The 72,089-nt window shown below is 44.5% G+C and overlaps 1 protein-coding gene across 1 annotated transcript; it reads left to right on the forward strand.

Annotated features, from left to right (window-relative positions):
- The first annotated feature begins 35,033 nt into the window (after window positions 1-35,033).
- Window positions 35,034-36,900, forward strand: SOX3 (SRY-box transcription factor 3). Its single transcript, XM_084640327.1, has one exon. The coding sequence runs from the start codon at window positions 35,172-35,174 to the stop codon at window positions 36,111-36,113; it is 942 nt and encodes a 313-aa protein (XP_084496453.1). The 5' UTR covers window positions 35,034-35,171; the 3' UTR covers window positions 36,114-36,900.
- The last annotated feature ends 35,189 nt before the right edge of the window (window positions 36,901-72,089 follow it).

Here is a 72,089-nt window from a genome sequence, read left to right on the forward strand (position 1 = left end):
AATTTGTTAGATCATTTTCCAAAATGATCTGTTTGAATGAGATGAAGTTCATGGCATAGTGCTAGAGGCCTGATCATGCAGGGCTCACGTAGGCAAATCTTCCATTGAAGCCACTGGGAGTTTTCTCTAAGTGAGGGGTGCAGGATCAGGCCCATCATTGTGGGTCAAGAAATAGGGGAGAATTCATGAATGATCTTTAGCACGTTACACATGTTGCGATTTTTATTGTGAGTGCAAGTTCGACCACATTAGAAGAAAGAGGCTTCGGATAGTTTCATAAAGACGAGAAGTATCCAAAACAAAGAATGAGAACATAATTGCTTCTGGATGTTGATCTGAGAAGTAATAATAATTAAAATCAGAAGAGATCCCATCTTTCAGAGTCCAGAAAAAATATACTGAATTAAAGCTGGCATTATAGCAAAGCAACATCATTAAGCCTAACTGTGGAATATCTCTGTGGAGAGAATAACTAGGTATTGCACAATATCCTGTTTGACACTGAGTTGTCAGTTTCCCACTAATTCCTCTGCCTGTCTCTTTGTCCCAAATCCTGGACTCTTTTCAGTGTTTGTGTCTGCTTTGTCTGTACAGCGTCTGCAGACCAACAATCACCATTAAATACTTTGCAATTAAATTATATATACATGCATAAGCAAAAAAAAAAAGACACCATACAATATTTTGTTTGTGCAGCCAGCAGTATGCAACCTCTGCAGTATAAATGGAGTGTAAACCTTATACAGAAGCATTTATGAAATTCTAACTCTGCCAGGACAAATGAAACATTGTAATGTCACTGTCCGCTGCAAAAGGTCTCACGATGCAATACTACTTTTGTTAAAAAAAAAAATTAAAAAAATGATGTTCTCTTTGGAAATTAAAACTCTAGTTAAGAATAAAAGTGTTATATTGACCGTATAGCCTATACTCTGATAATGAACAGCCACATCATCAGTTTCTAAAGCAAATTTTTAATAATGAAATTCTGCTTTATATAATAATTAATCATTAGCACTTTAGAGTTTCAAAGCAGATATTAACTAGTTCATATACTCTATCAAGTATTGACAGGTACTGCAGAGAATGTGGTTGAGTTAGAAATAGAACCAAACTAAATCAGAGAGTAATAATCCGTGTTGTGGAGAATTTGTGAAAAAGAATTAAATCTTAACTTCAGCTGTTTGCCATTTGATTGGCTTTATATAAAGCATCTTTCATTTTTAAAAAACCTGTTTTTTATAACTTTATCTTCCAGTCTTCCTGCTACAGGAAGGCAGACTCAAGATTGAGAAAGACTAAGGGGAATATTGGATAAAAATGTGAGAGGGACATGAAAGGGAAGGTACAGTATCCACTACAATTGTCACATTTTTCAAACTCTATATACTACCCTCTATGCAAGCAGACCTGAAAATGCTGTCAGACTGACAGGTTCATTTTTAAACCTACTCTAAAACTGACTTTTTGCATTTAATTAGCTAACTATTGACTCAAATGTTTTGGCACTTTAAAAGCACTCGTGCACCTGTTTTAAGGTCTGGGCATTCATTATGTGCCACAATGGTGATCAGTGGGTCAGGATTTCCCTCCTTGTTGTTCCCATGAAATCAATGGGAGTTTTGCCAGTGACTTTATGGAGGCCATGAGTTCATTCTAGATATATGACTTTATCTTGCGTACCATAATTGTATTTAGAGGCAGGCTTTTCAGGGATCCACTGATTTCAGTAGATGACAGGATACACCTTACCATATGCATAGGATCAGAATTTACTTCTTTTTAGGTGTCCTGTATTTTGTGTCACCTAAAGTACTGAAAGTTCTCCTTGCTGAATGTGAATCCTAGGTATTCTCTCTCCATCTTCTGGATCTTCATTTTGGACCCTGTACTGCCATCGCTTCCCATCTGGTGATGCCAAGTGACTGCTTCGCATTGCTACAGTAACTTCCATTCACAAACGTTAACAAGTCTAACCTCTCCAGCTCCATTTGTGGGAGATCAATATTCTTATCTCCATTGTACAGGTGGAGAAACTCAGGCACACAGGGTGACTTGCTTAAGGTCCTAGGTCATACAGCCTGCTTGGCCGAGTTAGGAAAGTTGGCTCTAAGCACTAAGGATTGCTCCCATTCTGTGGGAGATGTATGTGTGGATCAAAGCCAGTAGCAAGTTTTCATCCATCTTTGAAATGTCAGGAGGCATGCTTTGGCCAAAAATGATTGTGTATGGCCTTGGACCATACACAGAGCCCCAATGATATTTATGTCCCCTATTCAGCACTCCTTAGTCGGACAAAACGACTCCCCTATTGGCTTCAATGGGAGTTTAGACTGAATAAAGAGTGCTGAGTAGCACCCTGTTTTATCTGACATACTCATAGCAGTTGCTTTGTGCTGAGGGATCAGGAAAACACTTTACAAGCTGCTTAGGGCTCAGTCATTCAGTACTTACGCATAGGTGCTGAAACCAGGGGTGCTGGGGATGCTCCTGCACCCCCTGGCTTGAAGTGGTTTCCATTATATACAGGGTTTACAGTTTGGTTCAACGGCTCTCAGCACCCCCACTATAAAAATTGTTCCAGCACCCTTGTACTTACGTGTGTGTAATCATGTAACTGCCAGGATCTTAGGAGGGAGGAATTACTTTTCCCACTAAATGCAACCAGCTCTTCCTGTTGTATGAGAGGAGCCTACAGAGTGGGAATGTGAGGGGCACTCTTGCATTCTGTGGTATGTGGCATGCCACAGAATGTGACTAGTTACTTAATGGCTCTGTGCCTCAGTTTCCCGCACTGTAAAATGGGGATTGATATGTTTTTCCTTATTTCACAGAGGCTTAATCGTGTGCAAAGTGCTTTGAGACTCTCAGATAGAGAGTACAAAGCGTTATTACTATCATTGATTTGTCTGTTTACTATGGTCTAGTTACTTTTTTTCCTGCAAAGAATTAACTGGAAATCTGTCGTCAATTTGTCAGCTACTTTGAAGCACTTGAAAGTCACTTATTGCTATTTATGACACTATATATATTGGCCGTGTTTGGTCGAGTGAGGGTCTGGAGAGCCCGCTCCGGGAAATCTCCATGTAAATCACAGGAACAAATGTGGTGGAAGTCCCGCTACTGGGTAGCGTAAGGAGTTTCCACTGAAATTTGCAAGGCCAGGCTAGAAATTTCAGGAGGGTAGAACTCAGTACTACAGGCCAACTCCTCCACTGATGTAAATAGTCATTGCTCTGTTGACTTCAGATGAATTATGGCAATTTACATCAGCTGAGGATCTAGCTCTGCCTGTTTCCATTTCTTTTCATTCTTAATTTTGCAACCTCTCAAAGGAATTCTACATCCTGTGATATTTTGTCCCCTACCCTCAACAAAGTGTGGTGGGTAGAAGCAACCAGCTCACCATATTGTCCTTCCCATGTGGCTGGTCAAGGTTAGTATTTTGCTATTCTGACATACCATCAATTATCCTGCCAGCAGACAGATACCGGACCTCAAGTTTTCTTATAAAATAAGAAACTGAGTTTAATTAAACCATCAGTAACGTGGACCTAATTATTTCAGACAGTATTTAATTAATGTTTCATGGATACCTAATGTAATTAAGGTTCCTTTAATAAGACCTTCTGTGACATTAAAATATATGACCTTTATCTTCCTTATCAACTTCAGTCTGACACCTCCGATTTGTCATTTTCACCAAAAGGTGTAGTTTGATTAAATAGAACAGACCCTAAAATTAATCTAGCAAATTATACTTGTTTGTTTCTTTTTTCCCCCTCAAAGACTAATAAGTGAAGCCTTTTAATTAGTGGTGTAGCTACAAATGTTCGTGCTAGAGTTTTACTTTTTTTTTTAAGTGTTTCTTTTGTATGTCAGTTTTTTATGACCAAAGCCGATAGTAATGATACTTTATTAATCATGGCGAAGGACCAGTGTTTAAGATATGGACAAATAACGAACTGTTCTTTATAGTAGCAAAGACTAGTGATTGGTTAAGAGTGTTTAAGACATTTAATTTCTTCTGATTATAAACAATTCTAAATATAAGAAAGAAATCACAACATGCACGTGGGTCAGTACAAGCTACGTGTCAAATTGTTGCATTGGCCTAAACTTGTCTCTCCTTAAGCTATGGGTTATTTTCTCCCCACTCTCATCCTCTTTTTGTTTCTTTTAAATGGCTGGTGACTGGCAGTGCTTGAGGCCTGGTAGGAGGGTATTGGTCACATGGATATATGGACAATAGCTAGAGGCAAAAAGAAGTTTGGTTACAAGGGTAATTTAAGTCCACTGGGAACACCAGCCATCTGCTCTCCATCCCCACTCCCCAGAGAGTGATTACACCTCTGTGTCAGAAGCAAGGGAATGCAAACAGAGGCTCCATTAACTGTAAAAGCATGTCTATGTCCCATTTAATTCACTGGAACTTAAGCACATGCTTAAGGTTGGGCACATACTTAAGTGTTTTGCTGAACTGGGGCCAGGATGCTTCCTCTGAGATTCATTATCCTCCTGCTACCTTAGGTCGACAGCTCAAAGGTTGACCTCAGTGGAAGGGATGGACAGGTGGCAGAAGGTCTGAAAAATGAGGATTAGAAGTTAGTCAAGCAGCATGCAGCACCTAAAATGAGTGTGTGTACCATGGCCAATATGGACCCCAATACTTCTGCTTTACCCGGCTACAATGGGATCAAGACTGCTGCCTGTGGCTGTAGGTGGCCTACACTGAAGGAAGTATGTCTTGTTCCCCTCCACCAAAGTTATTCTTGGGGTGCTTCTGCCCACACACCACAAATCTAGGACCTTCTGCCTTGTATAACAAGGACACTGCCTTGGTTACTGGGTAGATGAGCGAAAGCAAATTGTCTCTGCACCTGCAAAAATGTTAAGAGCTGGTCAAAAATTCCATCCAAATTTCCTTATTGGTTTTGGGGTTGTTTGTTTGGTTTTGGTTTTTTGGTTTTGTTTTGGGTTTTTTTGGAGGGACATGGAGAATCAAAAAGTCACATTTTGGGTGAAAAAAATTGTCAAAACTTTGGAATTTGGAAAATTTCCACCAGTCCAATAACTGTTGGGGGGAAAAAATCTGAAATGTTCATCCAAAATGTTCAGGGGGTTTTCCAACGAAAGCTGAATTTTCAGTGAAAATTTTAATTCAAAATGAAAAATTAGAAAAATCTGGTGTGTCTTTCATGACAACAAGAAGAAAATGAGAAAAGCCACTGCAGGGAAGGGAAATGAATTTGTGATGTTCTTCACTCCCCTGCTACTATGAAAGAAAGAGGAACAAAGGCCTAGTAGCAGTGCAAATGCTGAGTTGGAATTGCTTTGCTTTGTTTTCAGTGGAGAATTTACTGAAGAGAGGGGTTTGCTAGTTGATGCTTTTATTCAGTTCGCAGGAGCTTAGTGCCAGGCAAATTAGCTGGAAGAACAGATGTTAGATGGGTTAATGAGTACTGCACAGCAGATATCAGACATGGTCTTCCATGAAAAGGAACAGAGTTTTCCTAGGCCCCAGTCCAACAAAGGACTTAAGATCATGCTTAACTTTAAGCATGTGAGTAATCCCCTTGAAGTCTTTGCACCCACTCACATGCTTAAGGTTTAACATGTGCTGAAGTGCTTTTGCTGAATCAGGGCCCTCATCAAGGAGCAGGGTTAGGAAGTTTCCCGAGCTGTTCAGTGTCAGTTGTGGTGATAATGCTGAATCAGTGAACCACTGCAGTGACAGTAGGAGTTTCATAGCAGCCTAAGGGAATTAAGCGTCCAACGGGAGCACCTAATTCTCTTAGGCTCATTTGAAAACCCCAATTTAAATCTCTAAAGCAATTAGCAGTTTAACGTGACAAGTGGATTCTTGCAATCCCACCTAGGCGATATTATTGATTGATTTATGTCCATTTGCTTCATTTCCTTCAACACCTCTTCGACGGGCAAAGCTAAGCGCTCTTCCAAACACTTTTAAAAAATTGCCTCCAGAAATTGTTGGTGGTGTGGTGCCCCTTGGCATGCAGCTGCCCTTTATGGGCTGTGGTTTCTAAAGCCACAGTGAAGCCTTTACATTGTGGAAGCATAAAAGATCCAAGAAAAATAAAGGTGGGAGTAGTGTCTGCAAAATGGGAATCGCTTCTTTTTCATACATTCTCCTGCAAAATATGGGCCCGATCCTGTTCCCGTTGGCAGTGAAGACCATTACATGCCGCAAGTAATAAACATTTAAGTTCCTCGTTAATAGAAATGAACATGGTAGTTAATTTAACCAGTCTTAGGGCTTGTCTGCATGGCATGGAAAGTGAACTAAGTACTTTTTAGCGCCCGCCAGCAGAGTCGACACAGGGCACTTAGAGCACACCACATTAGAGCACTGTTCAAATCACCCCCACATGGTGTGCTTTGCACGCGTGTAGACGAACCCTCAGACAAGGCTGGCAAGCTAGCTGCTGACTGCCGGCAGTTAGTATTAATGTCAATAAGGTATCTGCAACAGACTGACAATATCCTGGGCAAACCTTATTGAATTAGTTTTAATACCTTTGCGGTCCATTGTATTAAAAATGCCATTATGGATGTGTTGTTGTGGAATTGTATGTAACTTCTCTAGGAGGAGGGGATGCTAATGTAATTAGAGTCCTGCACTTAGGATGGAAGAATCCAATGCACCGCTACAGACTAGGGATCGAATGGCTAGGCAGCAGTTCTGCAGAAAAGGACCTAGGGGTGACAGTGGACGAGAAGCTGGATATGAGTCAACAGTGTGCCCTTGTTGCCAAGAAGGCTAACGGCATTTTGGGATGTATAAGTAGGGGCACTGCCAGCAGATCAAGGGACATGATCGTCCCCCTCTATTCTACATTGGTGAGGCCTCATCTGGAGTACTGTGTCCAGTTTTGGGCCCCACACTACAAGAAGGATGTGGAAAAATTGGAAAGTGTCCGACGGAGGGAAACAAAAATGATTAGGCAACTGGAACACATGACTTATGAGGAGAGGCTAAGGGAACTGGGATTGTTTAGTTTGCAGAAGAGAAGAATGAGGGGGAATTTGATAGCTGCTTTCAACTACCTGAAAGGGGGTTCCAAAGAGGATGGATCTAGACTGTTCTCAGTGGTAGCAGATGACAGAACAAGGAGTAATGGTCTCAAGTTGCAGTGAGGGAGATTTAGGTTGGATATTAGGAAAAACTTTTTCACTAGGAGGGTGGTGAAGCACTGGAATGCGTTACCTAGGGAGCTGGTAGAATCCCCTTCCTTTGAGGTTTTTAAGGTCAGGCTTGACAAAGCCCTGGCTGGGATGATTTAGTTGGGGATTTGAGCAGGGGGTTGGACTAGATGACCTCATGAGGTCCCTTCCAATCTTGATATTCTATGATTCTAATTCTTCCAGTTATCAGCCAAACTGAAGTCATCCGTGAAGATATACATATACTAGTTCAAACTGGATTCTCCAGGGACCAACAGAGAGTGAAAGAATTTTAGGATCAATAGCTTGGTTTTACACAGGCTCAGAGCCTTCTTCCTGATCCAACAAATGGACAGGACCCCTTGTCTACCAAGAGCTCCAGTCCTTGTTCTGAGCTGAAGTTGTGGTGAACTTGAAACCACAAGGAAACCCCTTGGTTGGGTTGTTGGAGTGCTCCTGTTACAGCCCCTGTTATGGCTGGGGTGAGCTCTGGTAGGCTTATTAGCATGCGTGTAGGGTCTTTAATTGTTTTTAATATTTTCTCTGTCATGTTTTTACCTTATGACTAAAATAGGCTTGCATAAAAAGAGCTGTCCGGGATCTATAACGGTGGGCAACTTACTCTGTTATGAGTTGCTGAGGAGAAAGCAAGCAGGTGTGCTTGGGCAGCCTGTCTCTGCTGGGAATAACACAGGGAAAGCAGAGAACTGTGCAGCCTGGAGTTTCCCCGGTCAGAAGAGAGAGAGAGAGAGACGAGTGCCATGGGAGTTCGAAGCCTGAGAGTGGGTGCCCTTGCTGGAGCCCAGAGGGGGAATACAAGTGCAGTTGCCCTGAAGATTGACCGTATCCACTGGCTTATACTAGCAGCACTGGGTTAAGATACAAAAATGTAAGAGTGTCAGTGGATGGAATTAACTCCACCTGCATGGAGTTCTGTGTGGAGGGAATACAGAAAGGCTAGGTCAGGCTAATCTACCTCCTGGCAATGCAGGGCCAATGCGGGGGACAACTCCAGAGCCCCATGCCCACTGCTGCTATTCTGCCTCTTCTAAACACAGTCCCTCTATGCCATCTGCGCACCGTGTTGGGGTACTGGATCCGTGTAAATTCAAATCATGTGATCTTTCCTCTGCTCACCCCCACCCCCATTGCAGCCATCTGCACCAGCCTATCCAGAGTAGGGTGCAGCCCCTTTACAAAATGAGTGAATTTCACCCAATACAATTGATTGAGAAACTGATTCTTGCCTTGCAACTAGCACCTGAAATTTTACATGACACGGTTAGATTCCACAGATACTACCCATCATTAATGTGCCTTTAATGTATCTTTTAGCATACAGCTGGGTCACCTTTCTCCTCTTTCTGTGAAGAAAACATCCAGTTTGTACATTTTAAGCAAATAGACTCCAGGGAAAACACAGTTAATATGGAAAAATATGCTGGATAAACAACCTAGACTCAGAGATATAGAAATAAATGGATCTGATTACACAGATTACTAGGAACCTGCCACTCCTGCTGCTTTGGAACATTTAAAAACAAACACAAATCAGTGAATCATTTTAATCAAATTGAATGTAGATGATATACTTTCACGTAAAATCTAATTTAGTTGGAGTTACTCGGTCATGACTTGTCTGTTCCCCACATGACAAGGTTAAAGAGATTACATTTGGGTTCATGTCAGCAGCATCTGCTAGTTAGCCCTCTGAATGCTGATTTAATGAGCGAGGTTATGCTTAGTCTCTTGGAAAGACTTCTGGTTTAGGCAGGTGCCTGAGAGATGTTATTCATTTAGGATGATACAAGGAGTGATGTTATCTTGCTTCAAAAACTCATGTATCATTGTCTCAGGGTGTATAAAATACCCTGGTGTATTTGTTTACATCCCTTTAGCGGTCTTCCAGGGTTTTGCTCTAAGCCAGTTTTAATACACTGCTTTGGAGAGATGGAAGATTTCTGTTATGAAAAGTAGTTTATAAGAACAGACATTTTATTGTCTAGCAATCAGAGAGCAGCCCGGGTCACAGTTCAGCTCACCCACATAAACTCGAGGATTAGCTGAAACTCATCCCAGCACCTCATCTCGGGCCCCCACGCTGCCTGCTGTTACCATTTGTTTAGTGACAAAGGGCCCAATTCTGGTACACTGAGCAGCATTCGACGCCAAGAGCTCTGCCACTGAAATGAAGGGGGCTGCTTGTAGAGGAAGTCCTGCTCCACGTGAGTAAGGGTATTCCCGGAGAGCGATCCGGGACAGTGTATGGGAAGCGTGGAAGCAAACTCGGGGCTGCAGTGAAGCTCCTCTGTGGAGGGGCTGCTGTTCCTCTGCCACCCCCTTCCCCACACTCCTCATCCCCTCCACAGGGGATAGCACGGCCTAAATAATGGCAGAAGCCCCTCCTCAACACCACCCTCCAACCAGACTATTCAGAGTGAGCAAAGGGTGAACAATTCCCCTGTGTAGCCACACCCCCTGTGGCACAGCAGGCAAGCAGAGGGCTTCAGTGTCTCGAGAGATGTTGTGTGCATCCTCTACACTAGTGCATAGTGAAGACAAAGCAACTGGGCTTTGAACTCAGGTTAGCAGCTTGAGTTAAAAGCCTGTAGGAGAGCCTGGAGCTGAACTCAAGCTGCTAAACTGAGGTAAAAGCCAAACGGCCGGGTCCCAAATTAAGACCACACCTTTTTTTTTGGCGGCAAAGACAGACCCTGTAGGAAATTCTGTGCCACAAGTAGAAAAGAGAAGCCAGATTCTCAGCAGCTGTAGCTTCAAATCAATGGAGCGATGATCATTTACACCAGCTAGGCGAGTGGGGACTCTTTGTTTCTTTGGAGGGAAAAGGCCTAAAACTATTAATCCCTGAAATTCTGGTAGAGAATTTTGAAATTCGTTACAAAATTTGACTATTTCGATGCCTAATTTCCCTTGCGGAGGGGTTTCAAACTCCTCTGTAATTACCGTGACAGCACAGGGATCGAGCCATTAAAATAATTTCTGGCAATTCTCTGTGATTCGTGTTATTTATGAAGGATGCAGTGGGCACAATGTTCTTTGCTACGCTTTCTGTTTTGTGCGTGTCCTTCAATCCTCCCCTCCCCCGCCCGCCCCAGGCATAAATGGTCGCTTCTCATCTATGTATGGGAAAGATGTGCGACTCCAGAATTAATTGAGCCAGCCTGAAGAAACAGCGTTTACATGCAACTCTTCCATAATCATATCAAAGAAAACTGAACAAAATTGAGAAAAATGGGGACATACCTTATTGCGATTATCTTTTGTTCCAGCATATTTTTCTTATTAGCAGTGCAGACAAAAGGCAGCCCTGCTATTTTATTAAGATGAGCCTAATGTAAGTATTTCATGCACTGCATTATTGTATCAAAATGGCACTATGAAGCCTTATCCTGCAGCCTTTACTCAGGTAAAATTTCTATTGCCCTCACTGGGAACAGTGACTAGGTGAACATTACAAGGCTGCCCTCTTGTTTGTTGGTGTTTTTCTTGTTCTTTGGTTTGGAGTGGGTTTTTTTTTTCCTATTGTTTTGTTTTTTCTCTGCTAACTGCTATGATGTACTTCTTAAGTTGGAAGTGGTTTTTATGGATCACCTTGTGAAGAGGGAAATATGCAAATCATGTACAGAACTTGGTCAGTTTTTGAAACAGGCTAAATGTCATTATACTTAGCTCTTATATAATAATTGTCATCAGTAGATCTCTAAGTGTTTCACAAGCTATCACATATTTATCTTCTCAACAGCTAAGTAAGGGAGGGAAGTGCTATTGTCCCCGTTGTACAAATGGAGACCTGGGACACAAAAAGGCTAAGCGACTTGCCCAAGATCATACAGGAAGTGTGTGGCAGAGGAGGGAATTGACCCTCCATCACCTAAACCAAAGGCTAGTGCCCTAACCCCTGGACCATCCTTCCTTTCCGTAACTTCATTTTTTAAAAGTTGTATGATATGGTAGGAGGTATGAGCAGGTGTTTTAGCTCATGAGAACATGTACCATTTTTATGGATAGTATACTATGTTGACATATCCAATAACGATCTGATCCTGCATTCCCTGTGCATCCAAAATTCCTATTTAAGTCAACGGAAATTTAGAAAGACAGAATTGAGCCCTACTGTTATAAGTCCATGTCATACAGCAATAGAGCTGCTGGTTAAATTGGCATGGCTCTGTTGATGACAATTGAGTTACACTGCTTTGCACCAGCTGAGGCCCTGGCCAATCGATTAAAGCTGGGAATTTCAGATGAATTCTGCTTCAGGTGAAATTTGGCAGTTTGGGATTTGAATGAGCTTTCACCAAGTCAAAGAAAAAGCTTCGCTCCGCTCATGCAGCTGTACACGTTGCATTAACATGTCCATTAACTGCATATACCTGGATTCTGATCTCAGTTACATGGGTGGTAAACCTGGGACATCTCCATTAAAGTCACCAGAATTCTTCCAGGTCTAACTGAAATAACTGAGATCAGGCTCTAGCCCACACAATTCTGATGTATTTTACTCCTCAGGAAATTCTGTGCCACTGCACAGGTGCAGAATTCCTGTCCCCTACAGATTTATTTTCCCCGCAGAAAATACATTCTGCCGAAGAGGGGCAGCAGTTATGCCTTTCGCCCATCAGGGGCTGCTGTGACACCAGACCAGAGAGCAGCTGGTGCATTCCTCACAGCACCCTGCCCATGGGGCCAGGTTAGGAGGCACCGGATAATTTTTTTTAAAAATTTTGGCCCAGAATTTTAATGTTTTAGTGTGGAATTCTCCTTGAGTAGTATTTGAAATTATCCATATACCCCGAAAATTCAGTCAAGTGAAATTCAGATTGGAGACAAGCAGGTGATGTTAAAAATTGTTCAGTTTTGCAACATTTTATTCTAAACTAAATTCAGTTCCCTTGTTGACCTCTAACATAGATGTACACATATTCCATAGTTGAGATGCACAGATATCTATTTTGGAGCAGAACAATGGACAGTATGTAGTAAAGAGTGAAGCCAGAACCTGGAACCTAAACACCTCTCAAACTGGGCCAAGATTTTAACTTCAGGGTTTGAGCCTATCTCTACTGGGTGAACAGAAGGCCTGATCCAAAGCCCATGAAAGTCAATGGAAAGGCTCCCATTGGTTTCAGTGGGTCTGGGGATCAGGCCTATAGAGAATAAAAGTCAGCAGCACCATTTAGCAAAATCAAGGAGACTTTTAGAGAACAGGAAAAAATGTACAAACATTTTAATTAGCCAATTTAATTAGATTACTAAATATTTATTTCAGCATCAGATGAGTACATGCATGAACACAGCCACTCAATCCTCCTTTGCATGCAGTTAACGTTAGCCTTCTTGGGAGAGGTACTGAAAGAATTTCTCCTGGTAGCATGTTGATTTTTATTTATGGGCTATTTCTGATGCAAATACAGGAACTAAAATGAAGTGTTAAGGAAGCCGACTAACTTGGCAATGAAGATATAGTAGGAATGTAAAGGATTAGCGCGCTTAATGTACTGGAAAGGAGTTTATCAATACTGACAATTCTCACAGTGCTTAATCAAACATTTAAGACAAGTGGAGAGGGAGACAGTAAGTGGTTTGGGGGGTTGAACAATAAAAGCAAACAAACTGTCTTGTCAGGACATGTCAATTTGTGGTGGAATAAAGAAATTTTGTTACTCTTCTCATATGGATAGCTAGTGAGATAAATATACTGACTGTAATGTGATTGTTGTCATTCTTGATGCAAATAAAGTATAATGTCTTACAAATTTCACTATTGAACATAATTTACAGCTTGATGGCTCTGAGAAGGGTTTTTTTTAATTTGTTTGGTGTGGGAGGGTTGTATTTTTTTTTCTTGGAAGAAGTTTATTAACTGACTCCTTCTATAAATTAAAAACCTGCACTCTGTGCACATAGGGCCTGATCCTGCATTCATTGTACACCAATGTTTTGGTGACCTCCACAGGAGTTTTGGAAGTGTGAGGGACACAGGAGAAAGCCCTAGACCTAGGGTATGTCTACACAGCAACTAAACACCCGTGGCTGTTGGCCCATGCAAGCCGACTCAGGCTCACGGGCTGGGGCTGAGGGGCTCTTCCATTGCAGTGTAGGCTTCAAGACTCAGGCTGGAGCCTGAGCTCTGGGACCCTCCGATCTCACAGGGACCTAGAGCTCAGGCTCTGTCCTGAACCGAGAAGTCTACAGAGTAATGAAACAGTCCTGCAGCCCAAGCCCTGCGAGCCAAAGTCAGCAGGCACATGCTGGGTAGACATACTAAGGTTATGTGTTCACCTCAGAGTCAACTCTATCGATATCTGAATTCTTTGTGGTAGCTCATGGTAAGTGGCGAAAATCAGAAAATCCCTTACCTGGGAGTTTTGCATTGATGTCACTGGGTCTAGGACTTCATCCATATCATCTGATTCAAAGCCCATTCACAAAGTAACAAGCCTTGTGAGTGGATGGGGAGCAGCAGATATAGTATATCTCAATTTTAGTAAGGCCTTTGATACTTTCTCATGTGACCTTCTCATAGACAAACTAGAGCAATGTAGCCTAGATGAACCTACTATAGTGTGGGTGCATGACTGCCTGGAAAAATCATACTGAAAGAGTCATTATTATGGTTCACAGTCACACTGGAAGGGCATATCAAATGGGGTCCCTCAGGGATCTGTCCTGGGTCCAGTTCTCTTCAATATCTTCCTAAATTCTTTGGATAATGGCACACGAGAGTACACTTATGAAGGTTGTGGGTGATACCAAGGTGGGAGGGGTTGCAAGAGCTTTGGAGGACAGGATTAGAATTCAAAGCGATCTTGATAACCTGGAGAAATGGTCTGAATTAAATAGGAAGAAATTCAATAAATACTATGCAAAGTACTACCTTTAGGAAGGAATAACCAATTGCACAAATACAAAATGGGAAATGGCTTTCTAGGAAGGCTTATTGCAGAAAAGGATCTGTGTCACAAACTAAATATGAGTCAACAACGTAATATTGTTGCATCATTCTGGGATGTTTTAGCAGCGTGTTAAGCACCACGCTTAGGGAAAGATATGGACAAACTGGAGAAAGTCCAGAGAAGAGCAACAAAAATGATGACAGGTCTAGAAAACATGACCTAAATGAAAGATTGAAAAAATTGGGTTTGCTTAGTCCAGAGGAGAGAAGACTGAGGGGGGATATAACAATCTTCAAGTACATAAGAGATTGTTATAAAGAGGAGAGTGATAAATTGTTCTCCTTAACCACTGAGGACAGGACAAGAAGTAAGGGACTTAAATTGGAGCAGGGAAAATGTAGGTTAGATATTAGGAAAAACTTTCTAATGCAAGGGTAGTTAAGCATTGGAACAAATTGCCGAGGGAGGTTGTGGAATCTCTGTCACTGGGGATTTTTAAGAGCAGGTTAGACAAACACCTGTCAGGATGGTCTAGATAATACTTAGTCCTGCCTCTGTGCAGAAGACTGGACTAGATGACCCCCTAAAGGCCCCTTCCAGTCCTGTATTTCATGATTTTATGACATCAGTAGGAATCTTTCCACTGATTTTAATGGCCATTGGATAAGATCCACAGATACCCAAATTCTGATTTCTGATCTGGGTTCAGTGTTATCATGATAAAGCTAGAATAACTCAACTGAAGTGAGAGGGGGTCTCCAGTGATTTACACTGGTGTAACTGAGATCAGAATCTGACCCTCAGTATTTTGATATAACAATTAGAGAATGATACATATTGAGAAAATAGATGTGCTAAAACAAGGAATGCTACAAACAGGAGAGAGAGTGCAGTGGGGATATATTCATGTGAGCCATTTTCTTAAAAAAAAAAAAATCCACATTCAAATAAATGATGAGAAGACGGGTTGAGTGGGGCGTAAGCTAATCATCAAGAGTCTGTTAGAAAATACCCATGGCTGGGATACATTTCTCATTCAATAACTTCTCTAAACTTCAATCCCACTGATTTCAGACTTTTCATGCAGAGGCGTGGCAGGGTGTGGCCTTAGCATCTTCATCCAAAAGGCAGAGGAAGCAGTAAAGGGCTGTGAGGTTACTCAATCATTAGGAAACTGTAAGTGAGTTGGAGGTGGCAGGACACCTGGCGGTAATTGCATCTGTGGCAGTTGGAGACAGGTTACCAGGAGGAGCTCCCTGCCGGGCTGGCTGAGGAAGCTCGCAGGCTGTTTCTTAAGGCCAGCAACAGCAGTGTTACGCCGCTGGCTGCTCATTGCACACGCCTGTGTTTTCTCTGCCTCCTCCTGCTCACCTGGCTCCAAGCCCTGCTCCTGCTTTGCTCTTCCACGGCTACAGCCTAGACCCTTCCCTGCCTCGTCCCCCCACCAAGCCTTGTTTCTGGCTGTCCCAACCTTGCTCCAGCCTAGATCCCGCCCTGCCCCCAGCCTTGCTGCCGCTTTGGAACCAGCCCTGCTCCAGCCTTCCCTGACTCCAGGTGATCTGGTTCTCACCCTCAGCTCTGATTCCTGGCTCCAACTCTGTCTCGACCCTTGGCTCTGGCGTTCACACTCTGTCTTCAGTTCTGACCTTCCTCTCTGATTCCCAGTTATGACCCTGCTTTGACCTAGACCTCTGGCATTTGTTCTCCAACCACTAGGCCTGAACTCCTACCCCCCATTCCCCTGACACAGGTAGACAAACCTGTCAAGGTGTTGTGTGATGATTTGGCTATGCAACTTCCGCTGCCTTTCATGGGAGTTGCCGGAGTGTAATACTATTATTAGGCACCAGTATGTTTTTTTTATTACCACTCCATGGATGCAACATAGTTAAAATAAATAAAACTTGTTTGTATCTAATATAACACTCAACTACTCCCTAAAGTGTCATACGTGTCTACCTGTCTCTGATGCTGCACCACATAAACAATTGTCATCACGTTTCCTGCCACCTTCAGAAAAGTTCCTGTTTCCTAATTTTTAACCTGACTCTCAGGAAACTACTTGTTCATCAAGAGGCCACAAACCAGCCCAGTTCAGTCCTTGATAATGTTATTCCAGATGTAACAGATCTGCTGCAATTGACTATATGTGATGAAGTTACAAAAGTGCTGAAATAAAATGTCTTACTTTAAAGAACAAATTGAAAAGATAATTAAATTTTCCATGTGACAAGATATATCTAGGCAGACTAAAGAATCTTTTAACTTTTCAACTATTTCTGCTGATCTTTGGATAACTATACTGCTTTCCACTTCTTTGTGGTATTACATACAGTGTTAATGAACTGTAGGTTGATTCTGGTAGTTAAAACATGTCATTCTGCATTTTTGTGTACTTTTTATACAGTGCCTTTCAGGTGAAGATCTAATATGACTTCAGGCATGTTACCTCTGGACACTGTAGATCTGGTTTACAAAACTTGACAATTGCAGGGCTGCATAATGAGCGTGCAGATGTGAGCTTAATTTGTGTGTCTGTTTACCATGATTGCATGCACAAACAGCCAGCTAAATGTCTCATTGGCCATTTACACCTGCTAATGCCTGATATGCGCACATAATCATGGTAATTTCACAAATGCAAATTACCTGTACTGTTGCATATGCACACAGGGCTTGAATACCCACAAATCCCATGCGGTGATACTGTTAGTCTAGCATTTGCAATATCAAAACACTAATCTATTACATTTAATCCTTGCATTGTTCCGCCATTTCAATTTGTTCCCATTTTCCTATTATTTATTGAGCACGTGCATCTATGGAAGTCTTTGGGCCAAATTTTGCTCAGTTGTACCAGTATAATTTTGGAGTAACAGTACTGAACTCAGTTTGGAGTTACACCTGTGGAACTGAAAACAAAATTTGTTTTACAATGTATTAACAAGTCTACCTCAAACTTATTTTCTCTTAGGAACTATTATTCTTTTCTTGGGCATATGCATCCAAAAATGTCCAGAATAGCTAACCAGCCTTTCTTTTAATCCCATGATCCTACATGTTCAGCAGTGAATCGGGTCCATTGTATAAAGTTTGATTGTGGTAAATACCTTTCTGGCTTCAAAAAACACAACAAGGAATACAGGGGGGTAGGGAGGGGAAGGACCAGGCCATATTCTATGGTGGTGGGAATTGGCACATCCCCAGTGAAGTCAATGGCATAGGAGGTCCACTAATTTACACCAGCAGAGAATTTGGCCCATGGACTACATCAGTTCTCTTATGATATTTCTATTATAATTAACGTCACATTAAACCCTTGGAAGCCTATCAGAACATAATTAAAAATAGGGTTAGTTCTGGAATTTCTACTCCACTCCTTCCAGAAAATAGTTATGGAAATCTTTTTAATTCAAACTGAACTGTTCCACAGTTGAGGAATTGCAAGTCTGCAAATCTAATAATGAAGGGAAATGACAAATAGGGAGGAACTGGTTGAGAATTTGAAAGTGGAAGGCAGCTTAGTTGAAAGTGATCATAAAATGATAAAAACAAGGAGGAGTCCTTGTGGCACCTTAGAAACTAACAAATTTAGTTGGGCATAAGCTTTCATGGGCTAAAGCATCCTAGAATACTCATGGAGCTGACTGAGGAGATATCTGAGCCATTAGCAATTATCTTTGAGAAGTCATGGAAGACAGGAGAGATTCCAAGTTAAGCTTATGCCCAAATAAAATTGTTAGTCTCTAAGGTGCCACAAGGACTCCTCATTGTTTTTGCTGATACAGACTAACACGGCTACCAGTCTGAAACATGAAATGTTAGAGTTCATGAGTCTAAGGGAATGGTGGGAGGGCGAACAGCAAAATAAAGACAATGGATTTCAAGAAGGCAGACTTTAGCACACTCAGGGAGTTGGTAGGTAAGATCCCATGGGAAGCAAGTCTAAGGGGAAAAACAATAGAAGACTGTTGGCAGTTTTTCAAAGAGACATTATTAAGGGCACAAGAGCAAACTATCCCACTGCATAGGAAAGATAGGAAGTCTGGCAAGAGACCACACTAGCTTAACCAGGAGATCTTCAGTGATCTAAAAATCAAAAAAGAGTCCTACAGAAAAGTGGAAACTAGGTCAAATTACACAGGATAAATATAAACAAATAACACGAGTATGTAGGGACAAAATTAGAAAAGCCAAGGCACAAAAAGGGATCAAGCTAGCTAGAGACATAAACGGTAACAAGAAAACTTTCTACAAATACATTAGAAGCAAGAGCAAGACCAAGGACAGAGTAGGCCCGTTACTCAATGAAGGGGGGTGGTGGGGGGGAATAACAGAAAATGTGGAAATGGCAGAGGTACATAATGACTTCTTTGTTTCGGTTTTCACCAAGAAAGTTTGTCGTAATTGGATGTCTAACGTAGTGAATGCCAGTGAAAATGAGGTAGGGTCAGAAGAGGCTAAAATAGGGAAAGAACAAGTTAAAAATTACTTGGACAAATTAAAAGTCTTCAAGTCACCAGGGCCTGATGAAATGCATCCTAGAATACTCAAGGAGCTGACTGAGGAGATATCTGAGCCGTTAGTGATTATCTTTGAGAAGTCATGGAAGATGGGAGAGAAGGGCAAATATAGTGCCCATGTATAAAAAGGGAAGTAAGGACAACCCAGAGAATTATAGACCCGTCAGCTTAACTTCTGTACCTGGAAAGATAATGGAGCAAATTATTAAGCAATCAATTTGCAAACATCTAGAAGATAATCAGGTGATAAGTAACAGTCAGCATGGACTTGTCAAAAACAAATCATGTCAAACCAACCTGATAGCTTTCTTTGACAGGGTAATAAGCCTTGTGGATGGGGGGAAGTATATCTTGATTTTAGTAAAGCTTTTGATACTATCCTGCATGACCTTCTCATAAACAAACTTGAGAAATGCAACCTAGATGGAACTACTTTAAGGTAGGTGCAAAACTGGTTGGAAAACCATTCTGAGAGATTTCAGAGTAACAGCCGTGTTAGTCTGTATTCGCAAAAAGAAAAGGAGGACTTGTGGCACCTTAGCGACTAACCAAATTATTTGAGCATAAGCTTTCGTGAGCTACAGCTCTCTTTGAAATAAGCTGTAGCTCACGAAAGCTTTGCTCAAATAAATTGGTTAGTCTCTAAGGTGCCACAAGTCCTCCTTTCCTTTTTGCAAATGCGAAGTACTCCATGTAGGAAGGAACAATCATTTGCACACATACAAAATGGGAAATGACTGCCTCGGAAGGAGTATTGTGGAAAGGGATCTGGGGGTCATAGTGGACCACAAGCTAAATATGAGTAAACAGTGTAACACTGTTGCAAAAAAAGTGATCATAAGGGGATGTATTAGTAGGTGTGTTGTAAGCAAGACACGAGAAGTAAATTTTCCACTCTACTCTGCCCTGAGTAGGCCTCAGCTGGAGTATTATGTCCACTTCTGTGCACTACATTTCAGGAAGGATGTGGACAAACTGGAGAGAGTCCACAGAAGAGCGACAAAAATGATTAAAAGTCTAGAAAACATGACCTATGAGGGAAGATTGAAAAAATTGGGTTTGTTTAGTCTGGAAAAGAGAAGACTGAGAGAGGACATAATAGTTTTCAAGTATGTAAAAGGTTGTTACAAGGAGAAGAAAGAAAAATTGTTTTTCTTAACCTCTGAGGATAGGACAAGAAGCAATGGGCTTAAATTGCAGCAAGGGAGGTTTAGGTTGGACATTAGGAAAAACTTCCTAACTATCAGGGTAGTTAAGCACTGGAATAAATTGCCCAGGGAGGTTGTGGAATCTCCATCATTGGAGATTTTTAAGAGCAGGTTAGACAAATACCTGTCAGGAATGGTCTAGATAATACTTAGTCCTGCCACACGTGCAGGGGACTGGACTAGATGACTTCTGGAGGTCCCTTCCAGTTCTATGATTCTATGACCATTTGAATTTATATCTTATAATTAGTACATGCTCATTCTGTTATTTACAAGTAAGTCCAAGCTCTGCATGCTGTCCACACTCAACCTTCCCTTTAACTTACAGAGGAGTGCTGAAAGCACAGAGTGCAGATTCAGTCTCAGGTGCAAGGAATAGGACTTTTCATTTTATTTTCACACAACCAAACCAGGACAGCGTTTCTCCCTTTGCTCTCTTTGTTGCTCTAAGCTTTACAGTGCATATGTAAAACACCTCCAACTTGTGCAGTTTTATGAATCTGTAGATCATACGTTCTGGGATGATGGGCATGATGCACAAAGAGTTAAACACCATTGGTCAAGCTAGCAGTCTGTGTCATCAGAGTCTGTATCTGACTGGTGTGTTACAAGGCTCTATAATTGTCTAATAACAATTCAGTCCCCCTGAAATGTGTAAGCTAGAATTATGATGTTAGTAAAAGATTTTACTGTGCAAATATGTGCCATTGGCCTGACACACAGAAGGCAATACTTGGTTGGGGGTAGGGAGAGATCCTCCTGTTTTCACAGGCACATGGCTGGCATAAAGAGATACTTGCATTTCTTTAGTGTTAACCCTTTCAGTGCCATCCTAAACAGAAATTCCTAGGTCAGGTGTTGCTGTAGTTTGCCTCTGAAGCAGTAGTGTATGTTGTTGTTCATTTTTAGTGGTCAAATTGGGGACAGTGACAGCATTTATTCATCCAGAGAGACAGGATGTCTAGATAGAGACCGTATAATGGGCAGCAGTGTCAGTAGTTGATAAAGGACAATGAAAAGGGATCACTGCTTTTCAAACGGAAGAACAATTTTTCAGATCTATGTCTGGATAGTGGAACCATGGCTTTTAGCATCCTTTATGCATGCGCCGTGTGGAGATTGTGTGGTGCTTGACTGACAGCGTTTCAAATTGAAGGCCTCTATTTATTCAGAAAATGGAACAGTATAAACTGTAGCAATCCGAATTTACCCTCCCTGTCCTGCCAACATGCCTATATTTTGATTTGACCGGGCTGCCTTCATGTAGAAGAATGCAGTTCAGTCCCTGGGATCTGTTCAGTCTTTGACGTCTCAGCGTTGACTGCCAGTTGGTGGAGAGTTACGATGCAAAAGCCTGTTCATGCAAACTGGAGGGAGAACATCCAATTCACTTCGCATTGGCCACCACACAGCTGTCAGATGGTAGCATTATTCATCCATAATCCACCTGGCCTGGATTTGAACCAGTGACCTAGAAATGAAACGCTTTTTAGCCCATTTCATGTCCCCTGTGGAAAGATGTTTTAATGCATATCAGTTAACAGTGGGGATTCCATTTGCTGTAAACAACAAAGAATAAATCTGTAAAAATAAACTGTTAAAGATCGCAGATCAGTAACAGGATATGGCCCCCTCCTGCAACTGTAGTTTTAGAAACTCCCATTAATCCCATGTCAGCCTGTAGAAACTACTGCCGAGTAGGGTTTTCCCAGCACATTGAAGCAAACCCTAAGATTTTGTATCAGAGGCAAGGTTGATCCACAGTTGTGATGCCACAGTTTCCAAAGGGAAGATGATTAGCCAGAGTTGTTGCATAATGTTTTAATTCGGATGGTGCATTTTCATTATGTACAACAGACAATACAACTTGCTCTGCAAGTGTCACTTCCTCCGACAGCTTAGGGTTAAGAAAACCAAAAGGAATAATGAAAAGGAGGACTTGTGGCACCTTAGAGACTAACCAATTTATTTGAGCATCAGCTTTCGTGAGCTACAGCTCACTTCATCATCAGATGCATCCGATGAAGTGAGCTGTAGCTCACGAAAGCTCATGCTCAAATAAATTGGTTAGTCTCTAAGGTGCCACGAGTCCTCCTTTTCTTTTTGCGAATACAGACTAACACGGCTGTTACTCTGAAACCTGTCAAAAGGAATAATGACACTGTGTGACTTTAAATATTTTCTTCCTATTCCTAGTGATGAATTGTGAAATGGAAAAAAAAAAAAAAAGTAACATTCCACTTAAATGACAATGATCGTACCCTGTAATTATACATATTGTGGCCATGCTTCAGATGCATCTTAACCCTGTCAATAACTCAGAGTGCCCTCTTCTGGAATTGCACAGGAATTTGTTACAGACGTGGGATGGGTGAGGTAATACTTTTTATTGGACCAACGTCTGTGGATGGGAGAGACAAACTTTAGAACTACACAGAGCTCTTCTTGTCTCTCTAATAGCCTGGGACCAACACGGTCACTTACAACAACATTACGTACAGCAATAATTTGTTGTTAACCAAGCAGCATCGGGACAGTATGATCCTGAGCACATTTCTGGAAGGAGGACATGTTGTGAACATTGCTCCCTGTTGCATCGGTTGACAACGGTGTGGGATCTGCATGTTTTAATAGACATTCTAGCTGTGTGAGCTGTAACAATCTCTTCTGTTTGGGTCTCAGGCTGTGGCTACACCACAGCGCTTACAGTGGCTGTACGTTGTTAGTGCAGACGCTCTGAGCCGACAGGAGAGAGCTCTCCAGTCCACTTAATTACTCCAGCCCCCGGAAGTGGCTGTAGCTATGTTGATGGGAGAAGCTCCCCCGCCGACATAGCACTGTCCACACCGGTGCTTATGTTGGTGTAACCTATGTTACTCGGGGGGTGGCTTATTCACACCGCTGATCGACATAACTTAAACCCCCCCTCCCCGACCTAAGCTGCAGTGTGTACGTAGCCTTAAATTAGATTTTTTGTAGAGTAAGGATTCTGCTTTCTACATTTGCAGCTCCTTGTTTTCTTCTTTTCCTGCACGAAATACTGCAATAGGACATTCCCCAGGCACTTAATACTGTCCAAGCAGGTCCCCAATCCAATGCTGATTCTGCTCCTATTGAAGGAAATGACAAAACTTCCACTGAGAGAGACAAGGTGGGGGAGGTAATATCTTTTCATTGGGCCAACTGCTGCTGGTGGAAGATGAAAACTTTCAATCTACACGGAGTTCTTCTTCAGGTCTAGGGAAGCTGTGAATAGTGTATCCGGATCTTAACTTCCCCTCAGTTTGGGCTTGGTTTGAGTTCTTCTCTTCTTATAACAATTATAGGTACAAAGGATGGTCTAGCGGTGGATAGCGCTCTGGCCTGGGACTCAGGAGATCTGGCTGCAGCAGAGAGCATATTTTGTTCTCTGTTTGTTCAGCACCAAACACAATGGGGTCTTGATCCATGACTGGGTCTCCTAGGTGCTATGCTAACACAATTAATAAATAATAACATTGTCCCATCCACAGACTTGCTGTGTAAATTTGGGCAAATCACTTAATCTGTCCACACCTCAGCTGCGCATCTGTAAAATGGGGCTAATACTTCCCTACTTCTCAGGCGTACCCACTAATGTATGTTTGTTTGTTTCTAAGAGTAACTCAGTGATACCTTGGTGTAGATTAGCAGCTTGGAAGGTGCACACGGTGCCAGTCCTAAGAATGAAAAAAAACTGAAGTAAACTTCATCTTCGACCTTGCCCCAGCTTCTCGTGCCAACCCACTCCCCCTTTGCTAAGCATCACACCACATTGGTCCCACTCTCTCAGGCCACAAATACAGTGGGAGTGGATCTAGGCAGTGACTAATACGTCACCTCCCTCAGCACATGACACACATATGATTCTGTGATTTGGGGGGCACTAAACATGTCCAGCATGCAACCAGCAGGACACTGTTGCAGTACTAACAGTCTTCCGTCACCAGTTTCCCTTTCTATAACAAACCCACTCAAAAATATAGCCCCTAATTTGCAAATCCAGATCCTGATTTGCAAATCCACTTGACATCCAAGGGGACCAAATCTGGGGACAGATGAGGATAGGTATGGCTACCAGCATAGATAATAGCAGCCTTTGGGCTGCTCTAGCTTCTATCCAGCTGTTCACAATCCTAAGAGGCTCTTCCGGCAGCTGGGAATCACCAGGGCATAGAGATGCCCAGCCATGCCCCTTTTTCACCAGCCATGCTTTCCATGCTGGTTGCTGAGCGGGGATTAGCTTTGCGCCAGAGGGTCGGCATAAGGATATGCATGGTTCGTGTTCTGCTTTTAAGTCTTTTCAACAACTTACTGTTGGAAAATGCTGCAAGGAATGATTAGAATCATTGAGCTTTAGGGGTCTATCCTGCAAGGTGCCTCCATCTGGGAACTGAGGATGTTCAGCAGGTCTCAGGAGGCATCTTGCAATATCAGGTGCTTAGCTTAGCCCACTGTAGAAACAGAGGCCAAGCACTGAATTCAGATCTGGATTCCAATTCTGAACCTCCCACACAGTTCAAGGATGTTTGGGTCCAGGAATATGGTTTTGGCCTATCTTTAATCTCCTCTGGTTTTTGCAGAGGCTTCCTGTTCATAGTAAATATCTCACAACTCTTCTAAAGTTGGACAAAAAGTGGGCATGACATCAATACAGATGCCTCCTTCCAGGAAGAGCAGGGAATTAAGATCGAAGAAGCATTTCTATTCTAAAGGGATATTTACAACTGCTTCGAATTTTTTCACTTTTTACCTTCTGGTATGAAATTTGACCAAGATTTGTTCTCCAGCAAGAACAATCAGTACAAGAAAAGTGCTGTAACCCATCACACCCATGTAGTTCACAAATGCACTTTTGCTGTTGTTTTAGAAAACAGTATGTATTAGAACTTGTCCTATAATGAATTCCCTGGCATATTATTTCATACCCCTGGATATTCACTGTCTGTGTATGACATTATCTAGGCTTTACTATTAGTTGTGGCCAATAGGCTGCCCTCATCTGTCAATGTAATTAGCTCTAGAACAGTATTTTAGGACAAAACTTTGCTGTCAGAATGGTACAGTGGATCATGAATCCAATATTCCATTTTCCAATTCCTGTTGATCTTAGTACAGCAAATCTTGGCCCAAGTATTCAGCTGTTCCAATCTGCACAGAAATCCTACTGACATCCCATGGGTCCCATATGTGCGAGGAGAATATTACACCTGAAAATTCACTGTGCTGATGGGAAATCAGAATATTGCTCTTATCAACCATCTGTCTGCCTGCTGGGATGTCATTCCTACGGGGTCCTACTGCTAACTTTTTCTCTGATATACTCATTTTGAAATTGTCACAGAGCTGTGAGTTTTAAGTAACATCTAACAAAACAGGATCGTGCCCAAGTGAAAAACAGGGTAGGCTTGAATTATCTAAAACCTACAAACCATTTGCTAAAGCGGAATACCCAAAGGAGAGGAGCATGTTCTTAGAAATATTTTCACTCACTAAAGTTGACTTTGCATGCTCATATCAGTGGCTTGAATCTGTGCCACCATTTGTGAGTTTTGAGGTCATCATCCCTAACTGTGGAATTATTTGTGATCCTGCACTTCTGCAGGTGATGTTGCCCTACATGGGGAACATTATTTTCATTCTATCTTAAAGAACTTTCTACATTAAAGACAAATGTGTATTTTTTATTCTGTGAATAGGAAGATAATGTTAGTAGAATATTTGATCTGAGGAGGAAAAAATATAATAAAACACCTTATCAGAGCAAAAACAATTCATACAATCTCAATACAAATATATTTGCTTGTCTAGGTGATTAGCTCTTTGGCATTATTTCTAAATATATAAAAGGGCAAACAATGCTCTGCAGACTGATAAAGAAAGAAAGATGATATTCTCTGCCATATGGTTATACTTCTTGATGTGTAAGATCCAAATCCAAAGCCCAGTGAAGCCAATGGGAGAACACAATTCATACTTATGTATATATAAAGTTTGGTGGTTATCATGTGTTCAAATCACCACAGCAAGATCCTCTTAACCATGTAAGTTACATGGAAAACAACAAATAACCCTCCATATCCATTATACTTATCCTTGTAACTTTTAATATTTTTTGCAATTTTGTTTTAGAGGCATAGCAAAACATTTATTTGCTTTGTCTAAAGGAGAAATAATTTGCGGAAAGAAAACTGATTCTAAAGACATCCATCTGAAACAGAATTCTGCCTAAAAATGGAAAAGCAATTGATTAATTCTAACATTTCAGCAGGAAATTAAAAGCATGGTTGTTAAAATAACCAAAAGTTGTAAATATTTAAAAGTAACTTAAAAGAAACAGGGAAACTATTTTAAAAGTAATCTCTCAGCCTTGTGCACAATGAGAGGACATTCATTTAAATTCTTAATAATGTCTGGTTTAACAAAAATATTACTACATGTTACTTAGTAATGCCCTTTCCTGTTTTTCTTCACCCTTGTTTTGATTTGTCTGAGAAATACACACAAGAATGTGATACACTTTCAATATGATATTCTTTGATGTGTAATGGAAACATCCAGCCACACAAGTTTAAGATTCTCACTCATTGTTAGCTCTTTTACTGTATGTGATCCATCCTGATAGCTGGATTGGCCCTGAAAAACTATGCTTGGAAACCACAGTCATTTAAAAATATAGAATATTAGTTAATTGATTGTAATAAAAAACAAAAGGAAGTGGGAAGGCTGTCTGCCTGCTCTATGCTTTATGGTCCCACAGAGTTTACATTAGCCCTGTGTTTTTCCACTTTCCTTATATGAAATGAACAGCTGTAATTGAAAAGCAAGAAGCTCCATGGTTTATAGAAATAGGTGTTGTTAAGAGCCTTAGCCATCTAATTTTCTTCCTATTGCAGGGCAGGCTTCTATTGTCTGTTCTTTAGAGCTAATTTCTTTTCTGATCAAAAGGCCTACATCATTGAAAAGGTAGTAATGACTATTCATTTGGTTGAAACCTCCATTCTGCAGCCTGCAAAGCTTTATTTAGAAACTGCTATTTCTTTCTAAAAGGAAAAGCTCATTTATGTCCTCTATAATGTCAATTAAAGTTGAATATATTTTAATTATTTATCCTGTAGAGAAACCTTTCAGGATCTCAATTTGCCATGCCTATGATATAGGCTCTAGTATACAACAATATGTGACTGCAGAATGATATCTCAGAGTCTAGGACTAACATGTGTTTTGATTTTAATTTACCACTAATGAATAGTTTACTTGCAACTAATTAGCAAGTTAGATCACTACAATTAGTGTCTGATTTCTTTAATAATATAATTTATAAAAAAGGAGAGAACCGTTATTACTAACAAATAAAGCTGGTTGTTCTGTAAAGAAAACATTCTGCAATAGGGTCTTTTAAATTTAAATGGGTAATACAGAATCATTTGAATTGTTTTAAAAAAATGAAAGCAGCCTTGTCTCAGTTATCATAATCAGTAGGCAAAACCATCATTAATCTATATTGCAACAATCATAGTAAGTAAACATTACTCAATGGAAAGTCTTTTAAAAAGCAGTTTTCTAGGATGACAAGTTACCTTACATTATATTAATAACTTGTCACAAATTAAAACAAACTGAGCCAAAAGTTGTGCTAAGCATTTCAGGGCTATATTAGAATGAAACAGACCAATACAGAATGATCTGGTTACAAGGACCTACATTTTCATTGACTTAGACAGGTAGCAGTAAATATTATTTGTGTCCTAAGGCAGGTGTTTAATGGGGACTTTCCCTTAGTAATTATTGAAGTTATTATTTGTCTCCCTTCAGAAAGAAATGTGTGTGTGTTTTCTAGTTACCAGAGGGCCTCTACTTTATCTTGTAGAGCTTGATTTGGAGGTATCAGTGTTCCCATTTACAGACTCAGTACTTCAAATAGGTTTCAGAGTAGCTTCAAATGTCAGTGAAAAGTTCTCTTGCTGCGAGATCCATACACATCTATACATTGAGAACATATGTGGATCAGACAGATAAATAAATATAGAGATCTGTCAAGCAAGAAGATTTTGTTTTCACGTGTCCCTTTTTCACACTCACGTATCTACCTGCCTTTGCTACTCTTTAGCTTAGTCATGGGTAGGCTGAGTGAGTCAACTCAAATCAGAGCTGTACGTACCAAAAATAATTATTCGGTATGACTCCTGCTTTCCGTTTTAGCTGCTATGTGTTTCCAGTGCCTTTCCAATATAGATTCCAAGCTTTGACTCCTGAAAACCCTGACCGGTTTCGGAAGCAATGTTTCTGGGGCCAGCTAAACATCTTGCACCCTACCTTGCAGAAGCACGTGCGAGGCAGAGCACAGGCTGCAGGCAGGGGGCCTGCGGGATAGATCCTTTTCAGAAACTGACATGTAACCGATGATCAGCTCGGTGAGGCACGGTGTCCCCGAAGCGGGAACGTTTGCCTGCGTTATTCTTTCCTCTCCTACTCCGGTGAGAGAGGCCGTTTGCCTGAGTCAGACCAGCGGGGTTCAGCCCACCCTGTGAAACAGGCGATCGCTTTGTCTGGGGGAAAGATCACAGGAGGTGCAAATAATAAATGCATTCGCCAGCATCTGATATTCGATTTTTTTTTTTGAAAGCCATGGTGGGCGAAGAGGCTCGCTGCTGTAACTTGCCCGACACAGGGGAACGAAAAATAGCCTGTAAACTGTTATGTAAGATGCCCAGCCTTAAAATGGTTTCAGAGTCGCAGCCCTGTTAGCCTGTAGCCCCAGAAAGAACGGGAGAACTTGTTACAATCGTTGGGAGGGCTGCAATGTGTTCACCTCATTGTATCCCTCCCAGCAAATTTCATCCAAGACTCAGGATAGATTTTCTCATATCTCTTTAACCAGAGCAGGGGCTGACTTAATAAGCACTTTTGCTTTTCTGGCTTACTGGAGTGTCCGTTTTCCAGAGCTACTTTCCTTGTTCAGAGCCCTACGAGTCTCGTCCTTTCCCTAGGGCTCGCAGAGCTAAGCCAGTCCAATGCTGGTGGTCCCATTACAGCTCTGTTAATTAGTAACTGGGGAGAACCCTTATTAGCAACCCCCAGCCCTACCCCATCCCTCCCTCCTTCTGAAGCCAGCCCCGTGAAGCGATTACCGCGAGGAGCAGTTTGTCAAAGGCTAATAAACAAATTCCTAGCGAACACCTGAATGAGCAAGGTTCAGGAACACCCAATTAAGAAATGTGGCTCCTGGTTGGTTTTTTTTTTTTTTTTTTTTTTTTGTGACAGTGGAAACACGCTGGTATAGAAAAGGGGCTATTCAGCAAAGGCTCTGAGAGGTCTGTTTGCAGCCAGGCATTGTTGTCAGAGGCCAAATAAAAGTTCAGCTGGGGGAGGGGGGGAAGAGAGAGTGATTTAAAAACATTTCACAGTGTCTCTCTCAATATGCTATAAAGGGGTCATTGAAAAGCAATATATTTGTATCCGAAGGGTGCCGGACGCATTTGTTTCCATGCAGCAATTTAAAAGAAAAAGTTAGTTTCCAAATTATGTTAATAACCTGCTTATTCAGTTTCCTGCATATAAGAGCAAGCCCATGGCAATAATAATTGCTAATAGATTAGCTACATCCCGATGCTAACAGAGCTCTTGGCAAGATCACAGAATAAGGAAGTTTATAGTGCTTTGTCGGAGCTAGTCAGTTCCATACACCTTGATGTGCCAAAAAAGACCGCGTCCCTATTAAAGATCACCAAGAGTGGGTCTAACACAGCACGTGGACACCTGTAAATCTTTTTATTTCATATATTAGAGGATGAACCAAAATATCCATCATCTATATTTTATATCTATAGACAGATACACCGTGTGTGTGTGAGAGAGAGATTCATGAAATGTATAACCCACATAAAACCACGCTGAGATTTTAATTGACAAAAGCATGAAAATTTTGCCTTTGAAAGTCACAAATATATTTGATCTCAAAATATCACAAAACAATCATTAGATTCATTTGTACTCGGCTTTTTGGACACTTTTCATGTTGCCCAGCGGAACATGTGACCGCAGATCACCTCTAACTTCACTACTTTCCGGTAGGGATGGAAATAAAATCTCAACCGAAATTGATCACTCTGGGGGCCAAGAGGCTTTGGGGCAGACGCCCCCATTTCAGTGCGGGAATCTTGCTTAAAAACCGGATGCGATTGTGATGTTATTTCTTTAATAAAAAAGATAAGTTTCTTCAAACCTGTCAAGGAGTTGTAATTTACAGGTCGCATTAATGACTGGTGGGTCAGGGCATAGCTTTGACTGGACCCGATTCTGGTGGTGAGAGAGACACGTTTGGGGGCTTCCAGAGAGCTCTTTTTCAGGGGCGTGTAATCTCGAAAGCTTGTCTCTTTCACCAGCAGAAGTTGCTCCAGTAAAAAAATATGACCTCACCCACCTTCTCTCTCTAATATCCGGGACTAACACGCTACAACCACACTGCGGGTGATGCCTGTGATTGGTGTGAAACGGACAAAGTCATGTTGACACGTGCATCCCCACATGTGGGTGCTTGGATCTCGTTAAAAGTTTGGCGTTGATGTAGGAGTGATTTCGCCCCCACCAGGGCCGCGCGCTGCTCCGCTTTTGACGAGTGTGATTACACCGGCCAAAGCGCTTTGCTTGTTCTGAGCCCACCCTGCACCTTGCTAGGGGGATTCTCAGCGTTACCCAGTGGTCAGTCTATATGCTGACGAATTAAAGGGCTCTCTGCTATAAACCTTGGCTGGTCTTCTTGATCTGCAGCATTCCCGGCTCAAAGATCAGGGATAGCCAGGTTAGTCTGTATCCACAAAAACAACAAGGAGTCAGGTGGCACCTTAAAAACTAACAGGTTTATTTGAGCATAAAGCTTCGGCTCAAAGAGACTTTATTAACAATGTTTTCAGCTCCCTCCCTCCTTCGCCACTGACTAGACCCACTGGGTGCTGCGTACTTGTAACTAGTGACTAGACCCGCTGTAGTTGCTGCGTGGTCAACTTTACAGAAACTTCGTGGGGGACGAATTCCTACGGGGTCTTCGCTTCGTTCCCAAACCCCGCGGCTGGGGCAGGCAAGGGGTTCGATCCCCGAGCAGAGCCCGGGGAGGAGAGAAATCAAGAAGGCAGATCGGTTGCAGGAAGCTCGGGAGATGGGGACTGAATCCGGTCCAGAGTGGCTAACGGCTTGTTCTGCGCATATCGCTGCAGGCAGACTAACGTTTGGGTCTTGCCGTAGCTTTTGGCTGAACGCCTCCTTTTCCTTTCCTTGCGGGGGGACAGAGGGGAGGGCAGGGTTTGGGCCTTTTAAAGCGCTCTGAAGAGCGATTTAAAAAGCAGCGTGGATCCGGTCCTGTGGTTCTCGTGACAGTCCAAGTTTAACACCTTTCCTCTCTGTAGCCCTGGATTATCCCCAGCAGCACCCCCACCCCCCGCATATTCACTCTCGCCATTGACCAAGCGCTGGTCCCGATCCTGCTAGGATGTAAGCACGTGCTTGAGCGCGTGGAGTCCCGCTGGAGCCAGTGGGGACCGCTTTCAGGATCGGGGCCGTTATTCGGACCCGCTTCTACCTGCAAACATGAGGGGTGACTATGCGGGGGTCCTGTCCCCTTCACTGAACGGACGCGGGTGGGGTTGGGGGAAGGGCCGAGACCGTGTTGCCGGTTGAGGCCCAGAAGGGGCGACACCGGGGAGGCAGCCTGGCTGGAGAGTGGGCAGGGCCCAGTTCGGGGTGGTACTGGGGCCGGCCGGACCTGGCGCTTTGTCCCGCCGCTGTGCCGGGCGCCGCTCTCCGGTCACCAGTAAAGTGCATTGGTGTCAAAAGGACTGGCAGAGCCCGTCTGATTCCTAACCGCTGCTTTCTGTCTCTCTTCTTCCCTCGTTTTATAATCTGCAGCTCAGAGACGGGAAGGGAATGGGATTACTCCGCTAATTTTACAGCGCATTCATCGCTAATTCCGAGATTGGCCACCCCAGCTATTCCTTGCCATGGGGCATTGCGAAGTTTCTTTTCAAATAGTCACCCGATCTTCTGGCATTAAGAATCAGACAGGAGTCACCTGTGATAACAGCTTGGCAGGGGGAAATATTTTCAGTCACATGAAAAGAAGAACGGGATAGATCAGAATGATATTTACTTTCTAAATCAGCCTTTTTATTGTTAGGACAGAAGAGATAGGTGATGTCTCCTGGAAAACAAATTTGCCTTGCTTTGAAATAATCTGCAGAGTAAGGGTGGCACCGGTTGTTGTCTATCTTTGGATACAATTGTTTAAATACCATTGATTTCACTTTGGTCTCACCCTGGCACAGGGCAAAGTAAAATACAGGATGAAGTTAAATCTGAAATTTAAAATTGTTGCCAGTTTTCATCGGGTTCACTTTTCGCCATTCAAACAAAAGAGCTTTCATACAATGTTCCTATAATTTCAACTACTTACTGATTATTCGTTGCATACATATAGTCAAGATCATTAAAACACACAGTTGTTGGCAGGACTAAATAGCTAACTAACCAGAGTTCATTTTAATTTGTTTAAACGATTATTCAAAGCACAGAAGTGTAAACACCCGAGAATCGTTCTCACATCAGAGCCGGTCATATTTTCGATCTGTAGTTGACTAATCAAAATATTTGGCACTATTGATTAAAATCAAGGGGATTACAGCTGTCAAATCTGTTGCCAAACGTGGGGAAAATGTGCTTGAAATAATATCTTTATAGAGCTAAAATATGTAGATATGATCATGTCCTTTAAGGAGGTTATATTTCGGGAGTCATATTTTTCAAAACAACCAACCAAAGGTTAATTCCCCCATAGCATAAGTAAAAAGAACAGGAGGACTTGTGGCACCTTAGAGACTAACCAATTTATTTGAGCATGAGCTTTCCTGAGCTACAGCTCACTTCACGGGATGCACGCAGTGGAAAAGCATAAGCAGTGTTTGTTTCCACGTCGATTTTCCACCCTCCAACAGATGATCATTTGCCAGAACAGAATAACACTTACTGGATTACCAAATACACAAACAGTTTAGATCCCACTGAGTCTGCAAATCAAACCTCGGCACCATTCACCAATATCAAAGTGGAAGTTTTCTTTATTGGGTTTTAAAGTTACATCGTTTTGTTCCCCCACCGGTAGAAGCGGCGAGCGGTGGCGGGGCTGGCAGACTGCGTTTGTCGGCTGTGCTCAGGGAGTCAGGTGGCGGGTTTTCTGGCGCTCCGGGGCTGGCTGCTCACTGCGCGGGTTCCTGCGAAAGTGAACTGGCTCTGGTTTCTTTCGCGGCGCGAAGCGAGCTTGAGGACTACGGTGCTTTGGTAATTTATGTATTTAATATGCGTATATCCCAGGGCTTCAGTGCGAACCAGGACACTGACCCAGGGAGGTCCCCTCTTCCTTGTGAATTAGCATCATTATCTTTATTGTCTCTCTTTTACAACAAGAAATTGGGTGCGCGGTGCATCTCCTCGGGGTAACGGCGCTCGGGTCAGACGATCTTTAAGTGCCAGTCGTTTTTTAGCCACTCCTCCCCCGGTAGAGTGGTTCCCGGCGCCCACGCCGCAGTTTGTTCACACACCGATGTCAATCCGCAGTGATCCCCCCGCTCCCCCCCTGGGCGCAGCTGAGAACAAACTCTTTAGGGTCTCAACCCGTTGAAAGCTCTTGTTCACACTGCGTGCACAGCTCAGCCCTCCGCCTTCCCCGTGTAGCCCTTGGGTTTTGTTTCTTGTTCTGGGTTTGAGCAAAGCAAACTGGGGGATGCAGGGGACGGAGGGGGGGGCGGGGAGGATGCGGTCACACAGCAGAGGAGCACGGCTCTGATTCCCCCCCCCCGCCCCCTTGTGAGGTAGGGGGCCGGAGGGAGCGCTGAGGCGGCTGCAGGAGCGCTATGCCTTTAAGAAGCTCCTGACCCGAACTGTCCTCGCAGGTGTGGGTGCTGGGGGGAGGGGGGCAGAGAAAGAGAGAAAGGGGGCGGTGGAGGAAAGCCCTTTGATTGACAGCCCCCGCGAGCCTCCCCCACAAAGTTTCCTTTCACTCCAAGGGGACTTTGCTGTTGCCATGAAAACGGATTTTGGCAAGCGCCCCTCCCCCCCCCGGGGGGGCAGCCAACTGGAAAAAGTAAAGTGGCAAAGAAAGGAAAGGAGGTGGGGGGCTGGGAAGTGCATGCCAGGTTAGCCCCCCACCCCGTCATGCACCCCACTTCCAAGCTACCGGGAGTCCGGTCAGAATCCAGACAACCAGCCCCCCCCCCCGCCTCCCAGCTTGGCAAGCCATGCTGGGGGCCATCACTGGGCTTCAGAGTGGGGCTGATGTGTCCTTGTGTAACCCGAACAACAAAGAGCCTTGCGACGAGGGGGGGGGTGCATTTGTAGCGTAAGGGGAATTGCAGCACCCCCTCCCTTTGATCGGAGAGCCAGGATCCGCCGCCACCCTTCAAGATGCCCGGGGGAGAGCAGGGGAGTGGGATCCCCTTCCCTAGGGAGAGCTGGGGTCGCCCCTGCCCTGGATCCCCCATCAACGGCGCGGCGGGGGCGGGGGAGCTTAGCTCCGCTGCGGCACCCCCCACCCCCAGCCCGGGTCATTCCGGGGCTGCTCGCTCCCCAGGCACTGGGCTGGGCAGGCGAAGTGGGGTGGAAAAGCAGCTCCGCTTCCCCGCCATCGCGACCCCCTTTGTGCCCCGCACACGCACGGAGCCCAGGGACCCCGCCGCCCCGGACAGCCCCCGCCGCGGGCAGCTGAGGTTCAAGCCCCGCCCGCCTCCCCCAGCAGGACACCCCCTTGTGCGGCCCGCGCCCCGCAACCAGCAGCGAGCAGGGGGCGGTTTGCAGCGGGATGCCCCTGCCTTGGGGGGGGGGATGAATCTAAAACAAACCCGACCAAAAGTTGCCCCCTCCCCAAGATCCGCAGGGGGTAACGTGGAGGGAGGGGCCGTACCCCTTGGTTTCGGGGGGGGTGGAGCGCCAGGCCCGGGGGGGGCGGTGCGAACGGGAGCCCCCTAAATTGCCAACTTTTTTTTTTTTTTTTTTAAACCAGCTGGTCAATTAGCATCCGTCAGGGCCTGTCGGGAGCCGCGCGCTGATTGGCTGCCGGCTGCTCATTTATAGGCCGTCAATCATCTCCCCCCAGCACTGGGAGCGCACCGAGGAGACGGCCAGAGGGGGGGAAGCGCCCGGCGAGCCCCGAGTTTGGCCGCTTGCAGCAGCCCGCGAGCCCAGGGAGGAGGAGGAGGGGGGGAGCCGCACCTCGCAGCCGCCCGGTTCCCCGGCCTCACTTGCCCGCCACGCTGGCGCACCTGCTGCCGGCCCCGGCCATGTACAGCATGCTGGAGGGCGAGCTCAAGAGCCCCCAGCCCGCCCCGGGGGGCCCGGCGGGGGCTGCGGGCAAGGGCGGCGGCGGCGGCGGCGGGGGAGCGAGCGGCGGAGCCGGGGCGGACCAGGACCGGGTGAAGCGGCCCATGAACGCCTTCATGGTGTGGTCGCGGGGCCAGCGGCGGAAGATGGCCCAGGAGAACCCCAAGATGCACAACTCGGAGATCAGCAAGCGCCTCGGGGCCGACTGGAAGCTGCTGAGCGACGCCGAGAAGCGGCCCTTCATCGACGAGGCCAAGCGGCTGCGGGCCGTGCACATGAAGGAGTATCCGGATTACAAATACCGGCCCCGCCGGAAGACCAAGACCCTGCTGAAGAAGGACAAGTACTCGCTGCCCGGCAACCTGCTGGCCCCCGGCGGGGCCGGCGCCGTCAGCAGCCCCGTCGGGGTGGGCCAGCGCCTGGACACCTACGCCCACATGAACGGCTGGAGCAACGGGGCGTACTCGCTGATGCCGGAGCAGCTCAGCTACGGGCAGCATCCGGCCATGAACAGCCCCCAGCTGCCGCAGATGCACCGCTACGACATGAGCGGCCTGCAGTACAGCCCCATGATGTCCACGGCGCAGTCCTACATGAGCGCGGCTTCCACCTACAGCATGTCGCCCGCCGCCTACGGCCAGCAGCCCGGCACGGCCATGAGCCTGGGCTCCATGGGCTCGGTGGTGAAATCCGAGCCCAGCTCGCCGCCGCCGGCCCTCGCCTCCCACTCCCAGCGGGCCTGCCTGGGGGACCTGCGGGATATGATCAGCATGTATCTCCCGCCCGGGGGGGATGCCACAGACCCTTCCAGCCTGCAGGGCAGTCGGTTGCACAGTGTCCACCAGCACTACCAGAGTGCCGGGACTGGGGTCAATGGCACTGTACCGCTGACTCACATCTGAGACTGCTCTGCCGTCAACCCAACCTCACCCCGCTCCTGGGACAGCTGGCTGCTCGCTTGAGCAGACTGGGACTCAATGCACCTCCCCGGGAAGACTTTTTAAAAGGAAGGTTCGATGTCGCGTGTGTTTTTTGTACAAAAAGAAATGGGGTGTGGGGGGGGGGGAGGGGGAGGGTGTGTGGACTGGTTTTCTCTAACAGAGCACAAATGTCTCCTGGGAAGTTTTAAAACCGCAGCCACTTCTTTCCTGGTTTCTGATAGGTTGGCGCTCTCTCTCTTCTATTCTTTTTTTTAAAAAATTTTTTTTTTTGCAAAAGCCGTTTTAAAGGTCTGGTCTATTTCAGTTTGAGTGTAGCGGTGGAATGGAAACGTGGCGGGCTTTTCTTCCAGATCAGATGTTTACATTTTTGTCGCCTTTTTTTTAAACAAAATAAGTGTCCCTCTCCCCCGTGTCCTGCTCCAGGTTTAATCCGAATCGTGTAGCTTCCACGACCTCGAAGAAGAAGGGAGGGAGAGGGGGGAAAGCTGGGCGGCTCACTAATGCAAAGTCTTTTTTTAACTTATAGTAAGTTTGTGTGTTTGGGTTGTGTGTGGTGTCCCTCCCCCCCCCCTCAAGCTTATAAACTTCTGTAACTCGGTTTGTGAATTTCACTGTGACGCCGTTTTGACCCTACCACGCCAGAAACGCTTTAGTTTGTCTCTCCGGTTTCTTAAAAGACTTCAGCCTGTGAAACGCTCCTTCTCCCCCCACCCCGAATAAGAGAGATCAATAAATTTTATAACGGGCACCTCCCTTGTCTCCTGGCGATTTGTACGGGGCGGGGGGGTGCAGCCCCACGGTGCCCTGCTCAAACTCTCAGTAAGTGCCGCCCTCCAGCATGTTACTTGGGACACATGTAAACGGCGGGGCTAGAAAACAGCGCGGTGAGGTCTAGACCGGGGTTTGACGCGCGGAACTCAACAGGGCCGTGTGAAGGCTGAAGTCCGCTTCCCGGCCCGGTGAACGCTTAAAGCGAATGCTTTAAACCCTGCCCCTCACCTCTGGCAGTCCCGATCTCTCCTCAACCAGGCGCTGTGTGGTTTTTTTTTTTTTTTTTTCGGGGGGGGGGGGAGAGTGGGCCCCTTGGGTTTAGTTTCTCGTGCCGGGGAGGGGAATAGGGTTTAGGAAGCAGAGCGGGTGGCGATTTATATACTCACCGCCCCTCGCTTCCTTTTAAAAGTAGGAGCCACTTGTTGACTCTCCAAAGAGGCGTTTCGCGTTCCTAGCTGGCCGGCTGCGTGCTGCGGCTGAAAGGTGCCGCTTTAAATTCTGTCTGGGGGGGGGGCTGTGCACCCAGGAAAGGTGGGCTGAGCTCTCTTCAGCTGGGAGAAATCTTTATTCGATTGTATTCAAAATCCTGTCATCTTTTCGAGCGGGCGGTTCTCGTGTTTTTAGTCTGCACCAAAATCCAGCACGCTCTTGGCGGTAGGGTTCGCGGAACAGTTAACCGGTTCCCACTTCGTTTATCCTAAAAATACAGCAGTTAGCTCCTCCCTAAAGTCGTTTTGAAATGATAGGAGCACGGTTTGTGTGTAAATCGAGCTGTCCTGCCGACTCCGTGTGTTTTTGAAAACCGAATTAACGCCATTTCGTTCGCACAGTAATTCACTCCTGGGGCTTTATCAAATTAATACCCAATCTTTGTGTGGGTGTTTCTGTTTTTTAATTTAAGTGATGTTGCGTAAACTCATTTTCTGCTCCTTTCGCGTTTGGCACCTGTTACTCTGTATGTCTCAGGGCAGTGGGAAAACAAAATCTCTCACGTGCCTTGAGTGTTTTACGCCAACCTTGCTGTGCCTACTTCGCTCTTCTGCGTGAGAGAGTTTTATTAGCCAAAGCTGTTGGAAAAACACGAATCCTGGCGTTTACACGAGGCTGGTTCGAGCCTGGTCTTTATCAGCCTCTTAATTTTGACTCATCGCCAGTCTCTAGGTGGCTTTCCTAAGGGAAAGAAGGAGTTTGGAAAAAGGGGGTCTCCTTTTGTGACGATCACAGAGCGCTAAACTCCACTTTCTCTGGGCTTCGCTGCATGGCACAGGAGTAAGGTTAAAATATTTCCCCTCGCCTCTCAAACAAAAAGCTGTGAAGAGCGTTTCCCCTTCCAAGCTGCATTTTACCCACTAGCGGTAATTTCCCACCCAACTCAAGAAGTACGAGTCTCACGAGGAGGCTCGGTAATTCATTTCAGACTTTTCCCTGCCGCCAGAGTTTGCCTGGTCACCGACCGAAGTCTTTTAAACCCTCCTTTCGCAAGAGGAGCGCGGGGCCCTGGCTCTGCTCGGGGCCAGAAGGGGCTGCAGCGCTCTGGTCAAGGTCGCGGGGTTCCCCCCGCGTTTGGGGGGCTCCCTGGTAAGGAGCGCACGAGTTTATTTTTAAATAGGAGACACCTGCTTTATACTGAGATGTCCCCTAAACTCAGCGGCCCCTTGCGCCTTCCTTCCCGGGGCTGGTGCTGAAGGAGGTTGGTTTTTATTTTCCCCACTCCTGGGGCAACACCCTCTCCGCGCTCGATTAAAGAAACCAGGCCGCCTGATGCTAATAACTCTTTTAAGAAAAGGGGATTTATTTATTATTTTATTACCCCTCTCCTTGGGGCCCAGCTCCCCCTCGCACCACCTGAGCCTCCTCTGTTTTGTGCTTGTTTCTGGAGCAGCGCAGGCAAGGGAAAGTACACCAGACAAAACAAGAGTGGGCGCCAATCTGCCCCCAGGCCCCACCGCCCTCAGCTGTCTGCCGAGGGACGATCTCTCTGCCAGCCCCCGGCCTGCGGCCCCTAAAACACTTTGCACCCACACGTGCTATTAAAATGTTTTGCACAAAATGCATGAGTCAGAAAGGGGGCGGGGGGGAGCTTTTCAGCTTGGAAAACCTGACGCATCTGCTTCTAAACGCAGACACCCCCCTTTCCCTCCTGTACCCTCTCCTTTTCCGAGCGCTCTCCCTACCCATCGCTGCTGGCTTTGAAAGGGGGGCCCTGGGGAAGGGAACCCGCAGTGTGTCACCCCACCATTGGGGTGGAAGCATTCTTGCAAGGAGAGAGCAGCCCTGTCCTCGCCTTTGTAACCCAGGCCCTGGAGCTCCTGGATCGGTGATCAGGGGACAGACAAGGCCAGGCGGGCTGGGCTGCAGCTCTCATCTCTGCTGGGAGCAAACAAGCTGTGCGAAATCAGGATGGTTTTTCTATCGCCCGCGGGCAGAACCGCACAAGCCCTTTTGCGATGAAAGGGTGCGGTGTCCTCCCGCAAGAACGGCTCCCTTCGAAACCAGAGCGCGTGTAATCACACCCGTGAGGACCTTAGACCCAATTCAGATCTAGTGTAAAAAGGTGAAACTCCGCTGCGAGCCATGGGATTACAGCTGCGTGCCCGAGCTCGGAACTACCTAACCCCGCTAATTCTGCCCCGTTATAAGTGGATCTTCACGAGCCGTGGATCCCCCTCTATCCGAGGCTTTCCTAGGCAGCAATTTTTGGCTTTGCCGGCGTAGAGAACCGGCTAGTCCCCTCTCTGCTCCAGGCCGGGCCGTGCTGTTAATTTTTAAGCAGAACTCCTCATTTTGAGTTCAATGGAGAGCGCTCTCCGGAGTGAACACTGACTGGCCTACCTGTGTGTGTCCCCTGGGTGTCCTTTTCTTCCTTCCAGACACAATATTTCTTTTCCTCCCAAAATATTGTTCAGCTTACAGGGGGTTCAACTCACACCGAGGTTCCCAGCGCTCTAGTTTTGGGGGTGGAGGGGAATCTTCCCTTTTTCTTGTAGAAGAGGGATACGGAGCCAGGCTTATGCAAGGGAGGAAGGCGGAAAAATTACCCCCAAGAGTGGGGGGGGGGTGCTGAAACTGCCCCCATCACACTGGCATGTCCCAAACCTGAGGGTACAGTATCAAACTGAAAGGGAAAACTTGACCGGCAGCTTTTCATCTTTCCTGGGGGCTGCCATTTCTCACGCTCCGTCTCACACACACACACACACCCCCCAGCTCCCCAAACAAACAAAATAACTCTGTAAAATTGGTTCTTAGGCAAAGGTGGAGGGGCAAATGCTTTCCTTGCACACAACTAAGACATTTTGCTTGTGCTGGGATATGCTTTTAAACTTCAAATTTACTCTGAACAGAGGCACAGATTCTGATCTCAGACAGGCCAGCATGTCCCTTTAGGAACCCCTTGACTACTCCGGATTCACGCTGATGTCACAGGGTTCAGCACATTGTCAGTGAGGGCTGGTGCTTTGGAAATAGGAGAAATCGGATTAACAAATTAAACTGTAAACAGTTATAAGTGCTGCAGAGAACTCACCAATGGACCTAATCCTGACAGGTACTGAGTATCTTCCCCTCCCACTGAGCGTTTATGGTCCCTGAAATGCTTAATCTCTATATACTCATTAGATAATCAAAAAGAAAAGGAGGACTTGTGGCACTTTAGAGACTAACAAATTTATCTGAGCATAAGCTCTCCTGGGCTACAGCTCACTTCATCGGATGCATTCAGTGCATTTTCCACTGAATGCATCCGATGAAGTGAGCTGTAGCTCACGGGAAAGTTTATGCTCAAATAAATTGGTTAGTCTCTAAGGTGCCACAAGTACTCCTTTTCTTTTTGCGAATACAGACTAACAGGGCTGCTATTCTGAAACCTGTCATTATATAATCAGGTGTTTTCACAGTGAAAATCTGCAGCCTTATTCCCCTGTACCATTTCTTTCAAATCCAGCGCAGGTGAATCCAGCATCCCTGGCTAAATGGATAGAATATCAGCAGTGTCTTGGTTAATAGTGTTAGCATTTAAACGTGGTAACAATATTTAACCTGCTGCGTTAACAACCTGTTGAAAGGAAGAGGGAAAATTACACTGGGTGCTGCTCTGTCTGCAGATTCCAAAATACCTGCAGCATCTCGGGTTACATTTTGAAAACTATTTCCTCCCCCAAAGGGCTGTAAAGTGCATTTGATGTAACAAAAACAGTAAGGGAAACTCCTTTTTCAATTTAAAAATTAGGTGTGGGTAGGAGGTAAAAAATAATGGAAAATTAGCAGAGGGATCAATCATAAAGGCACTGGTGAAGAATGTCTGTAGGATTTTTAGGTTTCTTTTTTCACTCACTTTCTCTGTTTCTAACGCTCCTTTATGTAGGGAGAGATGAATGTTAAGTTCAGTGTGAAAAGGCATTTGATTAACAGACATAAATCTAAAGTATTCGTTAGATCAGGGTATTTCCATATCAGAAATGAGAGGAAGAAAATGTACTTCTTTAAGATCACTAAGCCTATATATTGGCTACAAAACACCTCCATTAAAATGTTCCATCTGTCTATGTTAAATGAAGAAAAAAACAGATTCTTTAACAGGCATGAATAAAACTGCAGAAACAAAATAATATGACTGCTTTGAGGCTCTGTCCAACTTGTGAGCACTTTAGTACCAATTATTCTCTACAAGAGCCTGCCTGTCTGAATGATGTGATCACTTTGACTGTCCCCGTGTGCCTATTTAGGGCCTAATCCTGTTTCCACTGGAATCAATGGCATACAATGGTTCAGAATCAGTCCCTTTGTGTCTGGGATGCTGGAAGGAAAAAAGAAAAACTTTAAAATCTTTGCAATAGAGATTTTTGAAATTTGGATGCATTTTCTTTTGTTTTTGACAAGTCTTCTGCAGTGAAGAAGGGTGGCCTTTTGGTTAAGGCCTTGTCTACATGGGGAAATTGACCAGACTAGCTATTTTGGAAAAGGCTAGGCCACAGTAGCTATTCTGGAATAGCTCCCAGGGTGACTTTTTATTGTTACTGCTGAGTGCAGTAATTATTCTGGAATAAAGTGACTTTTGTTCCAAAACAGAGTCCACATGGGGAGCTATTCTGGAGTCACTATCCCAGTCAATTTCTCCTCAGGAGATCAGGGTTCTGTTCCCTCCTCTTCCATAGATCTGTGACTTTGGACAAGCATTAATCTCTCTATGCCTGTAAATCCTTCCCTACTTCACTGGGACACTTTGAGAATAAATCTATAAATACCTGGAGTGCACTCTGATACTGCTCTGACAGAGGCTATATAAATACCAAACCAGATTAAATTGAATTCATTTACCTTTATTTGAGAGAGGGCAGCCAATCTCAGGAGGCTTGTCTAGATAAGAAATCAATGCACCGTTGCCGCTGAATTGATTTTAAACTGGGTTTACACCAGGTTAGTTGAATTTGGAAAGTTACTAGATGAAGCTAAACCAGTTTAAGTGTGCTTTAACCTGGTTTAAGTATGTCTACATTTGAGGTTAGCACTCGTGTAACTAACTAAAAAATCCCATGCATACACCAGCCCAAAGAAGATGAGCCGGGTGACCTGGAGTCCGGAGAATAAGGGGAAATTCAACAGTACTGTAACTTGTGAGTTTGTCATTTATATTTTTACTGCCGCTTGTGACTGAGCCTTGGCAAACTTTTCTATTTGCCTCTCTAGCAGAATATCATGTGTCTTTCTATACCGCCCATAGGAAAGAACTCTGTGTAACCGTTTTTGTGCAGTACTTTCTGCTGTGTGCGTTCGCACCAGGTTGAGATTGTTAATTTCATACATCCCCATTCACGGCATGTTGTACTGATTTCACAAATGATATAAATATATTTGACACAAAGGGAAGAGTCGGAGCATAGCTGTGGCTGTTTGTTAGTCATGTTTAGCGATTGTTCTTGAATGCCCTACACAAGAAAAACGTCTCTCAGAAGTCAATGGGAACTTTACCTGAGTAAAGAGGTCAGGTTTAGCCCTTTGGTGTTGATTTCATTTTCACTGTACTATAACAAATTCTCTTGACAGAAAAGTCCCATATTATTAAACCAAAATTAAGAAGAAATACTTCTGCCTACAGTTCTTTTATTTAGACTCACTGAGCACATTTCATTTCATGGGCACTCTGTACGTTGCAAAGTGACACTTGAAAGTCCTTGATACAAATGTGAAGAAGAAATTATGTTTTATACTTTCCATATTGGGGCAAAGAGGAATTGTTGTTTTGTGAACATCAGTATATAAAGCATTTGTTTTCTGAGTCTCTTTTCTGAGCTGTGCAAGGCTGGGAGAGCATTGTCTAAGCATGAATTAATTCTCACTTCCTTACAACATTGTATTAAGCTGCAGTAAAGAAATCAATAAAAATGTGTGTGTAGCTGTCTTACTTTACGTGTGCATATGTACATATTTATGTGTAGTCTTACAAACTTGCACCATGAGCTGCATGAGTGACTGAAGTAACAAGAGGGTCCCCTCGCTGCACTCCGTGCTATGAAACTGTCTTTAAAAACAGTTGACTCTATTGTGTATTACACAAAGGGATTTTTTTTAAGCTGTTCTCAGGACTAGGGTTCTGTGTGGTTTCTCCTTCTACCCCATTTGTGTCATTGTAGCACAGTTCTCTCCCAACAAACTCTGATTTTCGAAAGTTCAAAGGCTGGATTCTTACTGGGATTCTAAACCCTCTTTGCGCAAAGGGGAAGTCTTCACTGCAGAGCAATTGACACTTGGGTAAGCCTAACCCGGGTGTGAGCAGGAAAGCAACACACATATCAGTCATCACAGAGGGGCCGCACTGCAAAGCCATATTGGAGTTGCTGAGCCCAGACTGGTGCTGCTGTCCCTTTTGTGGAACACTAAGACGTCTGGGGTCATATGCCATGGTTCTTAGTGCTTCACTGCACTGCAGTGCTCTAGGCTTCCTTCTGAAGTATATTGTGGGAGAACTTAATGGTCTTTCTGGGGCCCCTCTGTGGCACGGATCAAGCTCAGGACCCTAACCTGTTCCAATGGTTGGCACTAATTCTGGTCTCATTTTGGCAGCAGGAGGCAGATGCAGGTCAGGAGACATGGTGGTGAGGGGGGCGGATTTCAGCAGTGGCTTGTCCCTCTGAAAAGGCAGTGATGTGCCTTGGTGAGGAGATCATGCAGGCTGCATGCAAACATGGAGCAGTGGAGACAGCTGATGCAGGCAGGCCGTACTAGCTGTGGAATCTTCCTGTGCTGACCGGCAGTTCTGGACCAGAACCACAAGCAGAGTGCGGTGACTACGTTGTCCTGCAGAGCTTGCGATGGCCGGTAGTAGTTCCAGAACTTCTGAGGAACGCTCCCCAGCCTTTCAGTGCCGGTACCTGCAGATGAGGGAGTCTGTGCTAGTCCAGAAGTGGGTTGCTATTGCCATCTGGAAGCTGACTATTCCGGATTGGTACAGGTCAGTGACTAATCAGTTTGGAGATGGCAAGTCAGCTGTGAGTGCAGTGGTGATGGAGGTTTGCAAGGCAATTATTGCAGCAGTTCACCCTCGGTGAAAGCAAAAGCCCTGAAACGGCAGTGGACTTTGAGCAAACTGACTTCCTGAACTGTGCTGGAGTCATGGAGGACACATGTATCCATTGTCTGCCCCCTCCAAGGTGCATGTGGCTTTGTAAACTGGAAAGGATGCTACTCAAGCATTATGTGGGCCTTGGCCAACAATAAAGGGAGGTTCATGGACTCCACTGTTGGACACAGGGTGGGGTATTTTGGAGGACTGGCATTTTCAAACTGGTACAAGCTGGGATTTTATTCCCACCCAATCATATGGACATCAAGGGTTGTGTGTACCCACTGTTACTGTGGGAGACCCCACGTATCCTCTACTGCCCTGGCTCAGGAAGCCCTGCCCTGATGTGAGAGCACCAAGTAGAAAAGGTTTAATTACACCCTGAGCGGGATGGTGGTGGAATGTGCCTTTGGCTGATTGCAGGCAGGATGGCACCGCCGACAAATCCATGTGGACCCCAGTGCGTAATGCCATTGTTGTTGGGGTGTGCTGTGACTGCACAAGGGAAGCGAGGAGCAGGGGGAGAACTTTGCCCTGTGCTGGATTACAGGTCTGGTATAGACAAACAGAAAGTGCACCCTAACTGGGGCTGGGTCAAGAGAACGAGGGAAGTAAGGGATACCCTGTGTGCCCCCGTCTTTGGGATAAGGGATAGTGTGAGCACAACACTATTATGCTGTACCAATTGAATGTTTTCTGCATTGTAAATCTGAGACTTTATTCAAATCTCTGCTTTGAAGTTCCCGTCTTTTTACTGTTTCCCAAACACTCATGCGCCGAGGTATTGAACAGCAAAGCAATTGATTAAAAGTCAACAACACAGGCAATCCGGCTGCCACAAACCAAACCAATGAGCAAAGAAAGCAAACCAGAGAATAAAACCCAGGAGAGCAATGTCCCCTGGAATGGACTTGCCCATCATCAGTGTACCTGTTCTCCTTCCCAGGATGCACTGGGGTGGAATGTATTGGGTGAACCTATCTACCCATGTGCACTTCCCTCCAGGGACTGCATTGACTGGCTCATTCCCTGTCTAGAATTACCCAGTAGCTGCACGACGTGGTAGCGTAGAGGGGAGGTCATTGGAGCAGGTGGGACTGGGACAGGGTCTTTGGTCTGGGCTAGTGTATTCAGCTGCCTGCGGGTCGTCATGCCAAGCAGCAACTTGAACAGTTCCCTTTGCGACTGGTGATCCTGCTCCTTCATCACCCAGTCGTGCTTGATATAGTCCACTGCCATCTTTTTCTCCATTCCCAGCATGGCCTGCTTCTACCAGTCCTGCTCCAGAGTCTCCCTTTGAACTTGCAAAGGCTGGTCTGACCTGCTGGCAAAGTTCTTCTGCATCTCCTGCAGCAGGTTGTCCAGGGTCGTCTTTCTTTTCCCCTGCGACCTCTCGCTGACTGTCAGGACACCCCGGGCTGGAACAGATGGCCCTGAAAAGCAATGAAACAGCCCATTATTTGCCTGTCAAGGGGGGTGGTGGTGGTGGTGGGGGAGCTTCTCCTCTTCAGCTTTCTGCTCCACAGTAAGAAAAAATGTGTTTGATCTCCTTGACCTACATTCTCCTCCATCTCTGCCCTTATCTGCTCTGAAACTGCTGTCTCCTAGGGTTCCTCCCCACCAAAACAGTGCCAAGGGGGTGGATTAGGAGCACTCAGCCGTATGCTATTGGGCCAGCGAGCCCAAACTGAAAGCACCACCAAACTTGGGGAGGGGGGAGGTTTGTGTATATGGATGGAAGCTGGGTTAGGGGCAACAGCCTAGGATAACTCTGCAGTAAAGACATACCCAACAAAGACTTTGTCAGGAAACCCTTCTGTTAAAACCACTTGCAGCAGGCATGGTGTGCTCCCACTGTGGCCTGTTGAGGGTATGTGCCATATCTACCCACCTCCTTACCTTGTGACATAGCCTCCAAAGCATGTGACAAAAATAACCACTGTTACTTTTCATTTGATCTTGCACCTCACTCTTCCCATACTTGCCTGCTTTTTGCTACAAGCTCTTCAGGGAAGGGACTTGTTTCTTTACGTGCTTGTGAAGCATTAGGTCTAGCTTTGATGTAATACAGTTATACTTAAACTGTATTTTCCACTGAATGCATCTGATGAAGTGAGCTGTAGCTCACGAAAGCTTAGGCTCAAATAAATTTGTTAGTCTCTAAGGTGCCACAAGTCCTCCTTTTCTTTAAACTGAATGGTATATCACCACTTGTGCCTGTCTAATTCCATCACAAAAGATTTTCTGCCTGTTGTGAAGGGTGGCAAAGAGGGAGGTGGCCCAAAGCATGTGAGGGAGCGAAAATGTCGACTCTGGCTCTACACCAACCGAGACTCCAGCCATTCCTTGTAATAAGGTGTTCAGATGCTGCCGTGGTGAGTGCAGAATAGATGCCTAGAAAGGGAGAGGGAAGTCTTGGTTTAATTCTGTGCTTTTCTGATCAAATCACAAAACTCATTCTCGCCCCTTGTCGCAGGCACAAGGAGGATTAGTAGAGCAAACAGCACAGTGACAAATAGAACCCCAACTTCTTTTCTGAGTCCATTTAACAAGTTTGGTCAGGGTGGTTAGACCAAAAAAGCCAAGAGGGAGACGATGCTGATGGTGATGAAAGGGGAAGAGCCAAAGATAATGGAGTGAAATAAGTTTATCACCTTGTAATGGACATGTTTCACTGCCAAGGATGATATAAAGCTGGAAAGGGAATGATGCAATTTTTGTGTGTCATACGTTCCCTGTTTCAGTGCAGCTCAACCAGACTCCAGCAAAGGGCCAGCACAACAGAAAAAATCCTTTTGTGGCTTATGAGCAGGGACAAGAGAGATCTGGTGGTATTTCTCCTCAATCTTGCTATGGGAGGGCAGGGAAAGGCACTAGCCAAAAGCTGCTGAATTTCTGCAACCGTTTCTCTTGTTGATATCTTTGTCTGGTTGGCTGCATTAGTATTTATTACATTGCCCTGAAGCGGGGTAGGTGACTGCCTCATAGTACAAATAGAAAAGGAGTACTTGTCCACGAGTACTCCTTTGCTTTTTGCGAATACAGACTAACACGGCTGTTACTCTGAAACCTGTCATAGTACAAATAACAAGTATTGGGCTCAACAGTGTTCACTTATGTAGTAGGGAAGCATAACTCCATCCTTTGTAGAAACCAATGGATGGAATTCTATGGACCGTGCTATGTTATAGGCAGGGCATCGGTCTAGATTATCATAATGGTTTCTTCTTGCCTTAAAATCTTGAGTCTATATAACAAGACAGATGGTGAAATCCTGGCCTCACTGAACTCATTGAAAACACCCATTGACTTCAATAGGGCCAGGATTTCGGCTGCAGTCCCCGCTCTAAAGAGCTTGCCGTCAAATGTTTCGAAAAAATGCTGCATGTGACAGCAACAGACAATGGGGCCCATACAAAAATACAGTAACCTGATTACCTAGGTAGGTGGTTGCATTCTGAAGGTAGAAATGAGTGTGTGAACATCCACACAATTATAAGTGCACGTAGATGTATGTGCCATATTGCAACAAGCACAAGAACCATTAGTGTAGCATACACGGACAGAGTTACGAACTCCTCGGGCACAGAGGTTTTTCATAACTCTGAAATGTTCTTAACTCTGAACAAAGCGTTTTAGTTCTTTCAAAAGTTTACAGCTGAGCATTGATTTAATTCAGCTTTGAAACTTTATGGCGCAGAAGAAAAATGCTGCTTTTACCCATCTTAATTTAAATGAAACAAGCACAGAAAATGTCCTTACCTTGTCAAATCTTTTTATAAACTTTCCCTTTATATTTTTCCCTTTATATTTATATTTCCCTTTAAATACACAATACTGTACTGTATTTGCTTTTCTTGCCATTTTTGGCTCAGCTGCTGCCTGATTGCATACTTCCGGAGGTAAATGAGGAGTGTGGTTGAGTGGTCAGTTCATAACTTCGGTGTTTGTAACTCTGTATGTACAATCCAGTTCACAGACATGGATACATATATATTTTTGTGTAAGCCCAGCAATCATTTCTTTATATGACCCTTCCTGTGGCTAAGTTTCATAGAAAACACACAAAATCTTAACATTGTCTCCATCATCCTACAAATGACACCTAAGGGTTCTCACTCTGTCCATGGGTATTTATTTTTAACTATTAATTTAGGGATGTTTTAACAGATTTGCATATCCTGGCCATGTAAATATCAGAGACTAACAATAATAATTAAAACCATAAGCTTTTGTTTAGAGAAGCATTACACTGTAATATAGTCATCAGATCTTTGTATTTAACAGGGCATTACCAAATTACAGAATAAGCATTTTAATTCTACCCATGATGCACAGAACGGTGACCTTATTACATCGAGTGAGATCTCTGATTACATATATTTAACAAAGCAGGCATGTCTATCAAATGTTAATATTAAAAAAAAGGGGGGGTGGGGACAGGTGTGCTGGTTTTTTTTGCAAGTGATTGTACTTTGGGGTTCTCACTGTGTTTATGGCATCGTTGGCATTCATTTTTGTTAACTGTTAAAGGAGGGTGGCAAAAACTGCTTGATAGAATATTTTCATAGACTATTCAACAATTATTGTATTGAAAATAACAGCTTCTTTCTATGGAATGTCAATTTGGGCAGGTTAACCTCTCCTTGCAGGGGATAAGTGCATTAGCTGGATATTTGTTAGCAAGATCAACTGTGAAATGCCTGACAATGTTGGCACTTAAGGGACCATAAGTAGTCTTCAATGCTAACAGCCCATTGAGGTAACTAGGGAAGGGAAGATAACACTTCTCTAATGGTATTCATTGTGAATGCAGAATCCCAAACCAGTTGGTCATGTTTGCATTATCAAGGCTAGTTACACAGTGGAATGGGCTAGAAAGCTACTTTTAAAAAAATTAAACTGTAGACGATCTAGAAATCTACCTGTGGACCCTAATGTCCTGAGCCTCACAGGTAGTCAGGCAACTGGGAATTAGGTGTCTAATGACCTGTGTGGATCTGGGCCTACAGGCTTGGGATTTGTGGGCTTTCCCATTTCTGCTGGTAGATTTCTAAGGTCCCTGCTCATGAGAGAGGACAACAAATATCACAGTGATGAAGTATTTTTGAGGGTTACCTCAATACTGAATGATAGACTATAATCAGGACTGGGGCCCCAGGATATAATAACCACGTGTGATTTTCCAACTCCAAAATGATTTCCCGCTGACCAGTAGCAATCTGGCATTGCAAGCTTCCATGGTGTGATTGCCACTTGCTTCGTTACTGTCAGTTGCAGCTCTCTTTCTGGTGCCCTTGGGTTGGACCAAGCTCAATGCAAATTCCGGAATCTGGCGTTGCACATCCAAAAGTCCATCATCCCAAGCCTGCATCACAAAGCTCATTTCTCAGGGCCAGAAGCAGCGCTACGCCATTAGCAGCGGCTCCAGGAACACTACCAACAATCTTAGATTGGTCCTCACTATGTCCCACCAAAATCTGACCACCTGGAAATCCTCATATTCCCCAAGGCTCTTCTTACAGCTCTGCAAATACCGGAGGATCACGTGTCCTGTGCTTGCAACATTCATGACAATAGTGCAGAGCTATGCAGGCTCTGTGCTTCATACCCAAAGCGATGACTAATGAGGGAAATGAAAGTCCTCAAAATAACGGAGGGATGTGCTAAATGAGAGACAAAACCTTTTGGATGATGTATGGGGCAGTGACCCAGCTTTTTATCGGCTGTAAGGGCAAGCGATTGGAGGGGAGGGGGCAGAGAGAAGCAAATGGGGGGCAGGGTCTTGGTGGGGGGTGGGAAGAGGCAGTGCGGGGTCTTGGGGAGAAGGGGAAGGGGGGTGGGGAGAAGGGGCTGTGCGGGCAGGCTGGGGGCCATGGTTTAGGCCTTAGGCTATCCCAAATAAAATATCTCAACACTTCCGCTATTTAAAGTAGGACTGGACACAGTACTAGAATATGTAGGGCATAATCCTTTATCAGTGGAGGGATGTACTGGCCCGTGATGGCTATTTTCCACATCTAATGGCTGTGAGTTCAGCTTGGACATTGAATATAGACTGGTCAAAAAGAAAAGGAGGACTTGTGGCACCTTAGAGACTAACCAATTTATTTGAGCATAAGCTTTCGTGAGCTACAGCTCACCACAGTGTTCTCTGGGTCTGTATCCCAGAGCTCTCTGATGTGTGCACTGTGGGAGATTTTCTATCCATGTTGTGGAATGCCTGTGGAGACCTGTGGGTACTAGCGGGGGGGACAGGGGGCAAACTGCCGTCATCTCTATTGTTGATAAGGTCTCAGCATTTGAGTTTACAACTCTGCAGGGGACAGGCTGGTTTGTAACAGAAACGAACTTTTTATTGATTTCTTTTCAACCCCCAAAAGTGCTTCTACTCAGGACAGTGCTTGGCATTTCAATTAAAAAAAAAAAACAAATCAAATTACTGAATTTAAATGTTGGGCTTCAACTCATCCCATGTCCTTTAACAACATGCATTTCATTAAAACAAAAGGAATGGTTTTCTCTGTCTACCCTTGACGACGGTAAAATGGAAAACTGAAGTGATGCTCTTCAACAGACCAAAGAAAAGGCGAGATAATGCAACAAAATTCACTGCCTATATTTCACCAGCACTACCCCATATGCTATTTTTTGCCTGCCTGTTGGAAATTTATCTAATTTCTACTGCAATTCCGTAATGGGAACAACGTGTAGCTGGGTTTGTTGCTTCTGTGCTGCATCTGTTTGAATCCACTAGCAGCTGCAAAATTCCAGGAGCGCTGTCTTTTCATGACTCAGTGACCATGTAATTGGCCATGGGATTTATTCAGCCCTTTCATTCTATTCGAATCTACGTATAGCATATTCTTACAGAAGTGCACTGGTTACATTCTATAGATTTATGCTGTGCCTTACGGAACGCGAACAGTTTGCAAGCTGTCTCTCTCGCAGAGGCAGCACACAACATCATCATAACAGGTGCCTTTGTGCTTGCATCCAGCCTAACTCTTAAATGTTTAAAATGCACACTGCGGGCTCAGCGCATGAGAGACCTGGCCTTTTTAAATGCAGGGCACTGGGTTTGTTTTCTGTGTCTCTTTTGGCTGGTGCCTGAAGTCAGCGGAGGTCATACAGCCGTTTGTGCACCACTCCAGGCCAGTCACCAAGCCGGCGAGCAAAAATCAGCGCAAGACCATGCAGAGATTTAGCTGCCAGGTAGCCCAAAAGGCTTTTCAGTGATGTCCCGGTATCACAACACAGGCAGTTTGAAGTGTTAAGGCTCTCTTGGGCCTTCCCCACCCAGTTGCTGGGAGTTCTGGGTGTGGAAGGAATGCTGGGTTGGGTGCTTATCTCGTTATCTTAGCTTGTTGTGTTTCGAGTTGGTAGCCTGAGTGGTGATGTGATTGGGAAAGATTGACTGGGAGAGGTCAGCTACTGGGCTGACAGAAACCAGGGGTGTCATTTGCTATGGGGCAAGAGAGGCAGTTGCTTCACCCGATCTTGGTGTTCTCCCTGACCCCATCCTGACTTTGCAGGATATAATTCCATATAATGTTCTATACTTGACACAACTTCTCTTTCTCCCCCACCCCCCTGAATTTTTCTGAAATGACGCCCTTATAGAAATTGGCAGGGAGGGAAGCAGAAATGGGGCTGATTAATTGAATGCTGTGGTCCAAATTCTACCCTTCTCTTGAATCCATGCAATCCAGTTGAAGTTATATCCTTCTGGATGTCAGATGTGGCTTTCAAGTCAAGAAGCAGAGCTTTAAATTAGAGAGAGAGGCCAGAACTGGAAACTCTCTGGTCTTCTGACCTATCCAGAGGCCAGGACAGCCAGCACTTTTAGGCTGGAGTTGGGACTTCTGGCCGTAATAGCCAAAGTTCTGATCTCAGTTGCCTTCAGCTTTTTACAGAAGTATGAATGAGGTCAGAATCTAGCAAAATGTTCTTTCACCAAGCAGTCATTTCCCAAGCACTGGTATCTTCTTTTCCCACGGGGGAATTGTTGAAAACAGCATCAGGATCTCAGCAGCATCCATCACCAGACTGGTACAAAACCACCAAGGCCTGCTCTGCACAGGCAAACAGATATTATTGCAAGCTGATTGGGTGGGGGCAGAAACAAAAGGGACAATTTCAATAGCAAAAGCACCTTTTCTGTGGGAGAAATTGTGATTTTTGGTCCAGGTAGATTTGTGGAAATTCCACCGTTTCTGCTGCAGAATGACCGAATTGTGTGCCAGAACCAAACTGATTAGTTGTTTCTAGAACACTAGGCCAGATCCTCCATCTCAAGCCTGGGACTTTTGTCACTGACTTTATTAGCAGGAGGAGCAAGCCCAGTGTGATGTGGGGTTGGGGGAGGGGTCCATGGCACCTAGCTGAAGGAGCAGCCTTACCTGTATCTTTGAGCCGGCTCTATACAAGACGGGTCTACTGGCAATATTTTCTGCAACTTAACTAAAAAGATAAAACTGACTTAGTGACATCATCACAAGCCTCTACAGTGGGCACAGGTAAAGGTGCTTATGTAGATATAATTTGGTTTGGGACCAAAGTAGTTAAATGTGGTGCAAAAACTGAGTGCAGACAAGCCCTGGGGCTACCAGTCTGTCCCCTGTACTAGCACCAAATGCATAAAGAAAACGAATGTAATTCTGGTGAAAGACAAACTGGGCAGTGAATTGAAGTTTGGTCGGGGGTTGGTTGGTTTCTGCTAAAACTGACAACAGCCCTTAGTGAGCTGTAGCTCACGAAAGCTTATGCTCTAATAAATTGGTTAGTCTCTAAGGTGCCACAAGTCCTCCTTTTCAATTTTAACAGGTTCTGTTCTAGCCTACATGGAGCTTAGAGTGCCACTCAACTGGTTCAACTGAGCTCAAGATATAATCCTGCACCTGTACCAGGAAACCGGTTCAGATTAATTTGGGTTAAGCCGGCACTTGTTAGCGAATCCCAATCTAAACTTGACCATTGCTCCTACTTGTGGGCAAGGCTTTCTCCAGCAGAAGGGCCAGCAACATTTGTTTTCATAGACTTTTAAATACTGCACCCAGGGCCACCAGCGAATTACTAGTACAGCCTGCTGCCATGAACCAGCTCCCTTTGATCTCTGGATCACACTGTCCGACCTTGCCTCTGGAACCAAACTAGGTAGTGGAAAGATTATAGACAATGACCCTGTAATGCACAGAGGGCAGTTTTCAAAAGAACTCAGCATTGGCCTAACACAAGGAGAGTTTTACTATTGACAGTGCTGAATTTATCTCACCTGTACGGATCATCTGCATGTGCTCCCCCAATAGGAGTTGACTATCCCCCTAACGAAGGCCTCATCTGTGCAGGGGTTTTTGTACCAGTGCAGACCACTCAATTAGCGCAGTCCATCTGTCTTGGGGGGTTCTGAAACGGCTTAAGCTAATGGGAAGTTTTAGCATATATAAAAAAAAAAAGTAAACGCAGTCCTTTGCTAACGTTTCTTTTTAGATCCCCCACAGTCTTCAGACCAGCTCAGCTCCAGCGGCACAGAATGAAGCTGGCCCATAATTATGAGGCCACGTCTACACTTATGTAGGCAAAATTTATGTCGCTCCTGGTCTGCACAGCGCTTTGTGGGTGGGAGACCTAGAGCGGCTACACAAGTGATCTTACAGTGGGGCAGGTGCATCAGTACAGCTGTGCCATTGTAAATCCACTAGTGTAGACGTGACCTATGTTTGGAATTTTTCCACCCACAAACTAGTTTTCAAAGTTTAAAAGGGTAGATTGGGCACTAATCACAGCCCAAGTATGTGCTAAGTGTCACTGAGCTAAGGCAGACATTAGAGTTCTGTCTCAGGAGACTACTCATTATGTACATCCAAAGAAGCGTGTAAGATAGCATCAGCATTCAGATCTTCATACTTTGGACTTCTATAATGCATTCCATCTGAAGATGATCTCAAAGCACTTTGCAGTTGTTAATGAACGGAATGTCAGGTGCTTAGGTTAAAAATTGTTATTAAAGCTAATGTTAAAATTATATAATACACAGGTTGGGAAAAGAGTGTCTGTTTTGAGCTTATGCTCAAATAAATGTGTTAGTCTCTAAGGTGCCACAACTACTCCTGTTCATCTGAGTATAGTGCTTGTATTATCCACAAATACAAAGTTTTGTTTTTAAAAGTCATATGATACATATAGTACATAATCAGCAATAACCCAAATTTAGATGAATAAATTTAAGACTACAGCTTAGATATTAGCATCCAAGTATTCAGGTACATCACTCATGAGAAGTTGTACAGAGTTGGTCGTGGAAAGCAAAATTATATCAATGAGTGAAGATTGTCCATCAGTAATTGAGAATTAGGGTAGGTTGTCCATTTAGAAAATACACTCCATCAAGGAAGTATTTTAGTTATTTTCCTTACTGTGCTTCTCATCAGCACTCCAGCTCATCCCTCCTGGTATTGCTGATGTCCGGTGAGGTGTTCTATGCAGATGTCCCTAGAGCATCTGATGGCATCCGACACCATGAGTTGCCGCATCAGCTGATGGATTGTAGCGTTGACCAATTCCGCATTCTTTCAACACTCGCTCGTTACTAGGGTCCCGTGCGCCCAAGGCTACGGTGATGGGTGGTCAGATTAGATAGACAGATTACAGTACCGTGCAGGGATGTTGTGCAGATAAGTATCATGGTGCTTCTTTTACACACAGGACAACTGAGCCTCAGAGAGCCTAAGGCCAAAATGGTCCAGCTTAGAGGTTTAAAGGGCTTTAAATGCACACAACTTGTACTAGTTTTAGCAAAAGCAACTTAATATCACACCTTTAGATGAACCAGTGCAACCGTGTGTAGGCTAGGCCTTAGTCACCTACATCCATGCATCAGGCAGCCACACATAACTTCTCTCCCCTTCAATGGGTGTTGAGTGTTCTCTGCACCTCGGAAGCTCAGGCCACTGATTTAGCTGACTGATTATGGATTTAGGTGTCTAAATTCACACACAAGTTTTAAAATTGTGATATAAATGACTTGATCAAGGTCGAGCAGAAAGTCTGTGGCAAAGCTAGGAACAGAACCCCACTCCCCTGTTCCTGAGCAACTAGGCCTCGCTTTTTCCTTCCCCCCACCCCAAGATGCATCACTCAGATGGAAGGGGAGTTTTATAGTTATTATGGGAAATCCCCTGGACCTCTTACCATCTGCATGGATGGCCAACCTCTCTGCACTATTCTGCAGGCCTCCCTTCCCCAGCAGTAGCAATGCAATGCTATTATAGGTTTCACTCCTGCACCCTACCCATCCCTTCCAAGGCGCAGGGCAAGGAGCAGAACTTGGTTGAATTCTCATGGGAATTTCCCTGCGAGTTCACTGGGGCATGATGTCTCATAAAGCAGTTTTCATCCCTCCGCTGTTCCTCTCTGCTTAAGCCATGCTTCCCTAAACCCACACAGCTCCTATGGGCCACAAGGGCTACTTTGGGCATAGACCCTAGTATTGCATTTGAACCCATTCAGGTAGACCAGCAAAGAATCCCATTAACTTCAGGGGGGCTTTGCACAGGTGCAAGGCTCTGCCCGTGCAAAAGAAGGATGGGAGACCTCAGTTCGCTGCATTGCTACAGACTTCCTGTGTGGCCATAGGCAAGTCACTTAGGGCCAGATATTTAAAGGTATTTAGGCACATAGCAATGCAGATAGGTGTCTAGTGAGATTTTCAGAAGGGCCTAGGCCCAGATCCTCTGAAGTAGTTGGTCATCTACTTCCCATGGGAGTTAGGCTGCTAGAAGCTTTTGAAAACCCCACTCTAGAGGCATATCTTATCTGAATCTTTAGGCACTTGAGCATCTTTAAAATCTGGCCCTTAGCTTCTCTGTGCCTCAGTTCCCCATCTGTAAAATGGGGGCAATAGTATTGCCCTGCCATACAGGGGGCTTGTAAGGGTGAATACATGAAAGATTAGGACGTGTGCAGATTCCCTCATAATGGAGGCCATGTAAGTACTTAGGAGAGACATCCAATTTCGTGATCGGGGCCCTTAGTACATTACAAAATGAGCTACCACCTGGATTAAACACCAATCACTGACATACGCCATATTCTTAAGTGTTATGGAAGGTATTGAGGAAGGATGCCGTTAGCTAAGTAAAACCCATTCTGCTTACAAAAACCTTTACAATTAGGTTCTACTGCTTATTTTTTTCTATTCTTTTGATTTGCTTTGAGCGGTGACACTTCCATGAAAAGTGAGTTTTAAATCCTCTAATGCAGACATACCTATCCATAATGAGTAATACAAATGCATTATTAGGCCATGACAGATAAATTAATAATTGCAATTAATTTTACAAATATTAACTATATGCAATAACTCTCTGTGATGCTGAGTAATAAATCAAATTTAAATTTACCAGTATGTAATGAGCTCAGCTTTTGTAAGATGAGGTAAACAGCTGAGGCCCAATCCTGCCCTCAGATATGCAAGCATCCTTCCTGGGATTTGCATAAATATATTTTAGGGCCTTTCATGTGCTTTCTGGTTCAGGAATTATCAATGCAATTAGGAAACCTAACTGAGGAGTGTAGAATTATTCACAATGGTCTAAAGATGGATCACTAGTCTGTATGCAGCATTGCTGTGTTGTGTTACTGGGTAATAATTGCTAGCATTTACTCAGCACTTTTCAGTGGAGTTTCCCCACCCAGATCACTTGCCCAAGATCACCAAGCAGGCCAATGGCAGATCCTGCAACAGAACTTAGGTTTCCAGCTCTATTGCCCTAGTCACGGGACCACATGGCCCTTTTCAAGTTAATTTAATGACCTGGATGGTGCTGGGTTGGTAGCTTTGGAAACAAATCCTCTGCTTTCCCAGATGACAGGTGCAGCGGCTACCTCCTGCCTGGGCCACTCAAGCCTTGACCTAAGCCTTGACCTACCTAATGCAACGGCCAGGAGTCTGAGGGGTGGATACCTATCTATTAAGGCCTTGTCTAGGCACAGAGTTGTACCACTCTAGCTACACTGGTATTTTTCAAGCAGTGCACCTCCCATAGCGTGGGGGCAGTTATACTGGTGTAAATGTAGTATAGCCATTGGAAGGGACCTCAGGAGATCATCTAGTCCAACCCAGGACCAATCCCCAATTTTTTTTGCCCCCCCTCAAGGACTGAACTCACAACCCTGGGTTTAGCAGGTCAATGCTCAAACCACTGAGCTATCCCTCCCCCCCCTATCCTGGTGTGAGTTATCCTTGAGTAACTGCTGTACCAATGTAATTCTTTTGGTAACAAAGCCACACCCCTAGCTGAAATAGTTGAACTGCAGCTGAACCTGGGTGTGTAGACTGAGCCCAAGCGGTGGGCTGAGACCACTATGCTCATTTCAAACGAGCCGTCAGAGGGCAGCACGTTTTAGTCACTACCAACCTGGGGTGTATTTGAACCTAGGACCGGGGGATGAAAAGTGCTATTAACCTGTTACTAGGTCCCCAAACAACCTTGTCTCTGGATTATTGTTGTCTGACTTGAAATGAACAATTAGAACCACTAGAAGGGAGGCGCCCCCTTGCACCTGTGAAATAGACATACCCGCCTTCCCAGTGTGGCTGGGCGCTCCTTATCTCTCCTCCACCCGGGGGTGGGGTAGGAAGTAGCACATGTGATTTCTCCCACCCTGAGGATTAGGAAGCAATATCCATTTAACTCCTAGGACCCACCCTCCTCCCCATTCCTGGGAGAGAGGTTTTTCTCCTGCTATCCCCAGGCAGCTGTTGGTATTAACAATGCCAACTTTTATAGGAGAGACGCTTGGTGGGTGAGGGAATATCTTTTATTGGATCAGCGTCTGTTGGTGAGAGAGACAAGCTAGCTCTACACAGGGAGCTCTTCATCAGGTCTTGGAAAGGGACTCCGAATGTCCCAGGCTTGAAGAAGAGCTCCGAGTAGCTAAAAATCTTGTCTCTTTCACCAACAGAAGTGGGTCTCATAAAAGATATTACCTCACCCACGTTGTCTCTTGGATATCCTGCCATCAACACAGCTACAACAACACTGCACATGGCTTTTACATCATGCTTTTCATCCACAGCTCTCAAAGCACTTTGAAAATGGAGGGCAGTATAATATCCCCACCGCACAGATGAGGAAACTGAGACATGGTGCAGCAATTTGCCCAAGGTCACCCAGCAGGGCCAGGAATAGAACCCAGATCTCCAGAGACCTGATATCATGGAAAAAACTCTCAGCTATGATTAACTTGCGGATACTGCCTTTGCCTACCTTTCATCTTGGTGGTGTTGCTGTCTCTAAAAAAGAGAAGTTGCAAACATCTCCACTAAAGGTCCCCCAGCGGCCACAGGTTTGGCTTCATCTGTGCAATGGCGCAGATCCACAAAGATATTGCAGCTTCTATGGAAGTTAAGAGTCTAAATACCTTTGAGGATTTGGGCCTAAGTGCTTCTAACCCTGTTAGAACATGACTTCAATCAGGCATTGTGTGAGTAAAAACATCTCTTTTAATGGATTCAGCTGCCAAATCAGGGCCTAACAGTGATTAGTAACAATTGTAAGCAAACCTATATGAAAGGTGTAAACACCGAGGAAGAAGTGGAATTATTTAGAATCATAGAATATCAGGGTTGGAAGGGACCTCAGGAAGTCATCTAGTCCAACCCCTTGCTCAAAGCAGGGTACAAAGGAGAAAGTCACTTAACTATCAGGAAAACTTTTGAGCTCAAAGGCCCATCCACACAGATCTGGTTGCAGAATCAAAACCTATACTGAGCAAGCAAAGAGGTGGAAACCCCATCCCTGGAGACTCTTTTTACCACTGGTTCCCAATCAGGGGTACGCAGAGGTCTTCCAGAGGGTATGTCAACTCATCTAGATGTTTGCCTAGTTTTACAACAGGCTACATGAAAAGCACTAGCGAAGTCAGTACAAACTAAAATTTCATACAATGACTTGTTTATACTGCTCTGTATGCTGTAGCAGTGTTTCTCAACCTGGGGAGTTGTGATTTATTTTCTAATTATATGGCAAAAATGAGAAAGTCAGCAACGTTTCAGTACTGGTGATCTGTGACACTGTTGGATTTTTACATCTCATTTTGTAAGCAAGCAGTTTTTAAGTAAGGTGAAACTTGGGGGTATACAGGACAAATCAGACTCCTGAAAGGGGATACAGTGGACTGGAAAGGCTGAAAGCTACTTTACACTAGCCAGTGCCAAGGACTGGCAAATACATTGTGCACAATGAATATGAAATAGCCAAGGACCTAATAGGGATAGACAGGACCTTATTCCTGTGACTCACAAAGTAAACATTCAAGGATCAAGTAACAGACAGCCTAAATCTAGGAGGGAAGCACAGAAACCCTGAGTCAGATCTTCACCAGGTATAAACCATCCTACATCATTGACTTCAATTCACAATAGCTGAGGATCTCGCCCATTGTTTTAACAAGTACTTTGCCCCCAGTCCATGTGCTCCTTGTTTAGGCAGCTTAATAACATTAGCACTTTTAGCTCCCAATTAGATTTTGAAATTGACTCTTCATTAAGGTGATGGGCAGTGATAGGGACACATTTCATTGTAATGAATAGGGTGAGGCATATAGTTCACACCTCTGATTGCTGTGAATATTTGGCTGGAGACAGTTTTCTGCAAGGCTGGATATGGTAGGAGAGCAGATACTTGGAAGGCAGATTTGTTTTTAGGCATAGAAAAAGTTTAGATTTTCTACAGAACAGTAAAGATGTTGAGGAAAAATGCCCTAAGAGCACAGGCTCTGTGATTCTTTTCAGTTGCTTTTTTTGTGTGTGTGTGTGGTGACCTTGCATCTTGTAGATGTTTTAGGCTAAGTAGTTTAGAAAATTTGTTCTGTCTGAACGTGGGCACTTAGGGAAGGTTTCACAGAAATAAAAGGTCAGTTTCTGTCCCCAGCTAATGCACACTGGGGTCTTGATCCTGCAGTTGGCTCTGTGCAATACATCCAGTTGTAGGATTAGAATAAGAATTTCAAGTGAATCAGGTGTAGTCATGGCACTAACTCAGTGAAGTGAAGGTCATTGGTTCTCTTAGCAACAGTAGCTGTTTCACAGGGCAAATCTGGTGCCTGATGGGGAAGAAGTGAAAGTCACCCAAGAGGTCCAAATAAAGCGCTTACTTTTGAGGTGACAATGGTATATGCTGGGCACCGATGTCTAGCACGAGGCATAAGTGCTCACCTGCTGGCCAGGCACCTGGGTACTCAGTTCCTATTGATATAAACTCTCTTATGGGTTTGATGTTTGTACTGCAGCGGGGCCTGGAGCCCTCAGGCAGCGATGGGGATTGCCATTGTGGGATGCACATGTAGTGAAAGGACAGTCCTGCCCCAATGCCCTTGCAGTCTAAGGAATGAGGTACAAGCCAGCTTTGTGCACGTGAATGGTTTTATTTAAATCTGTGTCTGTTTTGGCCTGTTGTGTCAGGATAATCTGCAAAGGACATTCTGTATTGCCTGAGCCTCTTCCTACTGCCTTATGGGGCACGTGCCATGGGTCTCACTTCTGGTAGTGAAGTGAAGCATGCACATAAAGGTTTGCAGAGCTAGGGGGAGGGGCACATGATTAAGAAGGAGGGTCCCTGCTTGAAATATCTCCCAGTCTCTGGTTTATTTCGTTTTGCAATTGTTGCCAACCTCAAGAGTTCTACAATCCTGTGACTTTTCCAATGAATATGTTTTGTGTTCTTTCTAGCAAGTCCTTCTGGCTTCTGAAGCGTTTACGGTGCAGTCACTTTGTTCCCCGCCCCCCAGGCTTTTCTTTACAGCCCTGAAGGCGAGAAATGTCCTAGTTTAAGGTGAAAAGGGACCATCAGATCATCTAAACTGATGCCCTGTATATCCCAGGTTGCCCCCATACCAAACCCAACAGCTGAAATTAGACTGAAGTATTATAGCGTCCAGGAGGCTAGATTGGTATGTGCCCCAGGCAGAGGGTAGAAGGGACTGAGGTGCCCCAGAGGGCCTGAAGCCCCCCACAATGGCAGGGAAATGATTAAGTGAGGTATACCTAGATAATCCTGGCAAGTGACCCATGCCCACATGCTGCAGAGGAAGGTGAAACCCCCTCCCAAGTTTACCACCAATCTGACATGGGGGAAAAATTCCCTTCTGATCCCACCTATGATGATCAGTTAGACCCGGAGCATGCGAGCAAGAACTGGATTTGTACTTTACAAATCTCTGATTTTTTTTTTTAATCACTTGACTCTAGCAGCTGCTGCTTTAATGGAAAAAAAAATTACCCCAGATCACTAGACTCATGATTAAAATTCTGAGCGCTAGAGACAGTAGGCACCCATTGTACAATTGTCAAAGGTGGACAGGGTTCCCGTGACGTGGTGGGCTGGCCCCTGGCCCTGCCATTAATGCTGATGTGAAACTTTGCTCCCTAGTGGCTCTAGCTAATGACTGAAATGGCCACTGCTCCTAGGGGGAGAAAGGTGAAGTGGGTACTGAGCAATGCATGCGTCTGTGAGAGAGGGGAGTAAGTGGGGCAGAGAGGCTGTGTGATGCTGGCGTTAGGCCACCTTCACTCCCAGCCTTTCCTTGGTTGGTCTCTGTACTGATGCACTTCCTAGCTTGAACGGTTCACTCCCCGCAATGGAAAGTTCCTCCCTTGGCTCTCTCGCTCCTTTACAGCTTTCTGTATCCCCTCCCTGAAGTCTCTGAGGGTGAGTCCTTCCCACCCCAATTTTCTCCTTGCCTCTCTCCATACAAGCTTTGCTCCTCCCCCACCCCCCATGCTCCCAGGACCCCTCTGAGAGCCTAACTAGGCAGCAGGCTGTGATGAAGCTCCACAGGGACGTGGATGCTGCTGTTGGAGTGGCTGTTCCACCTTCCCTCTTCCCTCGGCGTGAGCCTCTTGTTTCCACGCCTCCTCTTCTCTCGGCACATTTCGTTCCTGCTGGTTTGTTGCCTATCCAGAGAAGGAAAGTGAAAGAAGGAGGCCTATAGTTTAAAGCTACTGTTTCTATTGTGGGTTTGTTTGTTTTGTAAATCCTGACCTGCTTTCTGAGGGTCTCTGGGAATTTAGAAGCTGGTTGTGAGGGACTGTAAATTTTGGACAAGGTTTGAGGGGCTGATCTTCCTCTCAAGAAACCCAGATCATTTCCGTTTATATTTGTATCTCCAGTGAAAAGAGTTTTTTTTTTTTTACAGGGAAAAACTGCCTCTCTCTGACAGGGCTTGATGAGAGACTCTCGAAAAGCTGGACTCCATAGTCTGTTTTTAGGACGCTCACATGGGGTGTAGGAGACCCAGGTTCAAGAGGAGCCATGCCCTGATGTCTGTGTGTCTTGGGGATTGAGAAACCGTTCTTTGCAACAGTCTAAGTTTTAGGCAGATCAGGAACTTGAACCTGGGTCTTCCGTGAGTACTCTAACCACCAGGCCATTGTCTGTTCTACAGCAGCTGGTTATATTTTTCTTGTTTTCTGCAAAACGTGTTTGAAAAGTCTCTGGTTCATCCCAAATGCAGGACAGGAAAATAAAATTCATCTTGAAACATTTTAAAGGACAGGGAAAGTGTTTCGTGCACAGCCCTAAGAGCGAATGTTGCAGTGATACCTAGAGACCCCCAAGTAGGTCCCATTGTGCTGGGCACTGCACACACATAATGAAGTCAGTCCTGGCCTCCAAGGACCAGATGTGTTTGGGGGTTTGTTTGTTTTTTAGACACCTGGATGCTTTTGAAAATCCCATCAGCTGCCTATCTGCATCTTTGGTGCCTAAATATCTTTTAAAAATCTGGCCCTTAAAGTTTACAAATATAAATGATGAGCCTGCTTCTTGGCTTACTAACCCTGTGTTGAATCCTGGACCAGGCCTCGGTACGTACAATTCCTAATGAATAGCTTATCAGCAGAAGGGGGTAATAAAGAATAAATAAATAAACTTAATAAAGAATTAGAGGGTAATGTAATGAATGCCAATCAATATGGATTTATGAAAAATAGATCCTCTCAAAGTCACTTTTTTTTAAAAATAAGATTACTAGTTTGGTTGATAAAGGTAGTGTTGACATAATAGACTTAAGTAAGGCATTTGATTTGCTACTGCACGGCATTTTGATTAACAAACTAAAATGACATAAAATTAACCTGGCACATTTTAAATGGTTTGAAAACTGGCTAACTGATAGGTCTCAAAATGTAACTGTAAATGGGGAATCATCATCGAGTGGGTGTGTTTCCAGAGGGGTCTTGCAGGGATCAGTTCTTGGCCCTAGGTTATTTAACATTTTTATCAATGACATTGAAGAAAACAAAATCATCACTGATAAAGTTTGCAGATGACCCAAAAATGGGGGAGTGATAAATAACGGAGAGGACAGGTCACTGAGACGGAACAATCTGGATCGCATAGTGAACTGAGTATAAGCAAACAATATGCATTTATTATGGCTAAATGGAAATGTATAGGTCTAGGAACAAAGAATGGAGGCCGTACTTACAGGCTGGGGGACTCTATCTGGAGAAGCAGTGACTTTGAAAAAGATTTGGGGGTTGTGGTGGATATGAGCTCCCAACGAGATGCTGTGACCAAAAGAGCTAATGCAATCCTGGGATGCATAAACAGGGGAATCTCGAATAGGAGAAGAGAGGTTCTTTTACCCTGTGTATTTGGCACTGCTGGAATTCTGGTGCCCAAAGTACAAGAAGCCTGTTGATACGTTGGAGAGGGGTCAGAGAAGAGCATTGAGAATTATTAAAGGATTAGAAAACCTGCCTTATATGGATACACTCACGGAGCTCAATCTATTTCACTTCAGATAGAAGGTTAAGGGATGATTTGATTACAGTCTATCGGTATCTATAGAGAGAACAAATATTTGCTAATGGGCTCTTCAATCTAGCGGAGAAAGGTGTAATATGATCCAATGGCTGGAAGTTGAAGCTACACAAATTCAGACTAGAAATAAGGTATACATTTATAAGAGAGGGGATAATTAATCACTGGAACAATTTATTAAGGCTTGCGGTGGATTCTCCATCACTGGCAATTTTTAAACCAAGATTCGATTTTTTTTTCTAAAGGGTATTCCCTCGGAATGAATTGGGGGATGTTCTATGACCTGTGTTGTACAGGAGGTCAGATGTGATGATCACAATGGTCCCTTCTGGCCTTGGACTCTATGATAACCATTGACACTGAGATTTTCAGTCACCTGCTTACATGTCTGAACAAACTGTATTTATCATCCTCCTCTACTTGTGATCCTGGAACCCTGACCACACGCTCTAGTCACAAAGCCAGGTGTAAATGCCTGCAGGATGCTGGCTGTCATTCAAGAAAAAATGATGCTCTCTACTTTGCCAAGTAAATCCACCAAAGAACTTTCTTTATTTTTTTTAATTTCTATGCAAAGCACTTTAACGAATGAGCATCAAGCCACTAATGAACGCTGATGGAATTCATGGCACACTATGGACATTTCTGCAGCAAGAAAACTCTTGGTTCCAAACATCATCAAAAGCTTGCCAGCTAAGAAAGTACTATGAAGGTCTGGTCTCTCAAGGCTTAAAGACCATCATCTTTCCATACAGGCTCTTCTTTACAATGGTGGCAGTGTGTTTTTTGTCATATCTGCACCACCATTCTGAATGGTGACGGGGAGTGGTGTGATTAGGCGGGTGAGATCCCCTGAGAGCGAACTGTAACAAACAGTCAAACCCCCTAAAACTAGAGTGGCACTGGGGACATGGAGAGAACTTGATTTGATCAAGTGAGGTTTGCAAGAAGAGTTTTCAATGTAATTGATGCATCTCAGAGGACCTCTTGAACCAAGTTCAGGTTAACAAGGATGGAGAAGAGTCACATAAGGAGGGTTCTGCCTTTCCATAATGCCCCATACGTGATATAAATGACATTTTATAGCCTCCAAATAGCCAGGCTCAGAAAGGCAGGTAGCATGAGACTAATTTTAAAGTAACCTTTCAACAATCTTTTTTTTTCTAGATCCCTAGTCTTGCAGTCCAGTTCATAATAGCTATGACACTCAAAAATGTATTCTTTGATGGAACGGCTACTTCCCGTTTCCCTGGAGCAGTGGGAGTGACTGAGTAAGTGAAGCTTTAAAAGTGTATTTAATATTTTAAAAATAATCTATTATTGTCTCTTCTCTGTGCACATCTGCATGCTTTCAGGAGGCTATTTTCATTCCCTGCAAACTGTGTTTAACTCTTTTCTAGTGTAGGGCCCAGTCCTACAAGCTGCTGAGCACCTACTGCGGGGTTCGGGCGTGGGGGTGGGCTCATCACTTTGCAAATTAGCCCATTAGCCAAGTCTGTATTATTCGGTATGGACTATGAACATGCCAATTCTGACATCTTTCCATCCCGGATGGCCTCTGAATTATCAGAATATGGGTACGGGGCTGTGAAGGGGGGAAGCTGTAGAACAGTTTCTTAAATGGTGACTTCCAGAGCTTTTTCTGCCTCTATGAGTTCCAAAATGACAGAACAGATTTTCTTCAGATTTTTAAAATCAAATTCACTTTTGCGCAAGCCCCACCTGTGAGTTTTCAGCTTGAAAATGATAGATCAGCTACTGAAAATAGGAATAAGAATGAAAGTAAATCACTTTGTATCTGACCGTATTGTTACCCTAACGCTTCAATGCAGCAACTGTCTGAAATGACTGAGAATTTATTTGAAGACAGACTGGTTAAGTGTTGAAATGTCGCAAGTCTTCTCTTAAATATGATTTTTGGGGGATAATGTTTTGGTGTTTACTTAGTGAAAACAAAACAAAAAGACCTGTGCCATTATCTATGGTAGTTCTGATGGTATCATATATGGTAACTTTATCTATGGAACATTGCATTGCATCAAACTCTATTTGAAACAGCCTCATGTCATTGTCTACTTATTAAAGAGGCTGTGTTAGGTGGGAGGAACTAAATTCTTAAAACATAAAGTTACTGATTATTTCAGAGTTATCTATATGATTCCATCTGTAGGGGAAATATACATATATAGCTGGAAATAAGTGGTACTGTGACCTGCAAATGTTTAGCTCTAATAATTTATTTGGATGAAATCGGGAAAATACAAGGTTGCATTATCGGGTTCATGGGTTCCATAGTGTGTCATTTATTGATTAGTTGCCATTGTTAATTTGTCATTTTTTTCATAATTTTGTCCTAAAGCATCACCGTTGGCCAAATGTGCCGACTGGAATCATGTGACCAGACATGCTGTCAGTTCAGACTTTTAGAAAGAGATTTGATGCACGGAATAAAGGTGTAATGTTTGTCAGAACCCAACGCTGTGCTTTTTTTCCAAAGAAGGAAAAACTCCAGGAAAAGACATTGTGGTCTAGGATATCTTGGTCTTCGAAATGTTTTTTAAAAAACACATTCTATACAATAACAATGGTTTTTGTTTAAAAAAGAAGTCTTTACAAGTCCTAACACATAATATGGAATTGGGGGGACGATAAGGTGTTCTTTCCAAAGTCACTGAAACCTTTTAATTTTTCCTACATTTCATAACTTTGAAACAAATCGCCATGAGAACTTGCTGACCAAATTGCTGCTTGTGTTCTTAGTTCAATTAGTTATATAGGGCTTTCTCATGTGAGTAAATGTTGTGAATGGAAGTAGTTCCCAGTTGGGTCCTTTGGGTCATACGGTAATGTAAATATTTACTACTAATAATAATCCTTTTGATTTTTTTTTTTTTGATTGAACCCTTATTTTCCGTCACAATCTGCTCTTTGTGGTCAGTCTTTACTGATACCTAATGAAAAGTCTTTCAGTTTAGTTTAAGAGATTTCCCAGCTGACACTTCAACTCTTTGTGATCTGTGCATATCCACAAAAGCTATTGTGTATTAGAGTAATTCCCACTACATCATTTGTAATATCCTGTGTGCTGGGTAACTTGTAAATATTGCCTGACCTACTGGGAGTCTGCACACTGCACATTTGAGCTTTGAATTCTGCTTCGTAGTTTTTTTAAGGAACTAAGCTTATTGCTTTGAACCTCAGATTGGCATCCCAGACTGCGGCTAGTTTTGTGCAAAGGAGTAACCCGGGTGTCATCTAGTCATTACTAAGTAGTACCATACTTTTTGCATTTTCTCTATAGAATATCTCTAAATAGGTCCCCCGCCATCTAGATCATTCAAATGTAATCTTCATGCCTATTTATCCTTCACACTTCAGCACATCAAGCAATCTGTCTCAGAAAAGGAGGCCGTGAACCCACACGCTGACTAGTCAAAAATATGTGGTTATTCAGTTACCCCTAAATGTATCTGACCACAATGCCCAGGGCTCATTCATACCCCACACTCCTGCCGGCAAGGGATAGCATGAATGAACAGGTTCCGCAAGTAACTTAACATTTCTTAATTGTTAATGAATGTAAGTGATGAAAACCCAGCCAAATTATTGTTTGCAAAGCATCCAACAATGAAGTAGGAGCCTCACCTTTTACACATTGGTCAAGTCCTTGATGCCCAAATGTTGATGTGTTTATAAATATTGGTCAAAATCAATTGCATCAGTGCAATGGAGCAGAAACTCTCTCTCCTTCACCAGCTTTTAATTTTAAAAAAAAAAAAAATGTTGAATTATCTTAGTGGTGAAAAAGTTGATCAGAGTAACTATTTGATTCTTATCTGCTTTCAGAGAAGAATGAGTATACAATTATTTGATGCCACAGGATGTGGCTTAAAGATCTAAGTATCAGGTCTGAAATGCACACATTTCCTCAGGCCCTGGCCTCAGATTCTGCTAGGGACAATGTGTCATGCAATTTACTCTGTGCAGAGTTTTGGATGATATTGTAAAGGTGACCTGCAAAGTGGGGAAAGATGCGTCTGTGCCCCGTGATATCTTTCATTCTTGTGACATATACAGAAAGCTAGAAAAGTCATTTGTTTTTGTTTGTTTTTCCTTTTTAACAAGTGGGATTTTTTTCCTGCTTGCTTTCTAACCTTAGAAATATTAATTCATGGCTTCCCTGTTTGTGCTGGAATTATGACATCCCAAGTGACTGAAACCTGAGCAGTTGAAACAGGAACGGACTGTTAGAGTACTTAAATATTTCCCGCTCCCCTTTTTTTAAACACCTACTTAATTTACCTTCCCACCAAACATGTGGGAGAAAAACCTCTCATTGGTAAAGATTTGTATATCTACCTCTTCCCATGAGGACTGAGAGAACTCCTACTCACGTTCTCTAGTCCTCTGTGGAATCGTTGGCAAAAGAGAAGGTTTCAAAGTTCAATCCATAAACAGAACCAAACCATTTCAGGCTCTCTAAGAAGTGAAGCGAAAAGGTCACAATTCAATTTCCTCTTCCCCCTCCCCCTTTTTCCAGGTCACCTTTAAAAATCAAGCCCCAATCCCCTCAGGTATGGACTTTACATATACCCTGGCTTTTGATGCAAAGTTAGGGGATTTCATCTTGGCCAAACTTTTCCCTCTCCATCTCCTCTCTTTTTTGCATTGGGCTGGTTGCCTTTCCTCGCTTCACACGTAGCTGCTTTTTTGAGTGCCTGTCTGTAGGGTTTTTTACTGGCTCCCATCGTTGTAATATCAGAGTTGAGTACATCCCAGATCAATCGATGGGCCGCTAGTGAACTTCATGAAGTCTCTGGCTCTCTTATTCCATGCAGAGCTTCCTGACACTAGCCAGGTTTGTTTCAGAGGATGGGGAGGTTAGTGGCTGTTGCAAATGGCTTTCTGGTTATGGTAGAAAAGCTTTACCCAAGCGGTGATCAGACTCTGGCTTAGTCTGATCCCTGGAAGGATCCCCTTGACTGAGAATGGATGATCTCTGGCTCTCAGGCCCTTTGTTTTGGGCTTTGCGATCTGCATCATCTCAGAGAAGAACAGCTGTCTGGGCAGTTCATAGATGGAGATGGGTCCTCTAACAAAACCTGATCTTTCAAAATCCATAAACATGGATTGCCTCAGAGCAAAAGGCTCTCAGGACATTGTTCCCATTCTGCAGACACACACTTACCTGGACAGTCGCTTAGGTTTAGCGGCCAACATGTAAAGACAGTGGCTTATAAAATCTTAGCTGGGGCTTTTTCCCTTGCCATGTTCAGAGTTGTTGTGAAGATCTTCTGGCAACCTGCGTGTTCAGAGTGCCTGTGAGTTTGCCTTGAATTATGTCTGTTCACCTGCCACGAGCCCATTTAGTTAGAAACCACAGGTGCCGAAAGATGAGGAGGTCTGTCAGGAGACTGGCATAATTTTGCAAGTGCCATTTCTATGGTAAGAATTGAGACTGCAATGTCAAATGGCTGCTACATGCCTCTTTACACTTGGTGACACCTGTGGACACTTACGTAAATTGGCAGCTCAACTAATAGCTGTCTTCTGCCTCCCTCCTTTCTCTGTGTCATTGCTGAGTATTCTGCATGGGGGAAGCATGAGCATCTTGGTTGGCAAACCATTTAGAAAGCAGCACACAGACCTTGAAAGGCTCTGTCATTGACCTGCATAACAGATAGCCGCTTCATACAAGAGGCGCGGTTATTTACCATGTTGATCTTGGATGAACGGCTATAATCCCTTACCCATCTCCAATGTCAGTCCTTGTAATGCTATACCCTAAGTAGCTCCTCAACATGTCCCCAAAGAAGTGGCTTGAGCATCATGTCTAGACGTACAGCTCAAGGAGAAGGGCACATGAGGACCTTGTCCAAGCAAGAGAGGATAAGCATGCTAGGGCTATGTGGGCAAGTTGTGAGAGGCAGTGTGGCCTACTGGATAGAGCGTTGCTCTGGGCCTCAGGAGACCTGCATTCTTTTCACGACTCTGCCGTGGGCTTGCTGGGTGACCTTGAGTAAGTCACTGCCCCTCTTTCTGCCTCAGTTTCCCCATCTGCAAAATGGGGTGATGATACTGCCTCGGTCTGAGCTCTACTGCTGAAAAGTGCTATATAAGCACTAGGAAGAGGGGTGGTGTTATGATCAATTCACCAAAAATCATGGGTTTTCCCAAGAGAGCCTCACCCTACCTGACCTTTGAGAAAACTGCCACAGCCCGTATGTGTGGAGATTTCTGCAGCATATTTCCCCATAGAGTGACCCAGCCTTCCTCCTCTGAGATGGTAGAAAGGGCGAGGGCCACTTCGTTGCGCTTGATCTTCCTTCAGACGGAGAGTGACGAAGGCTAGAAAAACTCAGACTGAGGGACTGGTGCATTTCAAGAGTAGACTATAAAATGGGGTCAGGTCCATTTAATTTCTCTTCTTTTGTAACTTCTGCAACTGCAGCCATGCCTGTTCGCTCTCCTGGATTTCAGAATGGTTTTGATTTTTGCCAAGGGCTGTGCCAAAAAAAATAAATGAGAGAGAGAGAGAGAGAGGAACATTCCTTGTGGGGAGAGAGGATTGTGAGATTTGTCACTGCTGTGTAGCAGCTTTGGCAGATTCTGGCTGTAAAGCAGGTGTAGCTGGGCCAAAAAATATCACCCCACTGCACGAACTCTCTGGTGGCTTGGAGTTGGTAGAGTGGGTTGTATGGGCTATGCCTGGGACAGCCCTCTGCTGTGGGTCTCCGCACCATGGCCATCATTATTATTTGTAGAGCTGCAGTGCCTATAAGGATCAGCCATGGACCAGGACACCATCTTGCTAGGCCGGGGGTGGCCACCCTTTAGCTCCGGAGCCACGTGCGGCTCTTCAGAAGTTTAAGATGCGGCTTCTTGTCGAGGCACCGACTCCGGGGCTGGACCTACAGGCGCCAACTTGCCAAAGTGCCGGGGGGCGCTCCCTGCTCCACCCCTGGCTCTGCCCCCGGCCCTGCCCCCCCGCCACCCCTTCCCGCCCCCTCCCCTGAGCCTGCCATGACCTCCCTCATCCCCCTCCGAGCTTCCTGCACACCACGAAACAGCTGATCGGGAACTGCAGGGAGGGAGCAGAAGGTGCTGATCTGCCGGGCTGCTGGTGGGTGGGAGGTGCTGGGAGCAGGAGGGGAGCTGGTGTATTACTGTGGCTCTTTGGCAATGTACCTTGGTAAATTCTGGCTCCTTCTCAGGCTCAGGTTGGCCACCCCTGTGCTAGGCAGAGTACAAATACAAGCAGTCTCTGCCCCCTGCAGTTGAGGAACTTGCATTATAATCTCCGATTTTCAAATGCTTATAATTCCTTCAAAAGTTCTCCTTTGGTGGCTGAAACTTTCCACATGTGATCTCAGCCAGCAGATGAATTTGCTTGGAAAGTTTTGAGTGGAAAGTCCCATAAGCCATTTATGAATTAATTGTGGGGGGAGGAGAGGGAGGGAGCAGGTGGAATCTCCCCTCCCCAGATTTTAAGACTTATTTTTCTCATCCGTTAACTTTAAAAATGACTGGAAACAATGCTTTAAAAAAACCAAACCCTACAAATATTGCATATAAATAAATAACCCTTATACTGATGCCAACCCTTGGCTAAGTTTGGTGTGGGGAAATTTGCAGTTCAAAAGGTATCAGTCAGTGAAAATCCTAGCAGAAAGTTACAGTCTGCCTCCTCTACAAGCCTGTAAAGGACAGTCCTGCATTTTCCTCTTCCACATTTTTGGGTGACAGGGTGAAAGCAGCCAGAGTATTATTCTCAGCTAT

The sequence above is a fragment of the Lepidochelys olivacea genome (assembly GCF_965140295.1).
Source record: "Lepidochelys olivacea isolate rLepOli2 genome assembly, chromosome: 9".
NCBI classification, from domain to species: Eukaryota; Metazoa; Chordata; order Testudines; family Cheloniidae; genus Lepidochelys; species Lepidochelys olivacea.

Coding starts and splice junctions, on each gene's coding strand:
- SOX3 (XM_084640327.1), top strand. CDS start 35,172: ATGTACAGCATGCTGGAGGGCGAGCTCAAGAGCCCCCAGCCCGCCCCG.